The 72089-nt window shown below is 42.9% G+C and overlaps 1 pseudogene; it reads left to right on the top strand.

The window, feature by feature from the left end:
• The first annotated feature begins 15104 nt into the window (after positions 1-15104).
• Positions 15105-68934, top strand: LOC133046467 (ribose-phosphate pyrophosphokinase 1-like; annotated as a pseudogene).
• Positions 68935-72089: the final 3155 nt, after the last annotated feature.

Genomic DNA, 72089 nt, shown 5'->3' with positions numbered 1-72089 from the left:
CTGGAGCACAGATAGAATCAGAAACACAGAATTAACCCCTATGAAGGCTGAACAGCTTGTAGAATCAGGCAAGCCAGACTGAGAAAGGTGGGAAGGCTAATCTCGCTTTTTACCAAATGCACATGGGCTCAGAGTCTGCAGGGGCTGGCGAGACTTAAACATTGTTTACTTTGACAATTATCTATACCTGTGGCAGGTAGATTTCTACTTTCATTAGTGATAAAATTGTCCCTTTAGGATAGGGGCCTGTTCGTTTCTTTTTAAAGGAGCGGTATATGTTAAAGAAAAATGTCAAGTAAATGACTGCACAGATGATGTGTGGCTATTACAGTCTCATGGGGGTGATGGAGCCCCATGGCTGAAGTTCAGCAGGTCCTAATCTGGGCAGTTAAGTGCAACCCCCTTGGAATGGACTCAAAGATCTTTATAAGGTGGCCCTGGTCCAATTTGCCAACTGTTCCCATTTACTCTCTTTCATTTAGGAAATTGCCCCAAACTTAACTGCTTTACCCATGCCCTTGCCTCTGCACTCGGCTCACTCTTTTTCCTCCCGGCACACCCTGCATTCACATACCTATCCTCTAAGATACAAGCCACTTCCACCGCCAACCTCTTCTCATCCTCTCTGTCCCTCAGCTGAGCACTGAAGAATTGCTGCTTTTGAACTGTGGTGTTGGAGAAGACTCTTGAGAGTCCCTTGGACTGCAAGGAGATCAAACCAGTCCATCCTAAAGGAAATCAACTCTGAATATTCATTGGAAGGACTGATGCTGAAGCTGAAGCTCTAATACTTTGGCCACATGATGCAAAGGACTGACTCCTTGGGAAAGACCCTGATGCTGGGAAAGATTGAAGGTAGGAGGAGAAAGGGATGACAGAGGATGAGATGGTTGGATGGCATCACCGACTTGATGGACATGAGTTTGAGCAAGCTCTGGGAGTTGGTGATGGACAGGAAGCCTGGTGTGCTGCAGTCCGTGGGGTCACAAAGAGCAGGACACGACTGAGCGACTGAACTGAACTGAAATGAACTGAATAATAACTGCTACTATTTAAGCATTTTCTGTGGGCCAGATCCTATAGGTACTCTCATATTTAAGGCTCCATCAGTTCTGGGAGGTTTGTCCTCACCATCTCTATGTCACTGAGGGGTGAAGCACTCTGGTCAAGATTCCTCAGCTAGAAGGGGCCAGGATGTACTCTCACCTAGGAGTCGTGATCCCGGAACCCAGGTGCTGAACATCGTCACTCCCAGTCACCCTGGGCACTTTCTATGCAACCACAGCATGACCTGGGTCTGTGTCTTCTCCCTCTAGGGCTTGTGAGCTGAATTAGTCTCCAACTTTGGAGGGTTTGGCACCTGATGAACATTCTGCAAACATTGCACAAACCTTGAGCTAGATTAAGTTGACATCCTGATGGGGTTTCAGGCTGGGCAGGGCTGTCAGTTTTTACTGGGAATCTGAACAGAGCAGCTAAAAGAAGGAGAGAAAGTCACTAATCACTTCAAGGGAGAAGGCTGTACCTTTTGGATTCTCATAAAAATTGGGGTCCCCTTTGAGCTAGTGTCTTAGCTTCATGGAATACAGTGTGAGTCTGAAAGTGAAAGTCGCTCAGTCGTGTCCTACTCTTTGCAACCTCGTGGATTCATACAATCCATGGAATTCTCCACTCCAGAATACTGGAGTGGGTACCCATTCCCTTCTCCAGGGGATCTTCCCAACCCAGGGATGGAACCCAGGTCTCCCACATTGCAGGCAGATCCTTTACCAGCTGAGCCACCAGGGAAGCCCAAGAATACTGGAGTGGGTAGACTATCCCTTCTCCAGTGGATCTTCCCAACCCAGGTATCGAACCAGGGGGTCTCCTGCATTGCAGGCAGATTCTTTACCAACTGAGCTGTTAGGGAAGCCAGCATGAGTTTGGGTCCATGCAATTCCTGACTGTATGACCCTGGGCAAGCCTCTCCACCTCCCCTAACCTCAGTTTCCTGATCTGTAAAACACAGCTGCTGGAAGGTTTATGTGAAATAAACAAAATACAACATCTAACACTTGGGCCTGGCATATAGTAGGTCCTCCTTACATTGCTGTTGGCTTTCCGCATGCCTTGTCTCATCACCCCTGTCTCCCTGCCCTCCCTACTTGCATTAAACAGGCTTGCATACAAGGACTGTTGGGGTTTGTAACTCTTTCACTAGCAAAAACATCCTTGGGCAATTTACTCTTGAACCCTTAGTCTCCTAATCTGTGAAATGGGAATGATAATCTGTTTGCCCCAAGGCTTGTTGTGAGGGTTAATAAAATAATTTGGAGCTCTTAGAAATAACCATTACCTGGCATGTAGAAAATGAAAACTTATGAGAGATGCCTCTTTATGGCCTCATTCCTCAAGCAAATCTGAACCATCTAATCCCCTCTTACTTGATTGCCTCTTTTTACTTTCTTGTTGCAGTCACAGAAACATTTCAAATTCCACAGTAAGTACCAGGTAGGAAGATGCAGAGATAGGATAGTTGAGTACTCAACACGCACAAAGTTGAGTACTCCTGAAGCAATGTAGCTTTTGATGCCAAACTTAGGGTAAAGACAAGGAAAATATGAGTAAAATTTAGAATCCATCTGAAGATCTCTTCAAAGTTTTTTTCCCCCCACTTTTCTCTAAATGTCATCAAGATAAATAGATGTTCCTGAACTGGAAAAAAGCCAGATTACAGTGAAACGAAAGAAATATTCAAGTTGTATGCACCTATTCTGTATTCACTGAGGGCTGGGGGACCCAAAGATGATGGAGATCATCCAGGTTTCGAGTCTTAATGAAAGAGACAGATAGGGGAGTAAAAACATGAGGCTGCCTGGTAGTGTATGAGGTGGGAAAGAAAGGTGACCATTCAGGGCAGCTCCAGAAAAGGCAGCAACAGCCAAGACAATGGATGAGGCAAAGTGAGCATTTCTATCAGATCCCCAGTGGCTGGCACTGAAAATCACACCCTGGGGCATCATTTAGAATCCCTTCTTAGAAAGCCCAGAAACAGCAATTCACTGGCTGAATGAGGCAAAGAAGGAATATCCTGGAAGGATGCTGAGCAGCTCACAAAATGGACAGGGAGCTAGACTTGGATAAGAATAGAACTGGGGTTGCCCCAGGGGTCCTGAGAGCAGAGCCTTAGCCGCAATGGGAAAGAATATGCTCCGACTCTTTCTTTGCTTTCCTTTTGTCTGTGTCACTTGGCTTAGAAGTCCAGGGAGAGAGAACTTTATTGTACTGACCAGGATCAAACATGTACCTGAGATTGCAAGGAGGGGCCAGGACCTTGGGTGACAGCCATTCCACGACCACACCTAGAGAGGGAGCGGTGATGCCCCAAGTAGAAATGAAAGTGATGTGATGAAGGACTATGACAGCCACGATCTTGTCTACCCCAGTGAGTGATGGAGTTACAGAGAATGGTACTCCAACCCCATTCAGTCCTGGACGTATTAGCATTCAGTCTCTGCCAGGCCCTGCATTAGGCGCTAGGAGAAGAGGTGAGTAAGATGGATTTGGAATTAACTGAGCCCATGTTGTGAACACAGATTCTTTGATGCTGAAGCGGTGCCTCCAGGAGTGAAGGGTCTAGCGGCACAGGAGGCATAACAGCTGGAGGACCAGGGTGACTACCAGGTGCCTTGAGGAGGGGGCGGGGAGAGAGAATAGGTCCTCACTGATGTTCGCTGGAAGTCAGAGTTACAGGGACAAGGAGAGCCTCGCTCAGCACCTGAAACCTCAAGAAGTGGCCCCCTCCTGCTCAAGCTATTCTAATGCCCACCCCGAGTCAGTCTCAAAGCCCGTTTGACCAGGACATCCTCAGAAGCAGATTATCCAAGGGTGGAATTTGGGCCAACACTGGAACAGATCAGGCAGAGGAAGCACAGCCCAGGAGCCCCATTGGGGGTTGGTCACAGACCAGGTGGTCTCCTGTCTCCTTTCCCAGAGACCCCAGTGGAGCCCCACGACCCGATGGCTTGGTGGCCAGGCAAATAGCAGGTGTTCAACAAATAGTTATGAGAGGAAAGAAGAGACAGGAGGGAGAAAGGGATAGAAGGAATGCATAAAAAGGGAGAAAGGATTTTAAAATGAACAAGTTAATGAGATCAAAACTGAGTAAATAAATTAATGACTTCTATAGGGATAGGGGAAAAAATGAAGAAAGTGTGCATGAAATTTTAAGATAATCCAAACTTTGACACTGGCTAGCTGTGGGAACCTACTTAACTTTTTGGGACTTCAGTTTCCTCATCTGTAAAATGGGGCTAATTTGGACACCTCTCCCCTAGAGTCACTGTAAGGATAAAATGGGAGGATATAGGCAAAGCCTTTGGCTCTAAGTGAGAGCTCCATGCATGTCAGCTATTATAACTGATGGGCTAAAGGTCACAAGTGAATGAACGAATGAGTGAATGAGTAAAGGAAATGAAGAGAGAGAAGACGAGAAGACAGCCAAGGCCCTTCACTGGGGCCTCTCCATCCTCGGTGGCCAGCGCGCGCTGGGGACTGTCTGCCTTGCAGACAGGGTCACTCCCTCCCTCCATGGGCAGGCCTAGCCTGTTTGATTTCAGGAGGAAGATAAGATGCCGGGGCTGCTTTTTCATCTTCTCTAGGCCCTCCCCCCTGCTCACAGCCCCCTTGGCAGTTGGGGCCTTCAAAGTCCCTGCTGGCTCCAGATCTACAGATAATCGTTTACTGTAATCCTACCCAGGAAAGGAGCTGATAAAGTCCAGATGGAGTGTGAGGTCTTCAAACTCACTTTCTCTGCCCAGATAACACTGGGGCCTCTCAGGAGACCCCTTTCTCTTGGGAAGAGAGGCAAAGTGGCCTGTGTTCACATAGCACACATGTTGTAGGAATGGACTATCATTTGTGAGGGACACTCCTTGCTTTCCTAGGATGGGAGGGTGGATGAGCAGAGAAGGAGCACTGGATTTGGAGTTGGATCCACCTGGACACCTAATCTAGGTTTACATGTCATTAAAATGGAGGCATAAATTCCCATTTTCCAGGGGGCTGTCAATGTTCAGGGATGCACTGGGTGTGGAAAGACCTGGGCTAGGGGAAGGTTTAGGCCTTGCCTTGATCAGACTTCCCCATGTGGCCCAAGAAGGCTCCAGCACCTGAGCCTCAGCTGACTTCCTGGACTGACCCTCAGCCATAGGTCCAGGAATCAAATAGGCCCCAGTGTGAACTTAGGTCTCTTACTTGCTGGCTGTGTGACCTTTGGTAGGTTGCCAAGCCTCTCTGGGCTTCAGTTTCCTTTTCTGTAGAGTGTGCAAATAATCTGTACCTCGTTGACTGGTTGCAAAGGGGTGAATTAAATAGCAAATGAGAAAGCATGCTGTGATTAGAAAAATAGACAAAGTGAGGGGCTACTGTTCTTGGCAACTCAGGCCCATGATCCCTCACAGTGGAGAGGCCACGTTGTTAGACATGATCAGGGAATGCTGGGAAGATCCACTCCAGGACCACATTCTGGAGGGGTGATGTGGGTGCCTCAGACCCATTTACTCAGGGCCTGGGGCGCCACTCAGTCCGATCCGTGAGTGTTAGGGCCAGAGGAGGTCCTGAGTCCCGACTGCAGAATGGGGTGCGGCCCGGGGCATGGGGTGGGTGCATGAGGCAGCAGCAGCCCTGAACACGCCTTGCAAAGGGCAAAGGATCAGGGATGGTCTGGGGCCTCTGACATCCTGTAATCCTCCATTTGGACTTGCTTTCGTATCCCTTTCATCGACCCATTACGTAAATCCAAACAGATTTAAGATCTGGCCCTACCTACTTCTAAGAGCATTTAGGCTATTTTAAGATGAAAACCTAGGGCAAAAGGAGACTTTAAAGAGACTGTCTGCTGCTCCGTCTTATAATGACAAAAATGCAATCGAAACTACAGGAGATACCCTTTGCACTGATTAGATGGGTAGAGGTTTGAAGCCTGAGGATACTCTGTGTGGGTGAGTGTGTGGGGAAACAGGCATGCTGTTTGAAGAACGAAAACATGTGTACCATCTCTTAGGAAAGCCTTGGGTTTTTAGTTGTGAAAATTAAAACGGACTTGTCCTTTGACCCAGCAATTCTAGGAATTTATCCCTTACTTAAACTTTCAACCATGAGCAAAGGCAATACAAGAATATTGATTATAGGATTATAAGTTGAGACAAACAAGGGAACGTTCTAAATGCCCATTAATAGGGAACAGGTTAAATAAATTATGTTTTAGTTATTCAAAGACAGCACCATCTAGGGCGACAGTATAGAAAGTATGTCCCTGTGGGTGTGTATGTAAGGATATACAGAGATTTGTATATGCACAACCAAACTTGGAACTGGTCACCGTTCCTCTGCAGAGAGGAATTGGGTGACTGGGGCAGAGAGGTGAGAGAAAAATTTACCCATAACTATTCTTTAGAGCTGTTTGAGATTTTTTTGTTTTAAATCTTAGTTTGGCTGTGAGGCACAGAGAATCTTAGTTACCTAACAAAGCATTGAACTTATGCCCCCTACTGTGGAAGCATGGAGTCGTAACTACTAGACCGCCTTGTTTGAATTTTTTCTTATATGTCTATATGAATTGTATATATAAAAAAAAAAATCCAAAGATCTAAAGATCCCCCCCACGATAGAAAATAAACAAGAAAACATCAACAACCCCATGCACACAACCCACAGAGAACCCATCTGAGACGCATCCTAGACCTAGCACAACAATTTGCCCAGGCAGACCCTCAGTAAACATTAAAATAAATAAATAGATTGGGATCATCGCAGGAAGGTAGCCGAGTAAATGCTTTCTGTATTTGAGCCAAACTGCTTTATAATACTCGTGCAATATATTTAGCTGTCAGCTTGCTGATGCAAAGGCAAAATGGCAAGCAGGTTGCACAACATAGTTTGCATTTTGTAACATCAGAAAGGCCTGACATTAGTCTACTGAGATAACATTTCTCCTGAACAAACAAGCAATTAGCAGCGTGCCCCTTGCTCTCTGGGACCCTCCCTGAGGACCTAAAATGCCTTGGCCTAGCACACCATGTTTACTCTGCTCTAGACGGCAACGAGGCCTGGTGCGCACGCACCCGATTGCCTCCTTGGGGTGAATTTGGCCCAAGCTCTATTACTACCTTTCAGAAAGGAGAAAGGGCCTTCATGGTGGGGGATTGGGCACTAGAATAAGAGACCAAATTTGAACCCCTCTTGGATGAACCTGCCTCTATAGAGGTAGGCAGTTTTGAAAAGGTAACAACATTTCTGAGCCTCCAACATCCAGTCTGGGAAAGGCAGCTCATGACAGTTGGAGGGTTAAGACACCTGGACATGATTTCTGAACTTTAATGATTTTTATTCAAGAAGACTCAGGTTCCCCATGCCATTGGTAGGGTAGAATACTCTTGCTCCACTTCAGATCTTGGAAAAGCTAACCAGAGTAAACTAGTTTGGGCTAGCCGTGTCCTAAAATAGAGCAACAACTTCTTCTGAAAGAACAAAGAATGTCTGATGAATGACAGCAGCCACTGATGTGTGTGATATCACTCTCAGCTCCCTCATCAGCAGAAAAGAAGAAATAGGACTTCCCTGGTGGTCCCGTGGTTAAGAATCCACCTGCCAATGTAGGGGACCTGGGTTTGATTCCTGGTGTGGGAAGATTCCACATGGCACGAGGCAACTCAGTCCGTGGGCCCCAACTGCTGAAGTCCACACTATATTAAGAGGAGCCCCTGTAATGAGAAGCCTGTATACCGCAACTAGAGGAAGCCCGTGCACAGCAACAGAGACCCAGCACAGTCAAAAAGAAACAAATAAACAAATAAAAAGTAATTAAAAATCCTTAAAAAAGAATAGACGAAATAACCTTTATGCAGTGTTGTTAAGATTAATTGAAAGCGGATCTAAGGATCCCAGTACAGAGTAGGAGCTTTGTGGTCATTCAATAAAATTAGTTTCACTTCCCTGGGTGGCTCAGATAGTAAAAAATCTGTCTGAAATGTGGGAGACTTGGGTTCCATCCCTGAGTCAAGAAGATCCCCTGGAGAAGGAAATGGATACCCACTCCAACAACTGGCCTGGAGACTTCCCTAGACAGAGGAGCCTGGTGGGCTGTAATCCATGGGGTTGCAAAAAGTTGGCTACGACTGAGCAACTAACACACTGCCACTGTCTCTCCCTTCCTCTTGAGAATTGAGAAAAGATAAATTATTTTGGGGACTCAATACAGTAACTTTTCAGTGCAGTTACAATGACTATCCTGCCTCTGGGTGATGGAGAATGACCAGCTCCATTCAGACAAGAGAGTGCATTCTCCCTGCAAACAGTTGGCCAAGCCTGATTACATGCAGTAGCTATGAATTATATATATCATAGAATAGTGACATTATTTTCCAGTTCCTGCCTATAAAATATCTAATAAAAACTCAGCCAGATTAACCTATATCTCTCTGATGGAATTGAGAGTTTTCCATTTAAATGGTGCCATGCATCCCATGTTGTTTAGCTCTGGGGCAGTCATGCTGTACTAAGGTGCATTGGTCTGCAAGTAACAGCAAACCTAACTCAAGGTTTAACAAATACAGAATGGGCTTTACAGATGCTTGATTCAGCACCTAAATGGCGACATCAGAGACACAGTTTTTTTTTCTGTCTTTCTAGCCTGCCATCCTTAGAGTTTGCTTCACCCTCAAACGGGTAGCAAAAGGGTTGCTGTAGATCCAGGGTTCCCTCTAAATGCTGAAATATCCCAAGGAAGAAAAGAGAGACCATGACTTTCCCTAGTTTCATCTTGGGAGTAAGGAAATTCTGTGCAGAAGTTATCAGTAGGCTTCTCATATCACTGTAGACAGAGTTGGGTCTTAAGTGTTCCCAAATCAATTATGGCAAAGGCTTATCTTTGGACACATCAGACTCACCCCAGCTGGGGGCTGGGGAATGACCAATGGCATCTTGGTCGTGTGCAGACAGACCTTAAGTTGGCTCTCCATGGCCCCTTCCTCACATCTTTGTGTAATCCCCTCTCCTTGAATTTGAGCAGGACCTGAGACTTACTTCTAACCAAAGGAATGTGACAAAGGTGATGGAACACCACTCCTGTGATGATATCACACTATGGAAGATTCCATCTTGCTAGCATATTCTCCCTAGAGACTTCTTTGATGGCTTGATGAGGTAAGAAACCATGCTGGACAGCCCCGGTAGCCAGGAACTGCAGGCACCCCCTAGGAGCTGAGAGCAGCCCCCCAGCTAACAGTCAAGAGCCAGCAAGGAGCTGGGACCCTCTGTCTTCCAACCACAAGGAAATGCGTTCCGCCAACAGCCCAAGTGAATCTGGAAGTAGATGTTTCCTCAGTCAGTCTGCAAATGAGAACATAACCTGACCAACATTTTGATTATGATCTTGTGAGACCCTAAGGAGAGGACCCAGCTAAAATACACACTGGTGGTACTCTAAACTGCCAAGTTTGTGTTATTTGTTATGCAACAATGGAAGACTAAAATGGTCAGTGTCTATCTTGTTTTCATGAGATGGAAAAAGGTTTAATTTTCCCAATAGTTTGCTCCAATGAGGGAGAGAATAGCTTTGCCTGCAAAAATATTTTCAGCTCGCTGCTTTGTGATGACTGAGATGGGTGGGATGGGGTGGGGGGCTGAAAGGGAGGGTCAAGAGGAAGAAAATATATATATACATAGAGCTGATTCACTTTGTTATACAATAGCAACTAACACAACATTTAAAGCAAGTATGCGCCAATAAAAATTAGTTTATATACATATATATATATGTAGAAGATCTTGGGAAGAGGAGACATTACCAAACATCTTAGTAGCATCAGGTGCCAAGTCTTCAGACAATGTGGAAAGCTGTTCTGCTTTAAGTGAGGAAAGGAACTTGGGCACTTCCAGGGCCCTTGGGGAGCTGAGAGGGTGAAGGAGGAGAGTGCCTGGGGCTAGAAGGTATTGGAGAACAAGAGTTCCCTTAACTGCACCTCTTCCTTACAGAGATGTAGTGGCGTCTGTTAGGGTTGTCATAATAAGTACCACAAACCAAGTGGCTAAAACAACGAAAGGTATTGTGTCATGATTCTGGAGATAGACGTCTGAAATCAAGGGGTCAGCAGGACTGGTTCCTTGTGAGAGCTGTGAAGGAGAATCTGTTCCACACCTCTCTCCTAGCTCTTGGAGGCTTGCTGGCAATCTTTGGCATTCCTTGGCTAATGGGTGCATCACCCCAATCTCTGGCTGCATCACCGCAATCTCTGGCTTCATCTTCACATGGCATTCTCCTATCTGTGTGTATCTGTCTCCAAAGTTACCCCTTTAATAAGAACACAAGTTATGTCAGATTATCATATTAGATTAGGGGTCCACCCTACTCCAACGTGGCCTAATTACCTTTGCAAATCCCTATTCCAAAGTAACATCACTTTCTATATTACTGAGGATTGGGACTGCAATAAATGAATTTGCTGGGGTAAATTTGTGCAACAGAAAGTTGGGACAGAGCGGTGAGCAACTGATCTACCATGTGAAGTAACTCTTCATGGTCTGCCTGAAATTGCACAAGCAAGACATGCCATATTCCTAAGAGAGATTGCTTCCTCCAAAGCTTTCTGCAAAATGCCCAATGCCCGTTTTCCTGAGAATTCTGTCTCCTGCTATTTCAAGGCCCTGCAATGCCACAATTTGACTGTGTCTCTTCTGTCCAGTGGCAAGGAGGAAGGCAATTGAACTTTGCCCCTTTTGGTGGGGAAAGAATCTTGCAGACTAGGTCAGGGCTGAACAAGCCAGCTTTGCTGGAGAGAAAGCTGGATGCTGTGCCATTTCTGGGGTGTCACTGTCAAAGGCTTTCTTCTCAGAGACGAGGAGTCTGCTGGAGTGTCCTCATTCTTCCTCTATCTGGAAATCCGGCCACGAAGCTATCAGATCTAATTGACTGCAATTAATAGTCTACATGTTCTTCTAAAAAGCGCTCTTGTTAAGGTCCTCTAATTGACTCATTTTCTTCTGCAACAACACAGGCTACAAAGTGGTATTTCAATGGGAGAATGAGGCAGGGCTTATTAAATAATCAACAATTTAATTCAGAGCAGATCCTGACTAGAGAGAGAGGGGAACAGTTGAAAATACACTCATTCTTGTCTCTGTGAAAGATAACTTCTTCATAGATTGATTTCTTCCTCCTTCCCTCCCTATTTGCATCCTTCCCTCTCCTTCCCTTCCTTCATTTTAGCGTATGTCAAGTGCTGGATTTATGGAATATTTGAGCAATAAAATGGCCTTAGGGACTATTCAACATGATTTCCAGATAGGGAACCTGAGGCTCAGAGAAGGGAAGCAGCCCATCCAAAGGAGCACAGCTTTGAGGATAACACAGCTGACTCAAGTCCAGGTCTTGGGGTTACTTCGAGGCTGTCTTATGTCATCCTGCATATTTGGGGATGAGATAACTCATTCTGGTTTTCGCTATCAAGGAAAGCTATGAAAGCTGTTCTCTGTGCACCCCCACCCCACAGCCCCTCAAATGATGATATTGTTCATAAATTGCCTCCTGTGTCAATTTTTGAAGAGTCTAGCTTTGTCTATTTGTTGCCTGTTTATCTCGTTGTTATTTTCTTAAGGCGCAGCAACCTAGGGTGGTTCACACGGTGCGGAACCAGAATAAAGGCGAAGAAAGGCTCAGCGACAAGGAGATTCATTAAGCAGCAACAACAACAAACAACCAAACAAAATAAACAACACCAACAACTAACAAAGCCTTTGAGTTAGGTGGCAAAAACTGATGGCTCTCAGATTTTCTGGATTCTCTGGACAAGTGGTTCTGGCTCTGTGGATCTGGAGAGGAGCCGCCAAAATCCACCCACAGACCATGGAGGAGGGCTCAGCTACTACAATCATACTACAAATTACTTTGCCAAAAAGAGATGGGAGTACCAGACCACCTGACCTGCCTCTTGAGAAACCTGTATGCAGGTCAGGAAACAAGTTAGAACTGGACACGGAACAACAGACTGGTTCCAAATAGGAAAAGGAGTACGTCAGGGGTGTATATTGTCACTCTGCTTATTTAATTTCTATGCAGAGTACATCATGAGAAATGCTGGGCTGGAGGAAGTACAAGCTGGAATCAAGATTGCCGGGAGAAATATCAATAACCTCAGATATGCAGATGACACAACCCTTATGGCAGAGAGTGAAGAGGAACTAAAAAGCCTCTTGATGAAAGTGAAAGGGAAGAGTGAAAAAGTTGGCTTAAAGCTCAACATTCAGAAAACTAAGATCATGGCATCTGGTCCCATCACCTCATGGGAAATAGATGGGGAAACAGTGGAAACAGTGTCAGACTTTATTTTTTTGGGCTCCAAAATCACTGCAGATGGTGATTGCAGCCATGAAATTAAAAGATGCTTACTCCTTGGAAGAAAAGTTATGACCAACTTAGATAGCATATTAAAAAGCAGAGACATTATTTTGCCAACAAAGGTGCGTCTGGTCAAGGCTATGGTTTTTCTAGTGGTCATGTATGGATGTGAGAGTTGGACTGTGAAGAAAGCTGAGCACCAAAGAGTTAATGCTTTTGAACTGTGGTGTTGGAGAAGACTCTTGAGAGTCCCTTGGACTGCAAGGAGATCCAACCAGTCCATCCTAAAGAAGATCAGTCCTAGGTGTTCATTGGAAGGACTGATGCTGAAGCTGAAACTCCAATACTTTGGCCACCTCATGCGAAGAGTTGACTCGTTGGAAAAGACCCTGATGTTGCCAGGGATTGGGGGCAGGAGGAGAAGGGGACGACAGAGGATGAGATGGCTGGATGGCATCACCGACTCTATGGACATGAGTTTGAGTAAACTCCGGGAGTTGGTGATGGACAGGGAGGCCTGGTGTGCTGCGATTCACGGGGTTGCAAAGAGTCGGACATGACTGAGCGACTGAACTGAACTGAACTGAATGTCACATGGCGTTGAACAATAATCTGTAGAGCCACATGTCCCTGGCTGGCTGCAAGAGACAGGTTTAGGGGAGTCAATTCCAAATGCCAATGTGTTCCACATTCACCACTCTGTCACCACCATTTCTGTTGCACAAATCTATCTATTACATGTCAGTGCAAATAGGGCTCACATCCTCTGGTTTGTTCTCAGTCTGAGCTGGAAAGGAGAGAGATGAGCAGTTGTGTTCTTATGCATTAACTTTGGAGTCAGGTCCAGGTGTGAATTTCAGCTCTGCCGCCACTCGCTGTGTGACGTGACATACACATTGTGATTTCCTGGTCTTCAGTTTCCCCACCAATTAAACGGTGGCAATGATGGTACAGGGTTGTTGTGCAAATGACATGGAATGATGGATAAGGGCTCAGCTCAGTGTCTGGAAGAAGTGGGAGGTTCGTAAATGATTCCCATCCTTGAGGCCCCAGTGAGCGCTCTGGATTCGTGGTCTCACAGCTGCAAATCACCACGGAGTCTCTTTTCCACCAGTGCTTCAGAAGCTTTCATGTGGCTAAGAGGTCCCCCCGGGGAGTTTGCTAAAAATGGTGATTTCCGGATTCCACCTCCAGACCGTCTGAGTTAGCAGATTTGGGTCGGGACCCAGGCATTTCTGCATTTTAACCAGCATCGTCATGTGATCCTGGACATTCTTGAAACACACTTTGAGAAACTTCTTCGTACAGTTAAGAGAGGTGGGAACACGCCCTGTCTGCCTGCTTCCCCTTTGTCTTCCCAGGGGAGCTTGTGGCACAGGGTAAGGGCTCCTGTGGCTCATCTCTCTAAATAAAATGGAACATTCTAGTCCAGGGGCCCTGAATTCAAATGGTCACATGACATGACATGAAAGCCGCGAGGCAGGGCTGGCTTGTCTGCCCTGGAAGTTAGGTTTCTTGCAAAGGTAGCAGCTATTATCCCATCTGCCAGTGCCTCAGAGACCTGGCATGGCTGCATTTTCTTTTTTTTGTTATGGATTCCAAAAATGTAGGAATTATCAAATCTCTTCATTTTTAAAAGTTGGAAATCATATACGATTATTTTATTTTTACATTCAGTGTGGGCCAAACAGAGCATGTTGATGGGTCTGAAGTGGCCCTTGTGTTGCCAAGTGGTCATCTTGGGGCTGCTCCTGCTGCTCATTTGACCGCTGAAGAAAATGGGGGAGGGAGAGGGCAGGGGAGATAGCAGAGTCCATGCAGCCTGGGGGTGCTGGGAGGTTGGGGTGGGCTCTGCTTCTGCAGAGAGATTGGGGGTGATCAGCACCTTTTTCCAGGAGCAGAGATGTAGGGTGACACCCCAGAGCATCCGCAGCCTTCCTCCCTGCTCCGGCTCCAGGACTGGTGGGGAAGCCAGAAGCCAGCGAAGCCGGAGCCGAGCTTACTCACCCCTCCGCTGCCACCTTCTGCTTTGATGTCTTGATGTTCCAGTTCTGGCAGCCCGAGAGGCAGCAGCAGCAGGCTGCCTGCCCCAGCAGCCGCCTCACACCAGAACAGCTCTTGGCACGACTCGCTGGGGACTTCAAAGGTGGAAAATTGCCCTGGGATAGCTTCTTGAAGGCGCCTTCCTAGTGTGAACAGTGCGAGCAGAGAAGGAGATCAAAGTGGGGCCAACCTTTGGTTAAGGGGGAGTGACGGGCAGGGTCCGCTCAGGGCTGAGCAGAGGGTGTGGCTGGGCCTTGGGGGTTAGCCTGGCCTTGAAGGCTGTCCAGAGTCCAGCTTCCGAGGGCTGTCTTCCTCTTCTCACCTGTCCCCCTCTTTGAGGGACCCGGAATCTCTGGGGCAGGGGCGGTGCTGAGTGTTTCTCACCATGTCTTCTGAGCTCTTGGCCTTTTCTTTGGCTTTCTTGGGCCTCATCAGGCACAGCCCCATCTGAGGAAGAGGAACCACTTGGTTTGACCTGCTGGGAGCCTGACATTGCGTGAGGGCAGGGCAGCCAGCCAAGTGCTGAAAAATCTCTTCCTCTTGGGAAGCGCCAGGCAGCGCCCCAAAAGGGGAAGTGATCTGTGGGCTGATCTGCTAATGATTTATCCCTGGGTCTTTAGACCTGGCACCTGAGGCACCAGCTGCAGTCGGGCTGTCTGGAGCATCTTCCCAGCGGGCATCCGGGAGCATGAGGTAGGAAATCAAGCTCCCAGCTGCCAGCTGCCAGCCACTGCCGCACCAGCCCCTGCCCTCCTTGCCCAGAAAGGGCTGCTTTTGTTTGTTTTCTCAAGGCAAGCAGAGGCTGTGAAGCTGTGGCCTAGTGGAGGCTCTGGGGATGGACCAGGCCTGGGACACGTTGGAGTGATGTGTTGGCACTTGACTCGGCCTTTGTATAGCTGTCCCCATGACCTGGAGGCTTAGCCCTGACCTCCTTGACCAAGAGTAGGAGGCCAGCGCTGACCCCTGCTCATTGACTTCTCGCCACCCAGTTTCCAATATTAATGAAATCATTATTTATATAAGGAATAAGGGCCCGTAGTAAACATTTCAAACAAGCTTAAGATGAAAAATAAATCTCTCCCCATTTCCAATCTCATCCCCAAGATGTAAACCATGTCAAAAATTTCCTATTTTAGAAAGCAGCCTTGTTTTTCGTTGGTTTGTTTGTTTTCCTGCAAGGCAAGGCGCACGGGATCTTAAGTTCCCTGATCAGAGATTGAACCATGTCCCCTGCAACGAAAGCCCAGATTCTTAGCCACTAGACCCCCAGGGAAGTCCCAAGAAAGCAGGTATTTTTAAAATGAGTGCTTAGTAGGTACACTCTTCTTCAATTTGATTTCCCTTTAACACATCTTTCCATCATGAGGAGCTGTGTTATTTGAAGCAGCTGAACAGTAGTCTAGTGCCTGGCTGAGCTGTGATCCATTAAATCAGCTCTCTGTGGATGATATTTTGAATGCTTCCAGTTTTTCACTTTTACAATCGAGTGGCGATGGGCCTTTGTGTACTCTACAGGGGTGTACTAGTGCGTATGTTTCTGGAAGTCTTTTAAAACTTTGAGTATATGTATTACATTTTTCTCACTAACACTCTGAGGGAGGGATGACAGTACCCATTTGACAGATGAGGAAAATAAAAGCTCAAACAACTGAAAGTGGTTTGCCCTGGGTCACATTTCTGGCATTTATATTCATTCAAAAAGTGTTTATTAAATATGACCACTGTCCTGTACAGGATATGTGCTAGATACTGGAGAAGCAAATGATTGAAGTCCTGCCCTGTTACTGCTTACAGCCTAGTGGGGAAGTTGTGTGTGTATATATGTATGTGTGTATATATACACACATACGTATGTACATATATACACAACTTGTGTGTTGTATACACAGTTTGTACACAATTTTTTGTGTTGTATATACAATTTCACACACACAAATTGTGCTAAATGGTTTGAAAGACAAACCACAATATTATAAAAGAGAATGACAAGCGGACTGATTATCAATTGTGCAGTCAGAGAAAACCACATTTATACTGAGATGATGTCATAGAGTAAATGTTAAGTTCCCCTCACCTCAATTCATGTTGAAACCTAGTGTCTAATGTGATGGTATTTGAAGGTGCCTTTGGGAGGTGATTAGACCTAGGCCCATGGGAGTGGAGCACTCATGAATGAGATCTGTGTCCTTAGAGACCCCAGCAAGCACCCTTGTTCCTTCCACTGTGTGAGGACGATGTGTGGTCACGACCCTCCCTGGGTCAGGAGCTGGGTGCTCATCAGACCTCAAATCCTCCAGCATGTTGATCTTGGCCTGCCAGCCTCCAGAACTAAGTGAAATAAACTGTTGTTGTTTCTAAGCTGCTCCATCTTTAGTAGTTTGTTACAGCAGCCCGAACGGACTAAGATATGAAGGAGGAGCAGGATTGCCAATAAGAACGAGAGAGTGAGAAGGTTCTGGGCGGAGACAGCAGCATGTGTCAAGGCCCAGAGTGGGAACGTTTCCGCGCTCGGTGTCCAAGAACTCAACAGAAGGTCAGTACGGCTGGTGTGTGGTGAGTGTGACAGGAAGTGGGGAGACGCTGTTAGGGAGACAGGAGGGACAGGGTGCACAGAGTCTTATGGAGAGGGACCTGCATTTGTCCAGATGAAGTGGGAAGACATTGAGGCCAAGGGAGCTGTTTTCCTGGGGAACCCTACGGATAGCCAGGAAGAAGTCAGAGGAAAGCCAAACCGGCCCTTGTCAAGGTTTGACCTTCGAATACGAGGAGTAGTAATAATGATGAGTTCATGTTTTTGAATGTGCTCTGCATCAGCCACTCTGCTCAGTACTTTCCATATGTTACCTGCCTTAACCCTCGTTTCAAGCATTTGAGGTAAGTACTATGATTATGATCTCACTTTTATAGATGAAGAGACCGAGACTGGAGAGATTAAGTAATCATCCAACTAGTTAAGTGCCCATGGGACATTCGTCAAGACTGACAATATTCTGGGCCATAAAACGAATCTCAATGAATTTAAAAGAATAAAAATCATACAAAATATGTTTTCTGATCACCATGGAATTAAATGAGAAATCAATAAGGAGAAGATGTCTGGGGAAACTCTAAATATCTGGAAATTAAAAGACACATTGCTAAGTAATTCATAGACTGAAGACAAAATCACAAGGGAGACTAGAAGATATTTTAAGTTAAAAATAACAGAAGTGTGACATATCATAATTTGTGGATGCAGCTAAAGTAGTGTTTGGAGAGAAAGGGATAACTTTAAATGCTTTTATTAGGCAAGAAGAAATATCAAAAGTCAATGACTTAAATTTCCACCTTATAGGAAAATAGAGCAAAGTAGATAAAAAATAAATACAAACAAAGAGCTAATAATAAGAGCAGAAACTTATGAAATGCAAGGCATAGAGACAATACAGAAAATTAGAAAAATCCAAATTTGGTTCCTTAAACATAATAAGCAAAGCTGACACATTTCTAACTAGCTTAATCCAAGGGAGAAAGAGAGTATCAATTACCAATATCAGAAATAAAAAGGGATTGTCATCACAGATTCCATAGATATTAAAAGGATAATAAAAAAAAGCTATGAATAACTTTAGGCCAATAAACAATAAATTAGATAAAACAGCTGAATGTATTAAAGTGTAGAACTAACCTAAACTGATGCAAGAAATAGAATATCTAAATGTTCCTATGTCTATTAAAGAAGTTAATTTTTTGTTACTAAAGTTTTTTCTTAAAAGGAAATGTCAGGCCCAAATAGCTTCACTGGTGAATTCTATCAAACATTCAAGAAAGAAAGAACACCAATATTAAGTAAATATTTTCAAAATATAGAGAAGAATCACTGCCCAACTGTTTTGTGAGCCCAGTATATCTTTAATAAAAAAAAAACCTGACATAAGAATTTATCAAAAAAATAATAAAATTGCAGGCAAATATTTTTATAAATAGAGGCACAAAAATCCTTGGCAAAATAGCAGATCGAATCCAATAATAAGCAAAAATGGTAATACATCATGACCAAGTATGGTTACGTGAACCACGAACTTCCAGATGTTCAAGCTGGTTTTAGAAAAGACAGAGGAACCAGAGATCAAATTGCCAACATCTGTTGGATCACCAAAGAAGCAAGAGAGTTCCAGAAGAACATCTATTTCTGCTTTATTGACTATGCCAAAGCCTTTGACTGTGTGGATCACAACAAACTGTGGAAAATTGTGAAAGAGATGGGAATACCAGACCATCTGACCTGCCTCTTGAGAAACCTGTATGCAGGTCAGGAAACAACCGTTAGAACTGGACATGGAACAAGAGACTGGTTCCAAATAGGAAAAGGAGTATGTCAAGGCTGTATATTGTCACCCTGCTTATTTAACTTACATGCAGAGTACATCATGAGAAACGCTGGGCTGGAGGAAGTACAAGCTGGAATCAAGATTGCCGGGAGAAATGTCAATAACCTCAGATATGCAGATGACACCACCCTTATGGCAGAGAGTGAAGAAGAACTGAAGAGCCTCTTGATGAAAGTGAAAGAGAAGAGTGAAAAAGTTGGCTTAAAGCTCAACATTCAGAAAACTAAGATCATGGCATCCGGTCCCATCACTTCATGGCAAATAGATGGGGAAACAATGGAAACAGTGGCTGACTTTATTTTTCGGGGCTCCAAAACCACTGCAGATGGTGATTGCAGCCATGAAATTAAAAGATGCTTACTCCTTGGAAGGAAAGTTATGACCAACCTGGACAGCATATTAAAAAGCAGAGACATTACTTTGTCAACAAAGGTCCATCTAGTCAAGGCTATGATTTTTCCAGTAGTCATGTGTGAATGTGAGAGTTGGACTATAAAGAAAGCTGAGCGCTGAAGAATTGATGCTTTTGAAGTGTGGTGTTGGAGAAGACTCTTGAGAGTCCCTTGGACTGCAAGGAAATCCAACCAGTCCATCCTAAAGGAGGTCAGTCCTAGATGTTCATTGGAAGGACTGATGTTGAAGCTGAAACTCCAGTACTTTGGCCACCTGATGTGAAGAGCTGACTCATTTGAAAAGAGCCTGATACTGGGAAAGACTGAGGGCAGGAGGAGAAGGGGACAGCAGAGGATGAGATGGTTGGATGGCATCACCGACTCTGAGGACATGGGTTTGGGTGGACTCCGGGAGTTGGTGATGGACAGGGAGGCCTGGTGTGCTGCAGTTCATGGGATCACAAAGAGTCGGACTCGACTGAGTGACTGAACTGAACTGAAGTGTGGTTAAGGGTTAGCTCCAAAATGAAAGTTTAATATTTGAAAATCAATCTTTAAATATAATTTCATAAAGCAGCAGAAAAATCATTCATTTCATTGAATGGAATTGATTACTTCAATATGATCAAATTGATTACTTCAATATTGAATCAATTCAATATTGATTACTTCAATTTTAAAATGCTTACAGAAAAATAAGCAACTCAATCAAGAAATGGGCCAAAGAACTAAACAGACATTTCTCCAAAGAAGACATACAGATGGCTAACAAGCACATGAAAAGATGCTCAACATCATTCATTATCAGAGAAATGCAAATCAAAACCACAATGAGGTACCATCTCACGCCGGTCAGAATGGCTGCTATCAAAAAGTCTACAAACAATAAATGCTGGAGAGGGTGAGGAGAAAGAGGAACCCTCTTACACAGGAGATCAGTCCTGGGTGTTCATTGGAGGAACTGATGTTGAAGCTGAAACTCTGTGGAGAAAAGGGAACCCTCTTACACTGTTGGTGAGAATGTAAACTAGTACAGCTGCTATGGAGAACAGTGTGGAGATTTCTTAAAAAACTGGAAATAGAACTGCCATATGACTCAGCAATACCACTTCTGGGCATACACACTGAGGAAACCAGATCTGAAAGAGACACGTGCACCCCAATGTTCATCACAGCACTGTTTATAATAGCCAGGACATGGAAGCAACCTAGATGCCCATCAGTAGACGAACGGATAAGGAAGCTGTGGTACATATACAACATGGAATATTACTCAGCCATTAAAAAGAATTCATTTGAACCAGTCCTAATGAGATGGATGAAACTGGAGCCCCTTATACAGAGTGAAGTAAGCCAGAAAGATAAAGACCACTACAGTATGCTAACACATATATATGGAATTTAGAAAGATGGTAATGATAACCCTATATGCAAAACAGAAAAAGAGACACAGATGTACAGAACAGACTTTTGGATTCTGTGGGAGAAGGCGAGGGTGGGATGTTTCGAGATAACAGCATCGAAGCATGTATGTTATCTAGGGTGAAACAGACCACCAGCCCAGGTTGGATGCATGAGACAAGTGCTCGGGCCTGGTGCACTGGGAAGACCCAGAGGGATCGGGTGGAGAGGGAGGTGGGAGGGGGCATCGGGATGGGGAACACATGTAAATCCATGGCTGATTCATGTCAATGTATGGCAAAAACCACTACAATATTGTAAAGTAATTAGCCTCCAACTAATAGAAATAAATGAAAAAAAAAAAAAAAAGAAGCTGAAACTCCAATCCTTTGGCCACCTGATGTGAAGAGCTGACTCATTGGAAAAGACCCTGATGCTGGGAGGGATTGGAGGCAGGAGGGGAAGAGGATGACAGAGGATGAGATGGCTGGATGGCATCACTGACTCAATGGAAATGAGTTTGAGTAAACTCCTGGAGTTGGTGACGGACAGGGAGACCTGACATGCTGCGATTCATGGGGTCACAAAGAGTCGGACACGACTGAGCAACTGAACTGAACTGGACTGATATATTATATAATAATAATAAAAAATAATATTTTCTAATGATAATATTAGGAAATATTATTTCCCTTGGAAATAATAGGGAACTTTCTCAACATTTTAAAAAGCATCTGTAAAAATAATCTATAGATAACATCATACTTAATGACAAAAGGTTATAATTATTTTCTCTTGAGATATGTTGTTGCTGTTGTTTAATTGCTAAGTTGTTTCTGACCCTTTGTGACCCCATGCACTGCAGCACGCCAGGCTTCCTTGTCCTTCACTATCTCCTGGAGTTTCCTCAAACCCATGTCCATTGAGTTGGTGATGCCATCCAAGCATCTCATCCTCTGCTGCCCCCTTCTCCTCCTGCCCTCAATCTTTCCCAGCATCAGGGTCTTTTCCAATGAGTCAGCTCTTCACATCAGGTGGCCAAAGTATTGGAACTTAAGCTTCAGCATCAGTCCTTCCAATGAATAATCAGGGTTGATTTCCTTTAGGATTGACTGGTTTGATCTCCTTGCAGTCCAAGGGACTCTCAAGTGTCTTCTCCAGCACTACAATTTGAAAGCATGCATTCTTCGACACTCAATTTTCTTTATTGTCCAACTCTCACATTCACACATGACTACTGGAAAAATCATAGCTTTGACTAATAGACCATTGTTGGCAAAGTAATGTCTGTGCTTTTAAATGTACTGTCTAGGTTTGTCATAGCTTTTCTTCCAAGGAGTGTCTTTTAATTTTGTGTCTGCGGTCACCATCTGCAGTGATTTTGGAGCCCAAGAAAATAAAATCTCTCACTGTTTCCTTTGTTTCCCCATCTATTTGCCATGAAGTGATGGGACCAGATGCCATGATCATAGTTTTTTTCATGTTGCATTTCAAGCCAGTTTTTTCACTCTCCTCTTTGACCCTCATCAAGAGGCTCTTTAGTTCCTCTCCACTTGCTGCCATTAGAGTGGTATCATCTGCATATTGGAGATTGTTGACATTTCACCTGAAAACCTGGATTCCAGCTTGCAATTCACGCAGCCTGGCATTTTGCTAGATGTGCTCTGCATGCGCCTGCGTGTGTGCTAAGCCGCTTCAGCCGTGTCGACTTCCAGGGGGTCTTCCCGACCCAGGGATCAAACCCACGACTCATGTCTCCTGCATTGGCAGGCAGGCTCTTTGCCGCTAGTGCCTTCTGGGAAGCCCTGTACTCTGCGTATAAGTTAAATAGGCAAGGTGACAAATATAGCCTTGACATACTCCTTCAACAGTTTTGAACCAGTCTGCTGTTCTATGGCCAGTTCTGTGACTTCTTGACCTGCATAAAGATTTCTTAGGAGACAGGTAAGATGGTCTGATATTCCTAACTCTTTTAAGAATTTTCCACAGTTTGTTGTGATTCACATAGTCAAAGGCTTTAGTGTAGTCAATGAAGCAGAAGTCAATGTGTTTCTGGAATTCCCTTGCTTTCTCTATGATCCAATGGATATATTGAGATATTTTATAAGGCAAGATTGCCCATGTTCACAACTTCTATTCAACCTTATTATACAGTATCTAACTCCTGAAATAAGGCAAGAAAAAGAAATAAAAGGCATAAAACCTAGAAAGAGAGAAAGAAAACTCTATCTTTTTGCAGGTACAATAATAATTTATGTAGAAATCCAAAGACTTAAAAAAAAAAAAACGAGGAAAACTAATAAGTGAAGTTAGCAGTGTTATAGGATACAAGGTTAAAATACCAAAACTAATTCTATCCTTAATACTAATATCAAATAATTGACAAAATTAAGAAAACAGTCCCACATATAGTAGCACCAAATAACATTAAATACCTAGGAAGAAATCTAACATAAGATATTCAGGATTCTACATTGAAAACTACAAAATACTGGTGAGAGAAATTAAGAAAGACCTAAACAGATGGGAAAATGTCATGTTTATGGTTTCTAAGACACAGTAATATTAAGATGACTCTCTTCCCTAAGTTGAATTACACTCAAAGCAACCTCAATAAAAGTTCCATAATTTTTGGTGTAAACTGACAAATGAATTTTAATATTTATATTGAAATATAAAGAGTGTAGGATAACAAAAGCAATTTTTGTAAGAGAGTTGGATAACTTAACCAACTTGTATTCAAGGCTTACTACAAACTTGCTGCAATTGAGATAGCTTGGGGGCTAGTGAAAATATAAATATATAGATCAATAAAACAGATTAGAGAGTCCATAAATTGATGAACATGTATTTGGTCGGTTGTTTTGACACAAGGGAAAGGGCAATTTTGTGAGAAAACAGAAGTCTTTTCAACAAATAGTACAAGATGTTCATGTAAGGAAAAAGTGAATACTGATGGTTAACACATACCAAACCATGAAAGAAGAAAATAATAAATTAGGTTTCAATTAAAGTAAGAGCCTTTTGTTCTTTGAAGGATATCATTAAGAAAGTACAAAGGCAAGCCACGAATTGGGAGAAAATGTTTGCAACATTTATGTCAGAAAAAGAATTTGTATTCGGAATAAAAGACCCCTGACAACTCAATAATAAAAAGACAAACCATCCAGTGAGAAAATAAACAGTCCAGTGAGAAAATGGGCAAAAGATTTGAACAGATACTTCTCAAAAGAAGCGATGAGAAAGATGCTCAGAACCATTAGTCATCAGGGTAATGCAACTTTACTGATAATGAGATACTACTACATACTCACTAGAATGGCTAAAATCAGTGGTGTGCTTATAAATATTTAACAGTTAATTCTAGGAGGGATAGGAGTAGAGGAAGCCTAAACAGTAGCATTTGCTGATTTTATGGTGTAAATACTCCCACTGTGATCAATTTCAAGCTACCAACAAGAAGATGTCAATGAACCCATAGTTGGTAAGAGAGGCCTATGATTGGCTCCCACAAGCTGCTGCAAGCTAGCTCCAGCATACTACTAACTAAAATGTTTAAAACTGACCATCCCTCTTCCATTGGTGGAAATGTGGGGCAACTGTAGCTCTCATACACTGCTGTTGAGGATGTAAGATGATAAAGTGAAAAGATAAAGTTGCTCAGTCATGTCTGACTCTTTGTGACCCTAGAGTTCTCTAGGTCAGAAAACTGGAGTGGGTAGCTTTTTCCTTCTCCAGGGTATCTTCCCAACCCAGGGATCAAACCCAGGTCGCCCGCATTGCGGGCAGATTCTTTACCAGCTGAGCCACCAGGGAAGCCTAAGAATACTTGAGTAGGTAGCCTTATCCCTTCTCCAGGGATCTTCCCCACCCAGGAACCGAATCAGGGTCTCCTGCATTGCAGACAGATTCTTTACCAACTGAACTATCAGGGAAGCCCTGATAAAACCACTGGTCAAAAAAGAGTTTTATAGATTTTTTTTTTTTAATAAAGTTAAACATCATCTGCCACATAGCTCAGTCATTGAACATCTGGGCACACCCAAGTTCATAGCAGCTTCATTTGTAATAGCTTCAAACTGGAACAACCCAGATGTTTACCGGCAGATGACACGCTGGCACATTCATATAATGGAATATTAATCAGCAGTAGGAAGGAATGAACTGATAGATGAATCTCAGAATTATCATACTGAGTGAAAGTTTGTAAAGAAAAAGAGTACACAATGTCTGCTTCCATATACAAAGTTTTTTTTTTTTTTTAAATGCAATCTACAGTGAAAGAAAACATATCAGTGGTTGTCTAATGAGGGGGTGGAAGGCAGTAAATTACAGTGGGCACAAGGTAATCTTTGGTGGTTCAGGAATGTTTGTAATCCTGATTATAGAGATGATTTCAAAGATGGCAAAACCGATCAAACTATGCAGTTTTACATATGTGCCATTTCATGTACTTCAATTATATCTCGATAAAAGAGGAAAAACTATTTTAAAAAGTGCAAACTCCTTGACTTGACCCCAAGCTCAGAGATGAGAGAATTTAGAGAGGAGCTGAACTTGTCATTTAACAAGCCCCTCAGATAATTTTTATAAAGGTGAAGCCCTACTGAAGGGGAACAAAAATGTAATAAATCCAAATTTAAACTGTGTGACAAAGCTTAATTTTCAAGGTGGCTGACAGAAAGTGTATTTACACTTCAGAATGGAACCTGAGTTTTAATAGTAGCATTTACATCGTCTAACAGTCCTGGCTTGTGCTCGACGCTTTCCCACGCATAGAGATTTGCCTGATGTTGCCCCCACCAGGTGGCAAAGATGGGAGAGTTGACTCTCAGGTCAGCTGAGAATTACAGGGTTAGGTTCAAATCTGCTTTCCACCACATCCTAGTTGGGTGAACTCCTGCACATGTCTCTCTGTCTCAATTATCCACTGTTTTGGATCCAAGCTATTCCAAGAAACTGTAACTTAAATTCTCACCATCTGACCATCTGGGTAGGGCTTGGTGTCGACAGCTAGTCTCTACTTCATGTGGGGAGGGGCAGCTGGGGTGCTCCTCCAAGACTGAAGGATCCACTGCCAAGACCCCTGGATGATGGCTACCTCCTCGGAGCTCAGGCATGATTGTAGGCTGAGCCTCTCTGTGTTTCTTTCCAGACAGATCTTTCCACAGCATGCTTGCTCTTCATGCCTTCCTATAGCTTCACAGCTGTGACTTAAAAGCTAGTGTCAAAGAGAATGAGGCAGAAGTGGTATCCCCTCTTATGGTCTAACCTCAGAAGTCACAGTGTCACTTGGTCTGGCTGAGCATCCTTTAATGCCTTCCCTCTTGTTCATCCTCCTGCAGCTAAGCTGGTCTTTCTGCTCTTCTGAAGTCTAAGCCTGTTCCTGTTCTAGAGTGTTTGCACCTGTTCTTTCCTTGGCTGGAAACACGTCCCCTTGCCCTGCAGATCTACACAAGCCCATCATTCAGGTCTCAGACAAATGTCATCACCTCAGAGGAGCTTGTCCTTCTGATTCTCATCCCTTCCCATCCCTGTAAATCTTACCAGCTCTATTCAATGGAATTTTCAGGCGTGATGGAAATAGTCTTTATTTACATTGTTCAATACAGTAGCCACTATCCACAAAACTATTGGGCACTAGAACTGGATTTCAACTTTTACCTGATTTTAATCAGTTCAGTTCAGTCCCTCAGTCACGTCCGACTCTTTGTGACCCCAGGGACTGCAGCACACCAGGCTTCCCTGTCCATCACCAGCTCCCAGAGCTTGCTCAGATTCACTTCCATCGAGCTGGTGATGCCATCCAACCATCTCATCCTCTGTCGTCCCCTTCTCCTGCCCTCAATCTTTCTCAGCATCAGGGTCTTTTAAGATGAGTCAGTTCTTCGCATCAGGTGGCCAAGGTATTGGAGATTCAGCTTCAGCATCAGTCCTTCCAATGAATATTCAGGACTGATTTCCTTTAGGTGGACTGATTGGATCTCCTTATAGTCCAAGGGACTTTCAAGAGTCTTCTCCAACACCACAGTTCAAAAGCATTAATTTTCAGCCCTCAGCTTTCTTTATAGTCCAACTCTCATATCCATACATGACTACTGGAAAAACCATAGCGTTGACTAGATGGACATTTGTCGGCAAAGGTAATGTCTCTGCTTTTTAATATGCTGTCTAGGTTGGTCATAGCTTTGCTTCCAAGGAGCAAGTATCTTTTAATTTCTTGGCTGCAGTCACCATCTGCAGTGATTTTGGAGCCCCCCAAAATAAAGTCTGTCACTGTTTCCACTGTTTCCCCATCTATTTGCCATGAAGTGATGGGACCAGATGCCATGATCTTAGTTTTCTGAATGTTTAGTTTTAAGCCAACTTTTTCACTCTCCTCTCTCACTTTCATTAAGAGGCTCTTTAGTTCCTCTTCACTTTCTGCCATAAGGGTGGTGTCATCTGCATATCTGAGGTTGTTGATATTAATAAGTATTAGTTTAAATTTAAATATATGCATAGAGCTAGTTGCTGCCACATTGGTGAGCTCAGCTCTGTTCCATCATTTCATCCTATTCTCTTCACAACAGTTATCATCATTCAAATTATTTCTTTTTATGTTTTCAACTTTTTATGGTGACAAATTCAACTCTATAGGAAATTGCAAGAATAATAGAGTGAACCCTTCACCTAGGTTAATTAATTGTCAATGTCTTGCCAGATGAGCTTTCTCTTCTGTTCTGTGCTGCTGTACTCAGTCCTGTCTGACTCTTTGTGACCCTATGGATCATAGCCCACCAGCTCCTCTGTCCATGGATTTTTCCAGGCAAGAATACTGGAGTGGCTTGACATTTCCTCCTCTAGGGTATCTTCCCAACCCAGGGACCAAACCTGTGCCTCGTGCAAAGGCAGGCAGATTCTTTACCACTGCGCCACCTGGGAAGCCCATTATCTTCTCTATGGCTGTATATAATTTTTGGTGGGAGGTGGCTGAACCCTTTGACACTTGCAGATAGGATAGTATTTCATCCCTAATACCCCTAAGAACAAGGACATTCTCCTAATGCCATCACCACGCTAAAGGAACTCAACATGAACACATTACAGTTATCTAATATTGATATTATAGCATTGTTTAATATGCTGTTTGTGTCCCCAAAATGTCTTCTGTGGCTTTTTTTTCTTTTGATCTGGGATGCAATACAGAATTACATGTGGTATTTGTCTTATCTGCTTATTCTCCTTTAATCTGAAACATTTCTTAGCCTTTCTTGGTTTTTCTTGACCTTGGCATTTCAGAAGAGCAGAGGCCAGCTGTACTGAGAAATGCCCTTGGGTTTGGATCTGTTTGCCTGCTTCCTCCTGACTGCATTCAGGTTATGAGTTTGAGCAGAAGAGCCAGTTAGTGATGTACTCTCAATGCATCAACTCAGGAGGCACTTTGTAATAATTTGTTCTATTGTGTGGGACACTTATTTTGATTACTTGGTAAAGTTGGTGTTCTCCAGAGCTGCCCATTGTCAAGGAACTATTTTTCTCCCCTTGGCAGTTTATAACTGGTCTATGTTGTTGTTGTTGTTCAGTCACTAAATTGTGTAAGATTCTTTGCAACAGTATGGACTGTAGCATACCAGTCTTCCCTGTCCTACACAGTCCCTCATGTCCATTGAGCCAGTGATGCCATCCAACCATCTCATCCTCTGTCATCCCCTTCTCCTTTTGCCTTCAGTCTTTCCCAGTATCAAGGCCTTTTCCAATGAGCTGGCTCTTCACAACAGGTGGCCAAAGTATTAGAGTTTCAGCTTCAGCCTCAGTCCTCCCAATGAATATTCAAGGTTGATTTCCTTTAGGATTGACTGATTTGATCTCTGTGCTGTTCAAGGGACTCTCAAGAGTCTATAGGGAGATCCTTTGGGAATATGTGAATATCCTTTTTCTTACCAAAGCTTCATTCAATGGTTTTAACATTCATTGATAATTAACCCTGAACCAATTATTTTTTTTTTTTATTAGTTGGAGGCTAATTACTTCACAACATTTCAGTGGGTTTTGTCATACACTGATATGAATCAGCCATAGATTTACACGTATTCCCCATCCCGATCCCCCCTCCCACCTCCCTCTCCACCCGATTCCTCTGGGTCTTCCCAGTGCACCAGGCCCGAGCACTTGTCTCCTGCATCCCACCTGGGCTGGTGATCTGTTTCACCATAGATAGTATACATGCTGTTCTTTTGAAATATCCCACCCTCACCTTCTGCCACAGAGTTCAAAAGTCTGTTCTGTATTTCTGTGTCTCTTTTTCTGTTTTGCATATAGGGTTATTGTTACCATCTTTCTAAATTCCATATATATGTGTTAGTATGCTGTAATGTTCTTTCTCTTTCTGGCTTACTTCACTCTGTATAAGGGGCTCCAGTTTCATCCATCTCATTAGGACTGATTTAAATGAATTCTTTTTAACGGCTGAGTAATATTCCATGTTGTATATGTACCACAGCTTCCTTATCCATTCATCTGCTGATGGGCATCTAGGTTGCTTCCATGTCCTGGCTATTATAAACAGTGCTGCGATGAACATTGGGGTGCACGTGTCTCTTTCAGATCTGGTTTCCTCAGTGTGTATGCCCAGAAGTGGGATTGCTGGGTCATATGGCAGTTCTTGAACCAATTATTGCTATAGAGTTGCAAAATGATTTTTTCCTCTTTATTTCCTTCTGTATCTGTGAGTTGGCATTATACTGTAAAGAAAAGATTTCCTTTCCCCTATTATATTTATGTATTCATTTATTTGAATCAGAATGAACTCATGAATTTCATTTTATAATCCATTATTGTCATTATTCATTTTGATACTAAAATTGATCCGATCCAGGCCAGTGGGAGCTCCTGCAAGCTAGTGTCTATGTTCTTCAGACATGCCCCTGTCACTTCTTGAGATTTTCTTACTTTCTGGCATAGTAAGATATTCCAGGCTTACCTTAATTAATTATTTTTTAAATTGAAATGTTTACTATGTTTGTTTCCCATCTGAAGATAAGCTTTTCCCTCTACCAAGATTCTTAGCACTTAAACGCTTAGGTACAAATTGGACAACAGGAGTTTCAGAAATCTATTTCTGGAACTAATGAAGGTCACTGCATGAACAGCAAAGAAGTCCCAAATTCCGTCCAGTTCTTAGTTGTTTGATGACGACAGCAGAGCGTAGAGTCAGTGAGGCAGCATGAGTGATGAAGAACATAGGCCATAGGGCTAGGCCTTCAAGGTTTCTTGCTGCGCTTCTTTACTTAACTGCACATTTTGGGTAAGTCACATCTCTCTAAGCCTCAGTTTCATTATCATCAATGTTGGACGCCACTAACAGAACCTCATCACGTGATTGTTATAAGGACTAACAAGAGAATGTACATGAAGTGCTTGGTGTAGTGCCTGGCACATGTAGATGGCCAATACATAGCAGGTATTATCACTGTAACATTTTTTCATCTAGTCTTCCCAGCAGCTGTGAGATAGCTTCAATTATAGATGAGGAAACTGAGGTTCAGAGTGGTTACTAAATTACCCAAGGTCACACAGTTAGATGGTGAGGAAGTCCAGGTATGAACTAATGGAAAGGATCTTCCGGAGGTACTGGAGAGGGACCGCAGACCTAGGTGGAACAGAGACCTTTTTACCTGGCCGGGTCTTGCACTTCCCCCAATCTCCTGCGGAGTGTAGGCAGAGGGGGTCACTGCTCACTGTGCAACAGAGAAGTGACCAGGGCCTGGCGAAGGAGCAACAACCGTTTTTACTACCAAAAGCTTATCAGTGTTGCAACAGACCGTATGTGGCAGCAGAACAGTGGTTAAGACCATAAACTCTGGTGAGATCTGGATTTGCATTCGAGTGGGAGATCCCAAGTAGGTTGCTTAACTTCTCTGGGTCTTGGTTTCCTTATCTGTAAAACTTCAGGGCTTTTGCAGTGACTGTTCTCTCTGCCTGCAATGCCTTTCCCCTACACTCACATCGTTAACCCTTTTATATCCCTTATTTCTTTATGAACATCACCGAGCCCTACTTTGATCACCTTACTTAAAAATAATATTCACCTTCTCCACCCCATCACCTTTTCCTGGCTCTACTTCCCCCCAGCACTTCTCACCATCTGACACTACATCCTTCACTTGTTTATAATTTTCTTTGCTCATTGTCTTTCTCTCTGCAGTAGAATGTCATCTCTACCAAGGGAAGGTCTTTGGTTTGTACCGGTCACTAGAAAAGTGCCTGGACATAACAATAGCTTCATAAATATTCCTCATTGTTGTCACTGTAAACAAAGCACACCAGAGTGCTAATTTTTAGGAAATGCTCAAAACAAACAATGTTATCATATCATGATGATGTTTAATTCCCTCTGGAATTTGATCATGATTTTTATTCCAAATTCCTGTCATTTTTAGTGTGGCCTAAAGTGAAAGTGAAAGTCACTCAGTGTCCAACTCTTTGTGACCCCATGGACTATACAGGCCATGGAATTCTCCAGGCCAGAATACTGGAGTGGGTAGCTCTTCCCTTCTCCAGGGCATCTTTCCAACCCAGGGATCAAACCCAGGTCTCTGCACTGCAGGCAGATTCTTTATAGACTGAGACACCAGGGAAGCCCTCTTGTGGCCTAAGGCCTCCAAATAAGTCTGGGACTCCTTTTCTACCTTAGATCCCGCTTTCCAATGTGACCTGCAGCATATTCTCACCTGAGAGTTTGCAGAAATGCAGACTCTTAGGCCCCCCACCCCTAGTCTGACACAGTCAAAATATGCATTGAAACAAGACCCCCAGGGTGACTTGTGTGTGGTCAGGTTGCTAACTTCCATCACTTTCTTCTTTCCTGGAATCTCTCTCTTCCTGCTCCCCAAATCTTTCATCCATTCCTCCCTAACTTTCTAAGTTGACTTAAAGCTTTTTTTTCTTGGCTCTCTGCTGCTTTGAGGGGACTTTTCATGTTCCCCTATCTACACATCATATCTCCTTGAGGTGCCCCTTCATTAGATGAAGCGTTTGTTGAAGCCAGAGCCTCTCCCTACCTACCTCCATATCCCATTGCCTCCACCTGCCTTAACTTAGCATCTTTACTAGGAGTGAATGAATCATTTCATTCTGTATTTCCTTTGTTTACTCCAGGCATCTGAAGATGTTGAATACAGCATTGCTTTCATGGATTCTTGGCTCTCCATGCTTCCTGAAGGCAGGACCATTCATTCATCTTCCTTCAAACTTAAACTCACTTTTGTTTTATTCAGTGAACTTTGGGAACAGCCTGAGTGCCAGTCTCTAGATAAAGTGGCTACCGGGGAAATACATATACTTGATACACAATTCTTGGAAATAAGGTCACAGCCTTGTGGATGCCCCATGTGGACACACTAACCGGAGTCTTCATTGTAGCATCATCTGATTCAGTGGCAAACAATCTAAATGTCCACTTGCAGGAATAAAAAGAAAAATCTATGAAACAATCATACTATGGAACAATTAAAATCCTATGTAGCAGTTTTTATAGAAAAGGAGATAAATATATAGAGTTATTACCAGAGAAAGATCTCTAGGACGGGATGAGTGAACACAAACATCTTACGATGATGAGCTTTTTGACACTTATTAGATCTTAAATATAAACATTTATATTCAATGTGTACAAAATGGATTGAACAGGCACACAAATTAATGACAGAGATTGAGGGAGACTTTAGCCTTATTTGTCATTTTTTTTTAACGTGGAGAATACATGCATGTCCTAGTATCTGTGCAATTATAGAATTCATAATAATTAAAAAATGTAGGACTTCTCTAGTCATCCAGTGGCTAAGACTTTGCCTTCCAGTGCAGGTGATATGGGTTTGATCCATAGTGGGGGAGTTAAGATCCCTTATGCCTTGCAGCCAAAAAGTCGAAACATAAAGCAGAAGCAATATTATAGCAGATTCAATAAAGACTTTAAAAAAGAAAGGTCCATATAAAAATTTTTTAAATGTAATATTATTCAATTCAACAAAGAAATAAAAATAGGGCAAGAGCAACTAATGTGACCAGAACTGAGAGATGGAGAGATATTTTAGACTTTGAAAACAATTTCGTGTAGCCAAGGTGCAATCATTCCCTTCATATGGATGGCTTAACTGAGACCAGCAGAGGTTAAGTAACTTGCTTAGAATCCTGTAGTTACTATTAATAGATAAGATAGATCGAATGGAACACAGGTTCTTTGTACTAAGAGTGGGGTGATCCCTGCATGGAGAATGAGACAAGAAAGTGCTGTCCAGAAGGGTCTTCTAGTTTTTATGATTCTTGCACACTCTAAAAAAAATGGCAAAGAATTCATTGGGAAGGCAAGCAAAGCACATAAAATTACATTAACAACAAAAGATTTGACTTCAAAAGTGTTTATACACTCATTGCAAAAAACCAAAGAGCTGAAAATAATTTCTTGGACAATGAACATCCAGAAGTAATCAAGCTAGAACAAGATGATGAGTATGACACATCTCGATGAGTGCTCAGCACACAGTAAATGTTGGGAATTTGTTTAGCCACTCAGTCGTGTCTCTTGTAACCCCATAGACTGTGTCCCGCCAGGTTCCTCTGTCCATGGGATTTCCCAGGCAAGAATGCTGTAGTGGGTTGCCATTTTCTTTTTCAGGGGATCTTCCCAACTGAGGTACTGAACCCACAGCTCCTGTGTCTCCTGGATTGTCAGGAGAGTTCTTTAGCACTGAATGCTGGGAAAGGGGATTTGAAACAAATGAAGCATGGTCCTCAAAGGTGCCTTGTGTATATGCTGAGATAAACTGAATTGAACAAAAGATTTCAATGTTTCTCAAAAGAAGGACACCTAGGCCTGGAAGCAGTGACAAAATATCAAAACATCATAGAACTCTGAAGATGTGAATCAGCTCTACATTTGCACATTTATTGCCAAGAATGAGTGCAGTAGGCGTGGAAGAACCAGATTGGGAAACAACATCTCGAATATTGTTTGCCCAAATTTGCCAAACATAATAGATTAGGAGCCCTCATGGGTGTACCTAACTAATTGCCCTTAATGTTTGTGCACATCAGATGACCTTTCAGCGACAAGCCCAATTAATTAAATGCAGACATACAAGTCAGGTTGGGAAGGGAGGGGGAGGGCTGGGTTCATTTCAAAATTAAGCCTGTGCTATTTGCTTCTAAAAAGTTATGGGGAGAACACATCTAAACAAAGCCATTTATATGGAACAGTCCATCAGGATATAGTGGAGAATATATATGAGGACTCACTAAGGCCTGTCAAAACCCTGAGATACACAATGCCAGAAGAGGGGAGAGAGATGGTCTTGGCAGGAGCAGGGCTGGTCATCATAGCCTAGGGGAGGGAAGGCAGGTGGAAAACAAGCCTAGGGTGATTTGAAAATCAAGTTCAAAGCATTCCTAAAGTGGAGGCTTTATCTAGTCTTTATTTCAGTTCAGTTCAGTCGCTCAGTCGTGTCCGACTCTTTGCGACTCCATGAATCGCAGCACACCAGGCCTCCCTGTCCTTATTTGCTACTGCTGCTAAGTCACCTCAGTCGTGTCCGACTCTGTGCGACCCCATCCCTGGGATTCTCCAGGCAAGAACACTGGAGTGGGTTGCCATTTCCCTCTCCAATGCATAAAAGTGAAAAGTGAAAGTGAAGTCGCTCAGCCATGTCCGACTCTTTGTGACCCCATGGACTGCAGCCTACCAGGCTCCTCCATTCATGGGATTTTCCAGGCAAGAGTACTGGAGTGGGGTGCCACTGCCTTCTCCGCTGTCCTTATTTAGGAATCCTCAAATCCCATTAGGCAGAAGAAAAGGGATAGATAATTTTTAAAGACAATCTTTTTCACGTTTACATCATTCATGAACACCTTCACAAATTTTGCAGTATTCAAGTGACTTTGTATTTTTCCTATAAATTGGTAATTTCCCAAAGTGTTCACTGCCACCACTGTGTCATATCTGAGTCTTTTCACCACAACAGTGTCATCTATCAGATCCACCTGCCCACCCAGCAAGGGAACGTGCTCCCTTTCTTTTGAACAAACCACAGAAAATTCCCCAATTTTTCACTGACAAAGTTTAAAACACCCCTTCCCTCTTGAACCCATGCATCCTGATTTCCTTAATAATATTCCAAAATGGTTGCTCACAAAGTCCTTCATTCTACGAACCTTTCTCTTCCAGAGTCCTCCTCATTCATTGCTGACACTCCGCTAGTTCTCCCGCCAGAGGCAGAAGGGAGATTGCGATCAGGGAGGGAGTCAGAGTTCCGTGCCTCAAAATACGCCCTGGAAGGTTTCCAGGTAAGTTGATTCAAACTTTCTTGCTTAAGTAGGGTCAAACAGATTTTGTTGTAAGGCTTAGCCCAGGAATTGCTTTAGAGGCCACCCTGATTGCCTCTCCTGATTTTTGCAGTTTATCTCAGATGCAGACGGTTCCTGCCCAAGTCCAGCCTCAGAAGTGGTTCAAAAGATGCCTGACTCAGAGGCCTACTTGAATATTAGCGACGGATGTGCATGGGGAGTTTGAGAGTGAGAGCTATGGAGAGTTCTGAGATATGGACTCAATTTCTCTACTGACAGAAAAAAAGGCAGCCCCATCAGAGCAGATGGAGGTGAGCAAAGGCCAAAATGAATGGGAACAGGGGGTGAAATATTGTCAAGGACCACACAGGGTCTAAAGACCCCTCTTGACACTCCTTTCCATCTGCTCCATCTACTTCCATCCCTACAGTTTCTCCCCTGGTTCTAGAATGAGTCTGGCCCTAGAATCTTCTGTCTTAGGCACCAAAGGAAGAGATGGGGGAGCTATGACCAAAATGAGAGGGATTAATTAAGTCATGGCACCAGATGCAAAAGGCAGCTTTGTGACTCAGGTCCAAATGATGATACAACAGTACCTGAGAGTTCTTGACACTCTGATTGGCTGGGTATTTGTTTTAACAAGAGTTTCTTTTCAAACCAGTGTCTCTTGTTTATCCTAGCTGGAATCTGCCTGAGGCAGGGCAGGTGCTGCTTCTCCCCACTCAAAACGGCTTCCAGTTATTGAGTTCCTGGAATGAGCCAGGCTGCATGGAGCCATGCACTCGGATGGGTCTGAATTTAGCCTTGCCCAGTGATTCTGGGGTGCGGGGTACTACACCCACCATCTTCTGCATTATGGAGCCCTGAAGGTGATCAGGGCTTTCTTTATAACTTTAATGTTCCTTCAAGGCCTGGAGGTCAAGTCTTTCTGTCCATGTGTAAAGACAACAGTAGCCATCTACCACCATCCTCAGAAGTTCTTGGCTACTAAATTTAGTGCACAAACATGCATAGTGCATAATGCATAAATATGTGTAACATAAAAGGAGAATGAATAGAAAATTTGGAGAAAGTTCTTACTCTGAATTTTTACTTCTGTCACTAGTTTGTGACTTTGAACAAATAATAATAATAATAATAACTAGTAAATGTTTTGAGAGGTTACTTTGTACAAGATACTTTCTGCGCATTATTTTAGTTTATCGTCACAGGAATCTGTGAAGTAGGTACAATTATTTATCCTAATTATGAAAATTAAGGTGAGAACCCAAGGTGATATAGCTATAAGTAGTAGAGTCAAAATTACTTTCAACAGGATCAATTATTTTTTGGATGACCAGTTGTCCTAGAACTGAGGGTTTCCCCTGGATGTGGGATGTGTTCAAGCCAGGCATGTCCCAAGCAAACTGGAATGAATGGACCACTTTATTTTCTGAGGATATATTACCATAAACACTTGGTTGATCTATAGGTATTTTGTTTCTATCCTTTTACTAACCACAGTTTTGAGTTTTCTTTTTTGAATCCAATTCTTTTCCTCATACAGCCATACTTCAGAGATACTGTGGTTCCATCCCAGATCACTGCAAGAAAGCAAATATTGCAATAGAGTGAGTTGTTTGAAATTTTTTGTTTCCCGGTACAAATAAAAGTTATGTTTACACTCTACTGTGGCCTGATAAGTGTGTAATAGCATTGTGCTTAAAAAAATGTGTATACCTTAATTAAAAAACACTTATGGCTATAAAGTGCCAAAACAATTTCAATAGTAACAGAAAAGATTACTGATCACAGATCAGCATAATACATATGACACTAATGAAAAAGTTGGAAATATGTCAAGAATTACCAAAATGTGATACAGAGACATGAAGTGAGCATGACTTACTGGATGTGGAGCTTCCACAAACCTTTCATTTGTGTAAACATTCATATCTGTGCAACAGAGTATATTGAAGGACAGAGAATGAAATATGTCTATATATTGTAAGTCTCAACTTTGCTAAGTATAGATTGTGTTAACTTTAATTTGTATAGATATTTTTCTACTGGTAAGATTCATCATAAATTAGATTTTGAAAATGATTTATAGTTATTTCTTGGCTAATTCATGATACAACCATGTTCAATTCTCATCAGTGACTCTGGGATTTTATTGCTCATTACATTACTAACCTGACTGTTTCATGAACTTGTCATGACTTTGCCTATTAACTGGCCACATCCTTGACAGTGCAAAGAGAAAATAGCATAGTCAAAACAATGTAGTTAAACTTACCTATGTCCAAAGTAATGAAGCAAAATAATGAGAATAAAGAGAATAACTCTGTAGAGAGGAAACTTTCACATATTTAAAATGTTTTATCCTTTCACCAGTCAAGATTATGGATTTCCTCCTTTGTGCCTTGTGCTCTACTAGATTCTGGAATCCAGTGGTTAACAAGACATAGTCCTTGCCCTCATCGTCCAGCAGAGTAGATTTTAACAACCCATTGTATATTTAATTATCTGATTTTAATGATGATGCAGACTGCATCGGAGAGGAAAGGGAACCGGCAAGGCATGTGGATGGGAGCACTTGTAACAGCCAGATGACAGCCCCAGGAAGCAGCAAAGATGAAATCAGAAAGCTGTGCCTGAGTCAGGGGTAGCGTCTTCAACTGCAATATTCTGGGGGGGTCACTGTCTTGGTGAGGGTGAGGACAAAGCAGGGTATTTTTTTCCTGCATATAGTTCCTCCAGGGGTTGTGATGAGGCTGCGGGCAAATCTAGAGTTGGAAGAAAGAGTGTTTTGGAGCCAGGAAGGACTGAGTCATGGCATGGTTGAGAACCCCAATGCCACTTGACATTATCACTAACTGGAAAAGTGTACCTTCTCTGGAGACCACTGGGAAATGATTCTTGTGTCAGCATTTCTGGGACAGTAAATCCTCACCAAAGAGAAGATACGCATTTGTGTATATCTAGGCACTGAGCATTTTGATTTTATCCTCACTGTAATTCTTCCGTGCATGCGTATGAGCTAAACTGCTTCAGTTATGTCTAACTCTGTATGTCCCTATGGACTGCAGCCTTTCAGGTTCCTCTGTCCATGGGACTCCCCAGGCAAAAATACCAGAGTGGGTTGCCATGCCTTCCTCCAGGGGATCATCCCAATCCAGGTATTGAGCCTGGGTCTCCTACGTCTCCCACATTGACAGACAGGTTCTTTACCTCTAGTGCCACCTGGAAAGCCACTTAGCATGAATACCACCATTTTGCATATGAAGAAGCTGAGGTTCAGGGAAGGGAAGCAAGAAGTCACCCTACTAGAAAATAATAAAACTACATTCTAGAAATAAAGCATGGATGTTCAGTCCTCCATTCTGGTCAACCTTAAACATTGTGAGCATTGTAAAATGGGAATAATAATCCCTTTATGTTAAGATTGTTCCAGTGGAAACAGAATGGTATCACATATGTTCATTACATAATCAGTAATAAAGCACATAGTAGGTGGCTCAAGATGGAGCCGTTTCCTGTCTTTCCTTTCCCTCAGTTGCTTCACTAACATAGTCTGACCTTGTAAGTGGATTTTCTTGGAGTTGTATGTGGGTATAAAATAGAAGGGAGATCCTGAATCTTTGATGGAGTGGAAGAAATTACAACCTGGCTGGGTTGCCCAGGGAGTCACAGAAAGTAGGCATCTCCCAGAACCTGGTTCTCAGTGTTCAGTGATGGACTGAGGCTTAAAGGATGCAGGAATCAGAAGGGAGTGTCTGCTGGGGCTGTGTGATCAGGAAAGGCTTTCCAAGGAGTTGAGACAGACCTTGGGACAGTGACATTACTTTCTGATCAACCTGCTCTAGCAGGAGCTAACAGGACTTTTTTTTTTTAAAGCATGACAGAAAAAGGTACACATGTAACATTTTGGTTTTGCATGGGAGAAAAAATCTGAGTATCTTTTCCTAGTTAATTTTTTTTTCAAAGCTAAACAGCAATAATATGAGAAAATAGTTCTTAATATTAAAGCATTGTAAACACACACACACAGACACCTCGACACAAAACCAAAACCCATTTCAAAACAAAAACTGGACTTTGGAGTCAGACCAGCCCAAATTTGGAGCCTGGCTTCTTTGTTTTCAAGCCGTGGGACTTGAAACAGGTTTCCTAGTATCCTTTGCCTCAGTTTCCTTACTTATTTGAGAATATTAATAGCTACTTTATAGTACTACTGGTACTGATGTAGCTGGTGGGTGTAAAGCATACAGGTCGTAACGTGGCTCATGGTAAACACTCATTATCTGATGTTTCATATTTTGAGCATTGTGTCTGGCACTGGAACACTAATTCAGGATTCTCCAGATAAAAGCCTTTCCCAAACTCACAAGTTGTTTGTTCAACTTTATTGTGGAAATTTTCAAACATATAAAGAATGAGAGAAAATAACTTCGTGAATCCCCCTATGTCCACCTCCCAGCTTCAACATTTGTGAACTCATTGGCCAATCTTGTCTCATTTTTAACCCCTTCTACTCCCAACCTTGGTATATAGTTTTAGTTAATTAATTTTAAAAATTGAGACTAAATTGATTTATAACATTATATTAGTTTTAGGAGTACAAGATAATGATTCAATATATGTACATATTGTAGAGTGATCATCACAATAAGTGTAGTTAACATCCATCACAAACTTGGTATATTCTGAAGCATATTTCAGATATTTTATCTACAGCTTCTCAGAAGTTATATTTCAACTTCTTAGTTATCTCTTTTTCAGGGGAAATAACCCCAATTCCCTTTTTGTACATGAAATTTATTAAGGTAAAATTTGTATATGGTAAAATTAGCCCTTTTAGGTTTAACACTTTTAGTCCTGAGGTTTGACAAATGAGAATTCTTTTGACAGTTCCTTGGAATTCCTTTCTCAAGGAACTCAGATATTCCAGCACTAAATAGATGATAAAATACACAAAGTTTTTTTACTGTGTATATTGAGCTTAACATAGAAAAGGAGGAAATAGCCTCTTTCAGTGGTCTCCTTGATCATAGTTTATTATGCCTCGGAAACCTAACATGTTTGATTGGTTAGAACTTAACCAAGGAATAGATTTATTAGCATCAAGTATTGTTTAGAGCAACTGAGTTTATGTTGATGCATTCATTCCAAATGGCCATAATATTAATAAAAGGTTTCTAAGAAGCTCAATTATTATTGTGTTCATTAATGGCAAACTGCAAGCATGCCCCTGTGGGGGCTGTGCTCAATCCAAATAAAAATAGCTTTGTTAATTAAAAAGAGATGCTCCTCTGGTCGCTGCTATATGTTCAACAACACAGAAACAAAGGACCAAATGGAAAACAAGTATAGATGCCAGTAATAATACTACTTCCTTCTTCCTGGATCCTCGCCGACAGTCTGAAATTGCATACCAGCAAGAGTGCCCTCTACCGTTTCCCGGTTACTTTGTCATCTCTTAGTCTCCAGTTCTGAAGGATGGCACAGTTTCTGGGTCACTGCTCATAGTTTGGATAAGTGTAGAAACACAATTAAGAGTCCCTTCTCATTTTACACCCTTTATAAAAGAACAGCCTTGTGTTGATAGCGGTGCTTGTGAGGGGCCGTCAGCAGTGAATGCTGTGTTTCATGACAACTAGCTCTCAACAGCCGAAGCTGGAAAGAACCAGGAACGTGGAGTGACTCAGTAGCCAAGACCCTTACACGACCTAACCGGAAACTCTTTCCTAGCCAATAATCAACAGAATTTATCTAACTGTGTATAGCCCTAGATACTAGGCCATCTAAGGGCTAGTTTTCAATGCTCTATTGGTGTAGCAATCAGGAACTTCCGTTTTTCAGTGCTTAAAGATCACTGACTTTTTCCTCCTTAGAGAACTATCTATTTAGCAAATTTCTTCAACGACGTGGGTTCCCTTGCCTGTCAGGTTAACAAACAAACTTTTGTTTGTTTGTTACTGTTTTGATTTTATGTTAGTTTGCAGCTCTGGGGGCAGTTGTTCTACTTTTAGGGATAAAGGATGGAGGTTTCCCCCAAGATTGCCTTCACCAGCCTTTCTTGCACATGTCCCCAGTTTCTGAACTAGAACATTTGAGTCCTTTTATGCTTCAGTTTGGCCTTTCTGCACTGTGGGTAGATCCTAGAGTCCTGCATTAGTGATCAAGCTCTGATGTGTAGTTGTGTTTGCTACATCCTGACTGAGTTTACTTTCTTTTACTTGGTGGTCATAATTTTGACTTCTGTCATTCTAGCCAGCAATCTCCTGAAAGACCTTTTTTTTGTTATTGTTACTGTTGTTTTGTTTTTAATATTGTTTTTTTTTTTTTTTTTTGGCTTCTCTGGGTCTTAGTTGCAGCATGTGGGATCTTGTCAGCTGACCAGGGATCGAACCCCAGCTGTCTGTGTTGGAAGCGTGGAGTCTTAGCCACTGGACTACCAGGGAAGTCTCCAAGACCAGATTTTAACTTGACCCTTCTTTCAGCTGCAGTTCAGTCTTGGTTTGTTGGGTTTATTTGTCTCTGGTTTGTCTGGAAAAGGGAGGTAAATCCTGTCTTTCCTTGAGCTTACTCAAGCCTGTCTTCTATGTCTGTTTTTGTTGTTGTTTGTTTGTTTTGTTAAACATAGAGACTGCCCAGTTCAAAAGCAGTTTATATGATGCCCCCCACCCCCCGCCACTTTGCCTCAGTATAAACTATTTCAGTTCTACAATAGTCAGTCTTTTAATTAGCTGTAAACTCAGTTCTTATGCTGTGCTCTGGGATATCTGGCCCAGATAGTAGAAAACTAATGAATCAGATTATAAGTTCTCAAGTTCTATGGGATCTCTTAACTTCTTTATAGAGACTTAAAAGCACTGATATAAAATAAGAGAACTCAAACGTTTCCAAAAGGCAAAACCATTTAACTGCTAATACTTTAAATATTTTAGTTTTTTCAAGGGGTATTTTCCTGTTGAGACTGTATGTTTGAAAAAAAAAAGTTGTCTGTGAGCTGGTATTGGTTAGTAAGTTACACATTGAGATGGAATGTAGTTCATTTAGTGCTTTTAAGCAATTTAAAGTGTTAATTGTTGCTATATGATATAAAATAAGAGAAATATTTATAATCAAGGTGAATCTTGAAAAATTAGCTCTGCTTTGCTAATGACTTCTCTCTGATTTTGCCACCATATAAAGATGTTAGCATAGCATTCCAGTTTAGGCTAGAAAGCCTGTTTAATCTGAATTTTCTAAATTTCCTATTCGTGTCTTAAGCTAATATTACTTTCAAAAATACCTAGAATTACAAGCATGTAAATAAATGTGTTCAATTAGATTGAATTATAATAGCCAATCTCTTCATAAAAAGGGTTGATATTTGTAAATTTAGTAATGTCACAATTTCCATGAGCCAAAGAAGCACTTGACTCAAACTATCAATGTAAATTCTAACATGATTTTTTCTGTTATGTCTAATATCATTAATGATTGAAGTGTCTTTGAAGGATGACTTATATTTGATCTCTAAGATCCCCAATGGAATTTGAAACTTTTAGAGCCAGCGATGAATAATTTTTATTTTAAATTCTCAAAGCGGAGAGGAAAATCTGTGCAGAGTTATAATGTATATTAGTTTCATATTGTTGCCATAACAAATTACCACAAACTTAGGAGCCTGAGAATACAAATTTATTCTCTTACAATTCTGGAATTTAAAAGTCTACAGTCAAGGTGTTGGCAAGTCTTCATACGTTTTCTTGCCTTTTCCAGTTCCTAGGAAAATGCAGTTCTTGCATTTTTTTGCTTCTTCCTCCAATCTTCAAAGCTAGCAGCTAAACATCTTTTCTCTCTGACCGCTTACCTTCCTGTGATTATATCAGACCCACCCAAATAATATAGGATCATCTCAAGATCCTCAGCTTAATTACATCCCTATTGCCAAGTAAAGTAAAGGAACATGGTCCCAGATTCTGGGATTATGATGTGGACATCTTTGAGGGAGTCAGGAATTAACCCTTTACACCTGAAATCATTTCTACTTTAATTCTTGCCTATACATGAATTCATTTGCCCTTTTACAATGTTTGAATCCAATGGTAAAATCAATATGATGTATACATTGTCTTATGTTAATAAGATTAGTGATGTAAAAGATTGTACACTATGCTTGTTTTTGTATGTTTTAATATATAAACACAGTGATTCAATAAGCAAAAGCCTTAAGACAGAAAGGAAGGGTCTGATAAAGGAAATTTATAACCTTGCACTATTTATCTTCTTTCCTCATAAGAAAATAAAGAGGTATTCTTGTCTGATATAGATTCACTTCTTAAGAGTTTCAGTTTTTAATTTTTACTCCCTCTTTTTATGTTAACTTCTGTTCATTTGTTGCTCTATTTGATGAAGCAGCCAAGGCTTTCCTCTGTTCTGATGACCAACCTACTCTGATGACATTTTAAAAATATTGCTTCCCCAAAAGGAGATCGCAAATTTAGAGTTATAAAATTCTAACGATATTTTTAAAGCATAAAATATCTTTGGGTTTTTCTGGATAGCCAGTGAGGAAACACAAAAACCTTCTCTCTCACCTTATAAAAAGAAAAGACAATAAAAGTAATTAGATTTGTCTGGCATTTTCCAGATTTTAAGTAACTCAAAATTACTGTAAGAGCTTATTTTATTCACCAACAGTGGTAAGAGTTTGAGTTTGTTATCCTTCTAATGGAATTTCATGGTGTCCCTTCTATTAAGGTGCTGTGCCAAAAAGGTTATTAGCTGCAACAATAGGACATTCATGGCATTAATTTATTTCTGTTTGGTCTGCAATTAATACCTCTACCTGAAAGAATGACATCTACCTGGATAATATTCAACAACCAACTTTGGGAAAAATAATGCTAGCTAAAAAGTTTTCCAAGTGGCACACTATACCATTTTGCTGATGGTAAATTATTATTTCATAGGAAATAATTAATAAAGCTCTTTTTAGTTCTTTTTGAGACATCAAAGAATATGTCCTTGTGCTTGTTGAACTCACTATACTATTTTCAGTTAAACTTTATGTATATTTGGTTAAAATTGCACTTTGAGGCCTGAGAAGTCTACTTATGATGTTTACCAAAATGTCAGATGGTGCCCCCTGTGGCTTTGTCAATTTCTACCAAGATATTATCACATGACCCAACATGGGCTGGGGAGAGGGAAAGCTATCTACCATCTTCGTAGTCTTGGTTGTATCCATATATAATGTGTACTGATGCTGGGGTTCCACCAAATGACCTGCCTTGCGAGAGCGGATGTCCAGGGGAAGGAGAGCTGCTGCCCTTTGTGCCTGGGGTTCTCCCTTGGTTTGGGGTTCCTCATCAGAACCCCGCTTTAGAAACTGTCCCTAGCAATGACAGTCATACTGAATGAAATTGTCTAGAAGATGTCTGCTGGTCAAGCTCAATGGTGAGAACCTTACTCACTTGCTCACTTGCAATGACTTTGGGCAATTGCATTACTTTAGGTTATTTACTGACCAAACAAGGTAGCTTTTGTGCACTGGCTAACACCTCTTGTATTTGGAGTAATGTTTCAGAATAAGTCAGGTGGTTCCTATATCAAATTCAAGAACAAGGAATTCCTTGTCCAAAGTGGGATGAACTGACCAATGGAATCTCTCCCCAGGACTAGTCTACATAAGGGCCTGATGAAGGGGCATTTTAGTATTAATTATACTGTTCTGTTAATCGTAGCTCTTGTCAAGTATACTGTTAACAAGGTCTTAGATGCTGTTGCACAGCTCCCTTCCCGTTGGTTCATACATCAGATGATTCTATTTCCAAGGAAACTTAAATAAGTGACATGTATAAGCACAATGGGGTCTGTGAAAACGGCACTGAAAATGGTCCTGAACACCTGACATGTATCTGTGCTTTATGCTCTCCTTCATCACCTTGAGGAGAAGGAGAAGCGATTTGTGGGAAATTTCCAATTACAGGACCATTTGTCTAGGCAATAACAAAGCTGAATGCTTGTCATTACAATGGCTGTAAACAGTGCAGGTGAATTTTGAATGGCCTTGAACCTCAGATTCTCAGAAGACATCACTGAAGATGTTCCTGACCAATAACAGCAGGACTTGCTTGAACCAGCTGTGTTCAGACCTGTGGCCTAGGTCTGTTCCATCCAGAGGACCAGCCTTTGATGGTCCAACCACCAGGAGCTGCCCTCTTCCAGGACTGAGTTTTTCCCACCACACAGAACTGCTCGCTGAGTTTCTCCACTGTGGCATGGTCGTTTGTCTGGCAGGGATATATGCATAGTTTTGTAACTTTCTTTTCTATCTCTGCTATTTCTGCCTTCTTTTTGACCCAGTAGTAACACGTATAGTTTCTGAATTGAACAGATCAATCTGGTTGCAGATTCTGCTTCCTCATAAAAAATTAAAAAAAAAAAAAAATTTAAAGACAGGTTAACCTTGGGACAATTAAGGTTAAAATTTCCCAAAACTAATGTACCTGGGTAACCAATGTTGAAGTGGGAAAGTTTCATCTTCATTTATCCATGTTGAACACAAGCTTTTTGCTTAGTAATAATGGTACTAGGCAGTGTTCAAAAGATTGTTATTTTTAATATAATATTTATGATTTTTGCCACATTTATTTCAGATTTTTTTTCTTTAAGTTAATTCATTTCTCCTCATAAATAGATAGGAGTATCACAGCATAAGTATAAAGATAAAAACCAAAGTACTTTTTTAAATAAAGATTTGCTTTGTACCAGTCTTTGCTCTTCTTTTAGTTGCTAAGTCATGTCCAACTCTTTTGTGAGGCCATGGACTATAGCCTGCCAGACTCCTCTGTTCATGGGATTTCTTAGGCAAGAATACTGGAGTGGGTTGCCATTTCCCCCTCTAGGGGATCTTCCCAACCCAGGGATTGAACCTGGGTCTCCTGCATTGGTAGGTAGATTCTTTACCACTGAGCCACCAGGGAAGCCCTTTATACCACCGGTGATGTGCTTATCATAATTTGTAGATAACCATTGTGATCTAACAGGCAAGGGCTTAGGACTGCTTTAAACCATACCAACAAGATCAGAAGTCAATAAAAACCAAGCATCCAGCAATCCAGCCTACTTCCTCTTTCCTAAAGTCTTTTTCTCCACCAGCGCTTGCTTTTTATATCTTTACAAATTTGAACCCTCTGCCTTGTCCCTCTCTCTTTGACCTGTGACCCCCATGGTCTTGAGTTTAGAATCTGATTTCCCAGTTTTAATCTTTCATACTCAGTAACAGTTAAGATCCTGTGATGGCAAGCAACAGAAATCCAATTCTGGCTATTTAAATGACAAAAAAGAGATTTAGCGGAAGGATCGGGGAGGTTTGCAAAACTGAATGAGAAGCTGAAAAAATAAATTCAGTGTAAAGAGAGAACCAGGGCACTTCTGAAGAGCAAGGACACAGCAATTAGTGAGGAATCTGTTTAGGAGATACTAACTCTCCTCACTCTTTGACCCTTCTTTTGGTTGTTTGGGGTCAACATCAAGGCAGATTCGTCTTTGGTGTCTGGAACACAATGCCCAGCTCTTCTGGTGGGAATATTGCAGAATTCCAACCTCAGCATTCAAGGATTTGAGTCACTTTGGGCAACTCTCTTCACCTCTATTAGTCTCAGTTTCCTCGTATGTGAAACAGGAGAACACATAGAATTTGGGGAAAATAGCTATGGAGTGCAAAACCACTACAATGCAGCGAATACAAGCAAAGCCATTAAAGCTACACAAATCTGGGTTCAAATCCTAATTAAAACATAAACACTAGCTATGTGTCTGTGCACAATTTATTATACTTCCATTCCTCATCTGTGAAGTGGGAGCAATAATATTTACTTTATTGCAATTAACCTCGTATCTAGCACATAATAAATGTACAGTAATGTAAGCCATACAAGGAAAAGAGGCAGTAGATGTGCTAATAACCTCATGAAGTATTATCAATCATTCCTTTTTGAAGGTGAGTGGTGAAACCATACCTCCTCCCACATATTATTAATTGAACAGTTATGAGAAATTTCTGCCTTACAGCAAACTTTTCACACAGGAGCATGGAAGCCCGTGGATGAAGGGTGGCACTGGATGTGCCTCTGTGTCATCAACAAGGGTTTGCCTGCTCCAGCCTCATGTCTCTTCTGGAGCCTGCAGTGTTCTTGGCACATCTTTTATAAAAGTCAGCCTTGCTTTCTTCCTGTGGCAAATTGCATGCACATTTCTGCTCCCTGTGACCAGCCTCCATTTCTCAACCATCCTTCTCCAGTCTCCCCTCGCCCCCCTCCCAATGAGAACGAGTTGACTTATAATTAAGGTCATATTTTATCTGCAGGGAAAGGCAGTGACTGGCGTGGCTGGGGCTCCACAGCTCCACACAGCGTTCCTCTGGCGGATTACTCGTGCGTTGATGACCATCACTTGTTGTTTCAGGCTAGAGACAGAAGAATGGTTTTGATGGCTTGAAATTAACAGCTGCGTTTATAGCTTGTAAACAGTCCTTGTGGGGAGATTTTCCTTCTCTTCTCTAATCTCCTCTTCCCATTCAGACCTTATTTAGGAATCCCATGCAAGGAGCATGCAGACTCTTTCCAGCATTCCAAGTTGCTTCTGCTGAGAAGTCTATAAGGGGCTTCCATGGCTCTTTGCATCAAATCTCCCCTTCTGGGATGGGAACGGTCCTACTGATCCACCGCAGCCTACCTGCCCAGGTCCCCCCAAGATTGTGATCACTTACTTCTCACTCTTTCTCTTCTTGGCTCAGAGCAAGAGAATTTCCGACTCCTTCCTATTATTTTTAACATGTCTCTCAACTTAATGGTTCCTGCAAAAAGACAGGCAGTTTTCCCAGATACCCTGGCTGTTACGGTGATGGAGGAGCTGGTTTGGAAAAATGTGAATTTCCTCCAAACCACTAAAGTCAACCTAGAGCCGCGTGAGGGATACTGAGAAACCTGGCTGGCTTCGCCTGTTTGCAAGTTGCACTTGCTTCTCTGGCTCAGACAACTCTGCAATGAGAACTAAGCAGAAGTTGCTGGAGAGATCCCCTCTGGGAAAGGAAGTTTCCCATTAGAAGTGAAAGAAAGAACAATCCACATCCAGACAGCTTTCTGGTCCACTGGTTCGGAGACTGGCGGGTGGGCCAGTGCTCATAAGCAAACTGGACCAACTTGGACAGGAGGGACTCTGGGTTGGCGCTGTCTGAGTCACACAGTTGGCAGAATGACTCACCCCTAAACAGATGCCCCAGGAGTCAAGCATGGGAGACATTTAGTCCCTGCTTGCTTGTTATCGATGGGAATATAAGAGTCCCCCACCTCCTGCCCTCCCCCCAACCCCACTGTCAAACCAGAATGTTTTAGATTAACATCAGGGTTTTAAATGTGAACAGCATGTCAGCAAGCCCCCTAGACAACATTATTTAGTCTCCCGACGTCAGACGTTTGTAGTGACTGTACATTGTACCAGCACCTTCTTCAGAGTGACATTGACATCACTCTGCTCGAATAAGTTAATTTTCCCATCATGGACTGATTCATTGGGCAGAAACCGCAAGTTCACATGCCGACGCGTGGGCTGAACTCCATGACCCCTCTACTGCAAAACTGAAAGTATATCATTGTGTTTTCATGCAAACAAGCACTGGGAAGCAGTTCTCTTTTACTTAGTTAGATTTTTATTTATCCTTTTCATGGCAACATGGCCTTTCATGACACTGGCTGAAAGTTAGCTCTTTTGCAGCATTCTCATGCTGGAATTTGCCAATTACAGCCAATATTTATTGAGCTCATTAACCTGTTGGATTGTGCTGGGCAACTTCTAAATGCTATTTTATGTCGTTGTTAGAGAAACTTATCAGAATGGGTGGCATAGTCCTCTTTGAACCAAAGAAGAAATGGACTTTCAGAGAGATTAGGGAACTGTCATACTCATGGATGAGCTAAAAAACGACAGCTATAAATGTCAAACTCTAACAAATCATTTGATCAATACAAGTGAATCAAATGTTCTTACTCTGCTTCTATTTCTACTCTTCTCCCCGGCATCAAGATCCCACTTCATTTCCCTTCTGGAAAAATCTCTGAGCAGTTTGCTCAGGAGAAAGTACCCCAAAGTTTGAGATATCCAGACAGAACAGAGGCCACGCTGATTCTTCAGGGTGGATTCTGCCAGCTGCAACTCAGACTTCAACCTAGCAGGCTTGCCACTAGCCCTTTATCTTTTGAATTTAGTTCAAAAGAAAGAGATGGTTAAGTGTGCCTGACACCAGGGAGGAATGAACGAGCTTCAGCAAATGTGGACCCACCCACCAGGCCCTCCCCTGATCGTTTAAGCCCGGCCCAAACCCAATGCTGCTCTTTGAAGCCTGCAAACTTTTCCTCATTACTCATCCCTTCTGATTCCCGGCCAACTTTCCACCATGGAAGTGCCGAAGGCCCAGAAGAAAAGTGCCTTCTTATCCTCGGGGAGGAAGTATCCTGGAGAGCTGTGAAAGCGCCTCTCAGGAGATTCCCCCTGCTGGCTTTTCAGATCCACCAGCTTGAATCCTTGGGGAAACATCCAAAAATTCTAGGCTCTCCTCCAAATGGAAACTGAATCCTGAATCTTTGCAACTGTGTCCGTAAGCATTTCAGACCACTCACTGTGAACTCAGTTGTACCGTGGTGTGAAGTTTTGGTCTGATGGCCCATCATAATACTTTGGTAAAATATGAAATTTCATGCTTTCAGATTACAGTTTCCACATAGCTTCTACTCCCAGATGCCCGTCTTTCGACAAGTGTTTTTTAAAATTGTTCCGCAGAATCAGCAAAATTAGATTACTGATTCAACTGTCTGATTCCATTATGTACTTCTGTGTCCAAATCCCATTCAAAAATGGCTTTAAAAACAAAGAGGGATTATTGGTTCAGGAAGGTGAAAGGCCCAGAAGTAGTTGTCATCAGGTGAAGCTTGGTCCAGGTGCTCACAGAGTATCATCAAGGCTCAGTTTAGCTTCACTTTTTCCCTCTGTCTTTCAAGATATCAGCTTCATCTTTAAGTCCCACATGCTAGCTTCCAGCAGTTGCAGGCTCTTGACAGCTACAACTCCCAGTGCAGGAGGGGAGTTACATACCAAACCATTCAAGAGAAAAAGGAGAGATTCTTCTAGCAGTTCCCATGGAAGAGAGGACTTCATATCCTGGAAGTTCAAGGCCAATGTCTCCTCTCACCTCCTCTGACTGTGTTTGTGACCATCATCAAACCAGTTCTCACCATCAAAGGGAGGTTATGTATTCGCTGGCTTGGAATAATGGGCCTCTAGGAAGTTCCTGCACTGTCTGCCCCTCCAGTCACCAGCCATGATGACCTTCTCAGTTCCTTGAATTTGCCAGTCTCCTGCCTGTTGCCTGACCTTCCCAGGGACTATTTCCTCTGTCTTCTCGCTCTACTTCATGAATTCTTGCTCAGCTCTTATCCCCAAGGCCTCGTCCCTAAGGCCTCCTAACCAACGCAGCGTCCACTTGTGTTTTCAGCTTTCTCTTCCCTTTTAGTTCACCAGTTAAGTAGGTGCCCCCCACTGGGGAGTCCATTCATTTGTTCTTTCTAGTGGATGTTAAGTGAGTACCTCCTGCTTGTCAGGTCTCATCCTGGGCGCTTGGGGATGGAGCTATAAACAGGAAAGACTTTATGGAGCAGATCCCTCATTACACAGCTCCAACAGGGAAGCATGGGTAACAAGAGCACCTTAAATCACCGGCACCGAACAATGACTGATGGACAATTACATTTGAGATTCAACCCTCTGATAGAGATTCTGGGTGCCATTACTAGCCTTAGAAGCTGTCTTATTCTGGGCTTGTGTTAAAAATGCCCAATCCTGAGGTCAGGCCTTCTGTGTAGTAGGAAAATTAAATTCCTAGATTCATTTCTGTGGGTCCAGCCTGTGCTGAAGCCTGCCCCGCTCTCTCCTGTGAATTTGGGATGGTCTTGGAGATCCTGGAGAGCAGGAGCTTAGTCCCCTTTGCCGCAGAGTCCCAGCACACCTTCTGCCTCATAAACATCAGTTCGATCAGTCAGTGGCCTGCCTGCCTCCATCTCCTTCTGCATCTGCTCTAGTCCCCACCTGGTCTTCGAGTGATCTTGTTCTCATGGATGGGGCCACCTGGCCAAGGAGGTGTTAGTGCCCATTTGACAGTAAAGGGAACTCAGACTCCAGGAAGCGAGGTTAAGTTCATGGATGTAAGGTCATGCCAAGGAAGGGCCAGGACATGACCGTGTTTGTCTGGAGTCACTCTCAGTCTCTTTTCTTATGACACACGTTGGCCTATAGCACAGGTCCTTAAACCGGGCAGGGGGCTCCTCCGTGGAGTGTCAGAAACCCAGTGAACATTCAAGATTCTGTGCCAAATATGGGGATGTGAGCACATGTCTGCAGAAGGAAGATCACAGCTTTCATCAGATTTTCAAAGCTTTTCGGAACTCAAAACCATTAAAAGTAACTGGCTTGGGGATATTTTCTTTCTTGCTTTTCCTTTTGACTGAGACAGATGCTGATACACCACTGCCTCACACCAAATCATCTTAATAGTGGGTTTCACACGAAGTTGGGGTCCCTCTCTTCCTGGGCACCACCCGGCTGACTGCCATGGACATCTCTGCCAGTCCAAACAGTGTTGACTGCCTCTGTCCCATTCCTGAAGAATCTGAATATTAGAAGGAATGGAGGATACAATGAGGTAAATTTCCAGACAAGATAAATACAGACAGTAATATAATCCCGACTTGAAGAATAAGGCTACTGTTGGAATCGCCTTGCTATGAAAATGTACCAAATTACAGAGGCACACCCAGTTGGAATTCTGGTTTTCACAGTCTCTTTGCTTGTCAAACTTAATATCAAGGAAAATAAGCTAATTTGATTTGGCAAAGGCTCATGCAATATGGAATTGATATCTGTGGCAACGACCTTTGATGTTTTGTATAAACAGGGTTTTCCCTGCTGGGGAAGTGAGAGTTGAATAATAAACAGCGTCCTTCCCACTCAAGGCCTTCCTTCCCATCAGTACCAAAAGAAAAAAAAAAAGAAGAAAGAAACTAAGAAAATAAGTCTTTTCTGTGGCTCACAGAACTCAAAGAGCAAGACGGTATAGCCATCATCAAATAGACAACAATGTTGGCTAATTTCTCAGCGTGACATTTGGGGTCAGACAGCTCTTCCTTGGCAAGTGATGGGTGCTGTGTTTACATCGTAGGGTGTTTAGCGGCACCCCTGGCTTCTACCTACTGGATGCCAGCCACACTACCTTCCTTCCCCACCGCTGGGACAACCAAAAATGTCTCCAGACATGGGCAAATATCCCTGGGGCGCAGGATGACCCGCACCACCCCCCAGGCTGAGAGCCACTGGCATACAAGTGTGTATGTGCTCAGTCATGTCCAACTATTTGTGACCCCATGGCCCGCAGGCTCCTCTGTCCATGGGGATTCTCCAGGCAAGAATACTGAAGTGGGTTGCTGTGCCCTCCCCCAGGGGATCTTCCTAACCCGAGGATCAAACCCAGGTCTCCCACATTGCAGGCAGATTTTTTACCATCTGAGCCACCAGCACATACTGGTAGGAAAGAAGATTAGTAAAGAAGACTTTTTCTTTTCTCTCAGTTTCCAGCACCAGTTTCCTTAATCAAGCCTTCTGCCTGGAGTCTCTGGAGGCCCTGAGACCCAACAGTTCCTTAAGAGCACCCAGTTTTTCTTTGGTGTGACATTCCTCAGCACCCCCCCCGCCCCCTGCCCGGCTCCCGGAGGCTGCAGGTCTGAGAGTCACCTACCTGCCTGGAGGGCGGCAGCTCTCACTCTCGCTTGCTGCTTAACCACTGAGTGTGTCTGATCTTGGGAGGGATTCTCCTCCTCAGCAGATTTCCAAAGTCTGAGAATTGCACGGGTGCTGGGACACACACTTTCTGTCTCTTCTCCGTGTAACTCTAGGGAAGTGTGGCACAGAGTGCTTCCCTGGAGTTGGGCAAGTTCAGGTCCATGATGTTTTGGAGTTGGCTAGCACCAGCTCCTGAGAGCTGACTGCTAAATCTTCCGGAAATTTGTGAACTGTGTGCATTCATTTTTGTAGCTTGACGTGACCCATTATGAGAGGAGTTACACCATAGAAATTGGCAAATGCTACACATCAGAGCTCTCCTGTCCCCTCATCTATACCTCCAACCAGTTAAACGTTTACTAGTTCACCACTAGTTCACATTCAGGCTTGAACATAGGCTAGCAGATGGGCTCACTGCTGACCCAATATCCCTTCTCTCCTTTGTTTCTTATTTAAGGAATTCTAGTTTTGTTTAGCCTGGCAATGAGTCCATTTATATAACTGCATTTCCTGCCTCTCTTGTGGTTAAGAATACTCAAATGACATAACTCTAGCCAATGGCATGTGGATGGAGTTTGCGGTTGGGCTATCTAGAAACTCTTGAAAAGGGGGCAGACTAACTGGCCTGTGACTTTCCCTCTCTGCCCTTCCTCTACGCCCCGTTTAGACTATAGATGCTAGACCAGATGTGGATCCAACATCTCACAACCACAAGGTGACCACCTGGAGGATAAAGGTCACACCGAGAGTGGCTGAGCGGAAGGACGGGAGGCACCTTGTCTCTGGTGGCTTCCGGGTGTCAATGCCCTAGCCCTGGACTCCCTGCCGCAGGCTGCTTGTTGGGGGGCTTCAGTAATATACCACTGGATGCAATCCCCAACTAGGATGTTATGCAAGTCAGCATAGCTCCATTATCTATAAGAGAGAAATAGGAGGAACTGAATTCATGGGATTGCTCTGAGGGTTGAGAGGTACTATGCATGTGAAGAGCCCAGCGCAGTCCTAGCACGTGGAAAGCACTTCGTGGGTGCAGGCTGTCGTTCCTACTACTCCTTAGCTGCGCTTATCACCCTGGCACTTATTATCTGCTCGGGGGTTTGCCCCTCCGTGCAGGCTTCGTCTCTTTAAGCACGATGGCCATGTCTCATTCACTCTCTGTTCTTAGTTTCCAGCCTTGGTTCTGTAGGCACAAACTGAGTTCAGTTGTTACTACAGGGCAGGCTAGTTTGAGGGGCCTTGGTCTGTGAATCTCAGCACCTAGATGGCAGGTGCTCCATGAATAGCTGTTGAATGATAAGGTCAGAGGGGACTGGGGTCTGACTTGTGTCTTCCGAAGCACTGAGAGTAGTCTGTTAACCTTGGGACATATAACCAGATACCACCAAGAAGGCTAGTGGGTGTCCTGTCCTGGAGGAATGGTGGAGAACATCCGGTTGGAGCTAGGAACTGAATCCAAAGTGCCAACTTCACTGCAACTTGCTGCAAGACCCTGGGAAGTCCCGTAATCCTATCTGGGAAGCTCAATAAAATGCAGAAGTTGAGACCATGACCTTGAAAGTCTCCTCTAGCCCTGTTCAGTGTAAAGGGAGGTGGGAATTGATGGAATACATGCTGCAGAGCAAGACGCTGAGCCCTGGGCTTTCTCTCACTGAATCTTCAGAAGATCCTTGAGATTGATAAACATGTTGGCTGACTCAGAAGACAGCCAGATCATCCTGCTTCTTGTGTTCTGAGTCACTCAGGCCCAGGGAACAATTTAGGTTCCACGTTTTCATGTCTGCGCATCCTTGGGCAAATTAGTTAGCTTTTCTGTGCTTCAGTTTCCTCATTTCTAAAACGGGTCCCCCAGAGTACCATGTATGTCACAAAGGAATTGGAAAAGCTTCATGAAATAATGCATTTAATTCATATCTGGTCCTTCTGGTTGGTCCTTGGAGATGAGTAATGTCAGTCCTTCATATAATGATAGACCTAGTGGAAAATCCAAAGCCATTTCCAAGAGTTGCATGAGTTGGTAGGGGATTCAACATCTCATGATCCTTTCCCTGTAACTAGGTATTATGATTTCCTCACTATAATTTAAAAAAATCACTTCACTTTTAAGAAGACAGCTAAATCTATTCCAGAAGCCTGCAGATGGCTACTCAATGGGCATGCAGTGACACTTGGGATATGAACAAGGTAATTAGAAAAATAAATACCACAAACCAAAGTCACTTAGTCATGTCCAACTCTTTGCAACCCCATGAATCTGCCAGGTTCGTCTATCCATGTAATTCTCCAGGCAAGAATACTAGAGTGGGTAGCCATTTCCTTCTCCAGGGGATCTTCCCGACCCAGGGGTTGAGCCTGGGTCTCCTGCATTGCAGGCAGATTCCTTACCGTATGAGCCACCCGGGAAGCTCACAAGGATGATATAAAAGTCTGACCTTCTAGCTGGCTCCGGCTGCCTGCGGAAGGCTGTGAACTCGTGTCCTCTTGTCAATGAGCAACATCTGCAGGGTCAAGAAGGTGGTCAAGGGCAGTAGCACCACCAAACTGAGATAGAATTGAGAAAGGACCATGTTTTCATTTGGTGTTCCTGAGTCACTGAATCAATCCCACCTAAAAGCAGCCACCATCACCCCACCCTTGTAGTCTGGAAAATGCTACACCATGCTTTCCAGCTTATGGCAGCTTCTCAGATGGAAGGCCATTTCCCCAGGTGGTATATACAGATGCTTGCAGAAAGGCAAAATACCCATGGCACAATTCTTTCCTCTGTTCCTCTTCTCTTTTACTTGATCTGGAGCATTATTGTGGTTGCAAGCAAAGCAGCCTATTTCTTTTATCTGTTGCACCTTGGAGGAAATTTTTTTAATCCTATAGTTTTCTTTTCATCTCTATTACCAGTGTTAACTGCTTAATTTGTCGAGTTCCTGCTAGCTGCTTATTGATAATTGATAGATTGTTCCTTCCTTCCCAATTTCCTCTATTAGTCAGCCCAGGAAGTTTATTTGTGCTTTGCATGTAACCCAATAGGATGGAGAGTGCCTGGCCTGTTTGTGGGCCTGTGTAAATTAATACTGTCCAGCCCTCTGATGAGGAAGCTCTCCAATTGCACCCTGGCAGGCTCCTCTTCATTGAAACGACCTGTAGCAAAAACAGAAGGACTGCCCTTGCTCTAATGACTTTGAGTTGGCCATCTGGGGAGATCATTGATGCCAGGCCTGATCCTCCCTCTAAACCTCAGCCCCATACCTCAAACCTGGGGCTTTTACAAGGTGGGGGTGGGGAGGTCTTGCTAAGAACATCCTGTTCAAAAGAACTCAGTTTCTGAGCCTTGTCCAGTTCCCCCTGTTTCTGTTTTTTGTTTTTGTTTTTTCTGGTAGTTGTTTTTCCTTTTTCCCTCTGAGTTTATTCAGGCAAGAAGCATTAACTACAAAGAAGTCTCCTTAAGTGGGATTTTTGATTTGGGGGTGAATTAGTTCTCAAAGTTGCAAGTGATTGTCTACAGACTATTTTGGTCTGACTCTTTAAAACAGCTGTGTAGTGAAAGTCTGAAGGTTGGATTGGAGCCAAAGATTTGGGAAATTTTTGTAAATTTTTGGCTTCTGTTAAGAAATTGGAAGAGACATGGTCCACATTTCTACAGGAAAAGAAATAAAGTAGCTGAGAAAGGGAGTTTCATGTCAACTGGGATCCACTCTCCTGCTGAGCGCAGCCTCCAAAAATGGGCAGTACAGGACCATGATCTTGTACCTGAAACAAGTTGCATGTGCATATGTCTTTCTGGGGCCCCGTAAGTGACTGAGTTTCAGACCCCTAGTTTATGCAGCTAAAACCAAAGAGGCATCACTCCTTCAGGGAACTTTGGATCTGGTCAGACAATTGTCAGATTTCTACTTGTGTTCATTTCATTCTCTGTATAACTTTAGCCCCCTCTCAAAACATTCTCTCATAACTTTAGCCCCCTTCGCCACAATCCTCTCCTGAAAGAAAAACAATTCCTGAACTTCTCATTCATTCACTTTATGGACTTAACAAGGAACCCCTTGTCATCAGGGCTTCTGCTAGAGTTTGGGGATCTGAAGATGAGTTACTTTCACCTGCCTTCCCCTGTGGAACGAGGGCTGTGGGAACAGGATGGGAGCTAGTCTGCAAAGAACCACTGCAAACCCTAGCATCTAGCACATGCCTGGCTCCTCAAAGAATGAAGAGAGGGATGAACAAGTAGGTGAATGAAGGGCATGATCTCTGCCCTCAAGGAGCTCACTATCTATAAACACATCACCTTAACACCCTGCATGCAATAAAGGCTATGAAAAGGGAAGAACAAGGGACTCTGGACATTAAGTGAAGGGTTACCAGTTGGTGGGGGTCAGAAGCAGGTCAGAGGCAGCTTTGAGGAGGAAGCAGTGATAAATGAGCACGTACTTGAAGGGTGAGGATAGTTCAGACAGAAACAAGGGGAGGTGGAGAGAACCATATGTACAGACGGAAAACCAACACTTTTATGCAGCTCAAATATGAACTCCCTCACTTGCCTGTGAGCTGTGGGTTCCATTTTGTTCACCCTGTATCCCCAGAATCTAGAGATTGGCACAGAGTAGACCTGGAGAAGTGTCCATTAATTGAATTCATGAAGGAATGACACTTTACCCATAACTGAGACATGGCGTTGAATCTAGCTTGAATGCATTTGCATGCTGAGCCTGAGGATGGGGAAGAAGAGATGGTTCTAAGGGTGGTTTGGAATTTCAGTGATAGTAAAGAAGAATTGATGCATTTGAACTGTGGCTTTGGAGAAGACTCTTGAGAGTCCCTTGGATTGCAAGGAGATCAAACCAGTCAATCCTAAAGGAAATCAGTTTTGAATATTCATTGAAAGGATGCTGAAGCTGAAACTCCAATACTTTGGCTACCTGATGTGAAGAACTGACTCACTGGAAAAGACCTTGATGTTGGGAACGATTGAAGGCAGGAGGAGAAGGGGATAACAGAGGATAAGATGGTTGGATGGCATCAACAACTTGATGCACATGAGTTTGAGCAAGCTCTGGGAGTTGGTGATGGATAGGGAAGCCTGGTGTGTTGCAGTCCATGAGGTCACAAAGAGACACGACTGAGCGACTGAACTGAACTGAAAGATGGGTTGACTGGATGAGCATGTTCATAGACTTGTCATGAGAATCCCAAAGATTCCCAGATCCAGGACCTGGGATCTTCCAGATCAATCTCAGAAATACCCCACCTCCTGAGGCATTTTGTAGTTGGGCAATAGATAATGGGCTGTAGTCAAAAGTCTGATTTCAGGCTTTCCCTGATTGGAGCCCATCAGCCCAACTTTAGGTGTTGGAGGCAAAAAAGGTCAGTTAGCATCTGTTAACATCATGTTATTTTGTCCAAGTTAAGAGTAATGTTTTAATGATTCTGCTCAATACTTAAGATTAAGATAGGAAGGGGAGGGGAAGGAAGCACTCTTTCCTTCACTAAAATTCCTGAATACACCTTCCATTTACCCAGTGAGTTCTATGCGGCAGTGTTCATCCTTGTCATGTTTATCCCATCTCTGTGAGGTGAGTGCTACGTGCAGCAACAACCTCTCTTTACTCCAAGAACTGAGATCTGAGCCTGGAGCCTGCCTCCACCCTTGGTGATGACCCTACTGGACTGCACCCTATAAACTCACCTTGTCACCATCCATAGGGCCCCTACGACTTCTGAGCCCCAGCTGGGGCAGAGAGAAGAGGTTTTTCCCGAGAAGCAAACTTCCCTTCACCCTTCACTGAGAAACTTTGTCTTAGGTCGGTGCCTTAGAAGCAGAGCTGGAGAGGAGGCTCCTTGTGCAGCTGATGGCCTGAGGATGTGATCTCTCCCAAAACCAGGGCAGGAGCAAGGGAAGCAGGATGGGTAGGGAAAGATCAGCAAAGATGTGATTTCCAGAAAAGTCTAGCTGGGTCTGAAGAAGAAGACTGGAGTGTGAATTATACTGCGGAGGTTATCCTGCTCAAAGGCAAGGGGACAGGCCTCTAAGTCCCGGCCATGGGCAGAAACAGGCACATAAGGGAGAGGGAGGGTGTGTGTGGGGTGAGCCTGTGAGGCAGTTCTGAACAGCACTGGGTGCATTTTTTTGGGACACTGACAGTATCTGCTCCACACATGTTTCAATCAATGGAGAAAAATATCTTCAAGGTTACATATCAGCAAACGTGTGCTGTGCGTGCTAAGTCAGTGCAATCACGCCCGACTCTTTGCGACCCTATGGACTGTAGCCCGCCAGATTCCTCTGTCCATTGGATTCTTCAGGCAAGAATGTTGGAGTGGGTTGCCATGCCCTTCTCCAGGGGATCTTCCTGACTCAGCGATCGAACCAGCCAGCTTTCGAACCCAGCTAGGTTTCTTACATTTCCTGCATTGGGAGATGAGTTTTTTAAAAAATAATTTTATATATTGATTGATTTTGGCTGTGTTGGGTCCTTGTTGCTGCATGGGCTTTCCTCTAGTTGTAGCAAACAGGGGCTACTCTTCATTGCATTGCGCAGGCTTCTTACTGCAGTGGCTTCTTTTGTCGAGGAGCATAGGCTCAAGGGCACCAAGTTTCAGTAATTGCTGCATGTGGGCTCAGTAGTTGCGGTTCCCGAGCTCTAGGGCACAGGTTCAATAGCTGTGGCCAATGGGCTGAGTTACTCCAATGCGTGTGGGGTCTTCCTGGATCAGGGATCAGACTCCTGCAGTGGTGGGTGGATTCTTTACCACTGAGCCACCATGGAAGCCCATCAGCGAATAAACCCAGCTTTAAAATCCAGCTTCTCCACACACGGTAGGAGACTTCAGACAGGTCACTTCAATTCACAGAGCTTTGCTTTCTCTTCTACAAAACATGGATTATACTTGTTTTCATCTTTTAGGATCATTGTAAGGACTTAACAACACAATGCAAGTAAAAGGGCTCAGCAGAACGCCTGCTCATAAGTCCTCACATTGGTTCTTATTACAGTTACTGCTATTAATAGGTCCAAAGTTAGAAAATGTTCTGCCCAGTTGGTGCTCTTATCTTTTGGTGAAGAATTGCTTATTCTTCTGAAGCACAGAGGGATGTTTCCTTACAGGGAACACTGAGACATATGCAAGTGTATGGACACTGTGCATATTTTCCCCCCCAAACTTATTTATTTTTAATTGAAGGAAAATTGCTTCCCAGTGTTGTGTTGGCCTCTGCCGTGCATCAGCATGAGTTAGTCACAGGTACACCGGTGTCCCCTCTCTATTTAACCTCCCTCCCACCTCTCACCCTTTCCCACCCCTCTAGATTGTCAGTGAGTATTTTTTTTAAGGGGACCCTAGTTACAAATCCAGTGGGCACATGGCAGAGTGTGACTCATCTTTGGGGTCTGAAGGCTCCTGAGAAGTGCTTGGAAAGGACTGAGTTTGAACAGCCTTCTCCAAGGAAGTGTGTCAACCATCAGTACCTTATTTTTTCCCCTGTGAGCACCATGCAAATATACAGTCTTAAACTGCCTGCAAATTACTCTGCTGCCAGTTGCCAAAGTAATTTTAGGATAAGCCTCCCTCTCTAAATTCTTAGTGAGCTTTTGAAATGAAATGCAAGGTTAATTATTGTTAAATTAAAAATGGACCTAGGAAAGGCCCATTCTAGAAGTGTCAGTTCCACTTCATCTTTATTGGTCATTCTTCTACACCTTCTTTCATTCCTTCAAGTCAATTGTGTGTTAGCTAGTTACTCAGTTGTGTCCGACTCTTTGCAATCCCATGGACTATGGCCCGCCAGGCTCCTCTGTCCATGATATTCTCCAGGCAAGAATACTGGAGTGGGTTGCCATTCCCTTCTCCAGGGGATCTTCCCAACCCAGGGATCAAACCTGAGTCTCCTGCGTTGTGGGCAGATCCTTTACTGTCTGAGTTACCAACCTAGGATTTGAAAATAAATCAAACTCAGAATTTTCTAAGTAACTGTGGTACCCTTTTGGGCACAGGAGAGTTCATTGAGTCCAGGGTCTGGCTTAACTTCTTGGGTCCTTATTTTCCAAGGGATTACTTGCTCACAGAAATCAGTACGGTTCCCTTGGCTGGCCCTCTGCATCCCCCCCACTCCCTTTCCCCTGCATCCTGGGCTTAAGTACCCTCAGGAGAAGCCAGTGGGTTGTCTTATTGCTGCCAAAAGAAGCAATACCTCAGGTTACGCTTGCTGCTTTCTATCACACTTTTTTTTTTCCCTTCAATGTAGGACAAGAAGAGTTCTATAAAATACTAACTAAAAAATTGCAATACAAATGCAAACTAACATGGTGGCAAAAACCAGAGCAGTGATTGTGTTTGGAGGAGGAAGGGAAGGGATGGATTATAAAAGAATATGAAGAAATTTGGGGGGAGGTGGATGTATTCATTATCTTGATATTTGCAGCTTCACAGATGCATACCTATGTCAAAACTTGCCATGCTGTATTTTTAAAATATGTAGTTTATTAGCTATCAGTTACACCTCAATAAAGTTGTAAAAACAAAATGAATTGCTTCCTTTGTTTTTTAATAGTATATATATATATTTACAATGAATTAGTTTTAGTGTTTCCAACTTAAAGGATAAGAGAAAGGTTTTCAGCCAAGAAGCCAGTTAGACATATAGTTAAAACCTATGTGCCTCTGAAAGCACCTGAGATATCCCTGAGTAGGTGAGTAGGGAAATAAACTGTGGCATATCCAGACAGAAGAATATTATTCAGCACTAAAAGCAAATGAGCTATCAACCTATGAAAAGGCCTGGAGGATCCCTGGATGCAAATTTCTAAGTAAAATAACAAAAACCAAAAAACCAGCCAATCAGAAAAAAGCTACATACTATAGGTTTCCAGCTATGTGGCATTCTGGAAAAGACCAAACTATGGAGGCAGTAAAAAAGATCAGGGGTTGCCGGGGGTTTAGAGGATGGAAAGAGGGATGAATAGGTGAAGCACAGAGAAATCTGGGGCAGTGAAACTACTCTGTATGACAACATAATGATGGGTACAGGTCGTTGTACATTTGTCAAAGCCCATAAAATGCACAACAGCAAGAGAGAATCCTAAGGTAAACTCTGGACTTTGGATGATAACAACATATCCATGTAGGTTCATTGATTTAAACAAATATATTGCCCTGATGGGGGATGTTGATAACAGGGGGGATTGTGCAGGAGGTATGTGCGACTTCTCTGTACTTGCCTTTCAGTTTTTCTATGAAACTAAAACTTCTCTAGAAAGTAAAGTCTTAAAACAATCAACCAATTAACCAAACAAATGTCATTTTATGCTTCAACATAAGGCCAGGGGTTATCTGTCTGCCCATCCCTGGACACTGGGTGGGTGAAATAGAGGAAAACAGTAGAAAGGGAAAGACTAGAGATCTCTTCAAGAAAATTAGAGATACCAAGGGAAATTTTGATGCAAAGATGAGCACAATAAAAGACAGAAATGGTATGGACCTAACAGAAGTAGAAGATACTAAGGAGAGGTGGCAAGAATACACAGAAGAACTATACAAAAAAGATCTTCATGACCCAGATAATCACGAAGGTGTGATCCCTCACCTAGAGCCAGACATTCTGGAATGCGGAGTCAAGTAGGCCTTAGGAAGCATCACTACAAACAAAGCTAGTAGAGGTGATGGAACTCCAGTTGAGCTATTTCAAATCCTGAAAGATGATGCTGTGAAAGTGCTGCATGCAATATACCAGCAAATTTGGAAAACTCAGCAGTGGCCACAGGACTGGAAAAGATCAGTTTTCATTCTAATCCCAAAGAAAGGCAATGCCAAAGAATGCTCAAACTACCGCAAAATTGTACTCATCTCACACGCTAGCAAAGTAGTGCTCAAAATCCTCCAAGGCAGGCTTCAACAGTATGTAAACTGTGAACTTTCAGATGTTCAAGTTGGATTTATTATTTTTTAAAATATATTGCTTATTTATTATGTATTTTTTAAAAAATTATTTATTTTAATTGGACACTGGTTACTTTACAATATTGTGGTGGTTTTTGCCATACACTGACATGAATCAGCTGTGGGTGCACATGTGTTTCCCATCCTGAACCCTCCTCCCACCTCCCTCCCCCTCCCATCCCTCAGGGTCATCCCAGTGCACCAGCCCTGAGCGCCCTGTCTCATGCATCGAACCTGGACTGGCGATCTGTTTCAGTGATAATATACATGTTTCAGCGCTATTCTCTCAAATCATCCCACCCTCGCCTTCTCCCATAGAGTCCAAAAGACTATTCTTTACATCTGTGTCTCTTTTGCTGTCTCGTATATAGGGTTATCGGTACCATCTTTCTAAATTCCATATATATTCGTTAATATACTATATTGGTGTTTTTCTTTCTGACTTTCTTCACTCTGTATAATAGGCTCCCATTTCATCCTCCTCATAAGAACTGATTCAAATGCATTCTTTTTAATAGCTGAGTAATATTCCATTGTGTATATGTACCACAGCTTTCTTATCCATTTGTCTGCTGATGGACATCTAGGTTGTCAAGTTGGATTTAGAAAAGGTAGAGGACCCAGAAATCAAATTGCCAACATCTGTTGGATCATTGAAAAAGTAAGAGAGTTCCAGAAAAACATCTATTTCTGCTTTATTGACTATACAAAAAACTTTGACTGTGTGGATCACAACAAACTGTGGAAAATTGTGAAAGAAATGGGAATACCAGACTACCTGACCTGCCTCCTGAGAAATCTGTATGTAGGTCAAGAAGCAACAGTTGGAACTGGACATGGAACCAAAGACTGGTTCCAGATAGGAAAAGGAGTATGTCAAGGCTGTATATTGTCATCCTACTTATTTAACTTATATGCAGAGTACATCATGAGAAACGCTGGGCTGGAAGAAGCACAAGCTGGAATCAAGACTGCTGGGAGAAATATCAATAACCTCAGATATGCAAATGACACCACCCTTACGGCAGAAAGAGAAGAACTAAAGAGCCTCTTGATGAAAGTGAAAGAGGAGAGTGAAAAAGTTGCCTTAAAACTCAACATTCATAAGATCAAAGCATCTGGTCCCATCACTTCATGGCAAATAGATAGGGAAACAATGTAAACAGTGACAGATTTTATTTTTTGGGCTCCAAAATCACTGCGGATGGTGACTGCAACCATGAAATTAAAAGACCCTTGCTCCTTGGAAGAAAAGTTATGACCAACCTAGATAACATATTAAAAAACAGAGACATTACTTTGCCAACAAAGCTTTGTCTAATCAAGGCTATGGTTTTTCCAGTAGTCATGTATGGATGTGAGAGTTGGATTATAAACAAAGCTGAGTACCAAAGAATTGATGCTTTTAAACTGTGGTGTTGGAGAAGACCCTTGAAAGTCCCTTGGACAACAAGGAGATCCAACCAGTCTACCCTAAATGAAATCAGTCCTGAATATTCATCGGAAGGACTGATGCTGAAACTGAAACCCTAATACTTCGGCCACCTGATGTGAAGAATTAACTCACTTGAAAAGACCCTGATTCTGGGAAAGATTGAAGGTGGAGGAGAAGGGGATGACAGAAGATGAGATGTTAGATCGCATCACTGACTCAATGAACATGAGTTTGAGTAAATTCCAGGAGTTGGTGATGGACATGGAGGCCTGGCGTGCTGCAGTCCATGGGGTCACAGAGTCAGACATGACTGAGTGACTGAACTGAACTGAACTAAACTGATCTCAATGCAGATAGGTTCCATGCCAAACCCAGACACTAAGGTATCCTCTAAACTTACCCCTTCTCCCTGCTGCTAATGGTGTCACCATTCCCATGTCCTGGGATTCCTGTATGTCTTCTGATCTAACTTTATGCTACAAACATATCACACACACACACACACACACACACAGACTCATTGATACATATGCAAAACCATGAGGTTTTATTAAAAGCAACATCCATTTATCCAAGAATTCTGTTGATCACCTATTCAAGCTAAAGTGCAAGGGACTGTGAGTGGGTGATCAAAACAAACACAGTGCCTACCTACAGGGACCTTGCATGCTAGAGGGTAATTGAGACACAGTAATCAAATAACCAAAACCTAAAGGTAAAATGGCAACAGGGGTAAGTGCTAAAAAGCAAAGGTAAGTGCCTGTAGGAAAAAATAACAAGGAGGTCTGCCTTATTTATAGGGAGGGAAGGCCTTCCTGGAGAAATGACAAATAAGGTGATCTGAAAGAAGTTTAGGTGTTAACCAGGTAAAGAAGGTGGATGAGAACATTTAAGAGAAAAGGAGTGGTCAGTGCAAAGGCCCTGTGGTCAGAGGAAGCATGGTAGGATCAAAGAACTGACCAAGGGCCTCTGTGGCTGAAGTTCAAAGAGCAACGGAGAGATACGCCAACTAGAGGTTAGAAGGCATACAACTTTACATTCCTGGAAAAACCACCATGGAATCCCCAAATAAATCAGAAAGCACACTGATCAAGCATAGCTGTTTACTAGACCTACTGCAATAAATGAGAGCACAACCTTGACAAGAGTTTTAATGATATCCCAGAAGGTGGAGGTTTGGGCAGGGTATTTAGAGAGTCTTAGGGCCTGGGTTTGATGGTTTTAAGGCTGATTTTACCAGGCAAAGAATTAGCTGGGATTAAGCAGAGTTTACAATGTGGACTTGTTTATGCCTTGAATTTGTGAACACACTGGAAAGAAGGCCTTATAGTGAGTCTTGTTGTTCGTCTTCCTACCTAAGTTATTTCAATTGGTTCACAAATTTCTCTTCCATCAGCAAGTCTTTTTTTAGAGCACATAGCTAAGTTATCTTTGCTGATGCTCAGTGTTGCTTAAACGTGGACAGGAATGTCTAACCAAACTTAGTATTTTTTAAATACAGGAACAGCAAATTATGTTGCTTTTGATTCTGAGGTCTGATTTCACTGTAAGTGCAATGGGAACTCATGAGTGGATTTTAAACTCCCTCTGTCCTGCCGAATTTGCTGTGGGGTGATGGGTTGCCTTCACCATATCACCTGTCTGAGTCACTCTCTCCTTGTCGAGTTCAGTGTTCTTATCTGTCCAGCGAGAGTAACAGGAAAAGATGACTCAGAAGGCTGTTGCAAAGTTGCTGTTTTCTTGGGCACATGTCCTTCTGTGTTAGAAGTGGTTGAGAGCGGACACTTGAGCAAACCAGACCTGTCTTCCTTGCCCAGCTCAGCTGCTTATCGTTTCTATAAATGATTCCTCATTCTATAACCTCTCAGCAGTTCGCTCAACTGCAAACTGAGGATAATAACTTTATTAGGGTAATTCTGGGGATTAAACAAGATGGGCAAGTACATTCTTAGTATTGCCTGGCACGTGACCAGCATTAATTACTCTAAGCTTAATCACTATTGTTGCTTTCAAATTTAACCGCAGAGCTGAGGTCTCCAGAAACCCCTGTGTTCACTCTATGACCCTCTAAAGGGTCAATAATGTACAGAGGATTCTTGTCCTAAGTCACCGCTCTCAGTCTGCTCTTATATCGCTATTATTAATTGGATGTTTGGCCTATAGCAATGCCTTCTGTTTCCCATGTCTAGGATTCGAATTATCTGTATTTTCCTCTGGGTCAAGGCTGCCAGCAACCAGAGTGCAGGAAACAGGTTTTCTGTCATTTTTTCCCCCACCCAGTAAGAGCTTAAGAACTCAGATCACTCCAATGTCAAGCACTAAATGCCAGGCCTAGGCCCAGGTTGGCTGCTGCAAGCACAGGAATGAAGCAGACACAGAATTCTTAGGGGGTCCTGGGTTTGGAGTGAAAGAGCCCAGATACTAGTCTTGGTTGGGGTAAAGTACTTACCAATAGACGGATGTATAAGGTTCAGACTGAGAAGTGATTCAGTCTACCCTGGGGCATTAAGGCAAGCTTCTCAGAGAAGTTGATGCCTGTACAATGTTTATCAGATCTCACTTGTACTTTATTATTATTTTTTTTATATAAGAAAAACATGCAAACAGAAAAAAACAAACAGTTCCAAAATAGTTTAGAGTAAAAGTAAGTGTTCTTTCCAATCCCCGAGTTTCCCTCTCGGGAAACTCCCGAAAGAGGCCCCACATTTTGTAGGGTCTGGAGTGGGTAGCTGTTTCCTTCTCCAGGGCATCTTCCCAACCCAGGGATTGAACCCATGTCTCCCACATTGCAGGCTGATTCTTTACCAGCTGAGCACCAGGGAAGCTGTTGGTAGGGTCTACCTGCAAAATCAGTACAGGTGTCACATAATAAACATCTCCACAGCATATTATACTGTTTTACTTAAGTATACAGCTTGAGGACCATGTTATATCAGGATGTGTTGATCGTAACAATTTACGATTAATTGCTTATACATAATCAGCTGCCTATTGACAGAATGGTTATCCCCCTTTTTATTTATTTATTTATATTTTGTTTTTTGCTGCTATAACAAATAATTCAATGAATATCTTTGAGCACTTGTGTGAGGACTGCATAGGTAATACAGAACAATTTCCAGAAGTAGACTCTAAGTATATATGCATGGTTAATTTTGTAAGTTGCCTTTCTAAGAGGATATAGCCACATGCAAGTCTTACCAAAGGGCCAGTGGAAGTTGAGCAGGACTTGGGGGATGGGCTCATCTAGAAGGTTTTCAGGTAGCACTGGGGGAGGGGGAAGGATGGGAGGGATGAGGACCCCAGGGAGGAAGGTACAGCCTGTGCCTGGGCCTGGAGGCTGGGAGAACTGGGTAGGTGGATGGAACAGAGAGGAGTGTGATGAGTTTTCAGGGCAAGAAGGCAGGAGAAAGACAAGAGGACTGAGGAGACTGGACCAGGCCAGGAGAACCCTGAGCATGGTACAGTGCTGTTGGAATATTCCTTGGAGACAATTGGGAAACTGATGGAGATTTTAGGAAAAGTAATGTGATCATATTTACTTTTAAGAAAGATAATTTCAGCAGAGTGGAGTAAGACCCAGACAGCTTATTGAGTGAGAGGATGTCATCATGATACTGATGGAAAATGGTGAGACTTGAACTAAGGAAGAGATTTTGAGAGTCCAGAAGAGGGAATGTTTCTGAGAGGTGTTTAGGAAGTAGATTGGACAGTCTTAATTTGTCTAATACTGGGGCAGTTTAGAGTTGAACACAGGGCGGGAATGGAAGATGACAAAGTAGCAACTTAAAGTGCCTAGTACTGAGACTCTGGGCCAACTTGATTCGGGTCTCAGCAGCGGGAGTGATCACTAAGCAAAGAGGGCCTAGGGCAGTTGGCCAAGAAACCAAATATCAAAATCTTCAGCAGCTCCCATCAGGACCTATCCCAGAAGACTGCTGCCCCCCTGGGCCTGGAGCTGGGCAAGGCGGTGACTGTGAAATTCAGCAACCAGACCTGTGTGGAAATCGGTGAAAGAGTGTGTGGAAAGGATGTCTACATTGTTCAGAGTGGCTGTGGTGAAATCAAGTTAATTGCATGGAACTTTTGATTACGAATAATGCCTGCAAAGATTGCTTCAGCCAGCTGGGTTACTGCAGTCAGCCTGTACTTCCCACTTATGTCTGGAAGAACAAGAAGGCTAAGAGCTGGGCTCCAATCTTAGCCAAGCTTGTGGCAAAATGATCTCTGTAGTAGGCAAGGGTCATAGTATCACCAGGGACCTGCATGCTCCTCAAATTTTTGATTCCAGTGGAAAATTTATTTGCAGAGTCAGCCGTCCTCAGGTGGATAAGGGAGAAGACATCTAAGTGGAGGAACTCCATGACTGTCTCACCTGATGCTGGAGGAGCTAAGAGAGTGACTTTCACCTCAGACTGGTGGAATATGGACTTTGCTTTGATTCACAGAGAATGGAGGAAGGCCACCGAAGGGGACTGCACGGTGCTGGTGGGCGACGTGAAGGCCTGGGTGGCTCTCCTCGTGGATGACATGGCTGACACCTGTGGTACAATCTGCCACTCAGCTGACAAACTTCTCCCCTGGAGTTTTGTTTATGCTGTGCTGACTCATGGAATCTTTTCTGGTCCAGCCATTTCTCACATTAACAACGCACACTTTGAAGCAGTAGAAGTCACCAACACCATACCTCTGGAGGATAAGATGAAGCATTGCGTCAAAATACAGGTGATCCCTGTCTCCATGATCCTTGCAGAAGCTATCAGGAGAATTCACAGTGGGGAATCTGTCTCCTATCTGTTCAGCCATATCCCTTTACAATAGAATAACTTCTGAGTATTAAAAAATAAATAAATAAATAAAGTGAACTCCACCCCTTGTTTTCCTTTGGTATTTGATGAAAAATCCAGCAGAAGACCCAGCTTGTTTCTGTGTAGCTTTCTACATTCCATATCAGTTATATGAGCATTTCTCCTATTGGATTGACCAAAAATTTTGTTTGGGTTGTTCCATAACATCTTATGGGAAAACTTGAATGAACTCTTCAGCCAACCCAAAACATTGGAGAAAGCTAGATTGAGATTAGCTTCTGGGATATTTTACTTGCTTTGTCTCTTCCTGGCTTCTTTGATCCTGTGAGCCTTGCAGCTTTAACTATAGCTCAGCTGCTACAAGATGTGAGACTTTGGAAAGCTTGTTGTAGGGTGTGTAAATGTGTTTGGGGAAGCTCAGACTACTTTGCATGTGAATGCTTCAGCCCCCACACCCCAACATGAGACAAGTTCTCTAAAGTCTGCACTAAATGACAGCAAGAGCCTGGGGCAGCCTGAACCCAGCTCTGGCTGTTAAATCCCTGTAAGGCTGGAGCAGCCCTATTTGGTCTGACCTTCTTTTCCTGGCTGAATATCTTGGTCCCAAGTAACCCCTGTGCCATAGTCTTCTGGAAAGCAAACCCAGTTTCTGCTCTATAATCTGGAACACTAACATGAAATTATTTCACTGTGGCTTAATCTTCCTTAGCTTACTACCACCATGGAAGTAGGTTTTAGGTGGTGCTGCAGCGCCTTTTGATTATTTAACTGTCTAATTATCATCTTCCTTCCTTGGATCTATTTGGCCTCTCAAATGATCTGAGAGTTCTGTTTAAGAAACTTGATGTTACTGTCTTGTAGAAGAAACTAACGAAAGTTCTCTGTCTGATTGTGAAGGAATAAAAGGTCTAGTATTTTGAGAGTCATTAACTCATCTGATTTTTTAAAGAAAACCTCTGAAACATTAAAAAATTGTTTTAATGTTTTATGTAAATCTGGTAACTTTTTTCACTAATAGTTAATTTCCCTAAACAGCCCAGAGTACTGTGGGAGCAGACCAAGATGGAGTGTAGTTGCTGTGGTGGTCTCTGGAGTCTTGAGTGTAGCAATTCAGAAAGAATATCTAGTTCTCTTGGGGTGGGTAAAGGCCATTAGGATGCCAGGATGGGGCTGAAACATAAGCCATCACAGCACTCTTGAGCGTTCAGCAAAATTCCCCTCCCTCATGAGGAAGAAGAGTCATCAAATAACTTCTCTGCAAGCCTTTCTCTGGCCACAGCACACAGCTTGTGGAATCTTAGTTCCCTGACCAGGGATTGAACCTGTGCCCTCAGCAGTGACAGCATGTAGTCTTAACCACTGGACTGCCAGGAAATTGTCTCTGCAAGCCTTTCAGAACACTTCACACCATTGATAATGATATGAAGTGCCTAGAGATCACAAAGAACAGTTTGTAATTATGTGTAGGCTTCAAGAGCCGCTTTACAAGAAGAGGTTTAAAAAGACAAAGTGACTATCGACTTAGGAATCGAGACTAGTTCAATAAACCATAAACAAGCACTTGGGAGATCTTGGAGACTTGGGAGATGAAGTGGGGTCTCTGTCCAGGAAGTTCTCAACCAAGATCCTTTGGAGACAGTTGAAAGAGTGCTCATTAATCTGTTCCCAAAAGTCTCTTGGCAATAACAAGAATGTTTGGGGAAAAGCCATCAACCCCCAGATGATCTAAGCAGGAGGTTCTGCTTTCAGAAATCACCATCCTGCAAGAATGTTTTCAGAAGATATTGGGCCCTTAGGACTGTGTTGAGTGGTATCTGATTTTTGTACAACAATCATTTGATATTAATTCTCCAAATGAATGTCAGTGGGTGTAAGGGTAGTGGGGCAATTCTAGGAATGACCTGCAGAGATTCTTTAAAGAAATGTAAAGAAAAGAGTCAGTTGTTGTGAGCTGGTGCCCATGACCTCTCTTTTGAACAACACCCCAGTGTGAATGAATCTGATGCAAGTCCTTTGAGGACCCCACTGTGAGGAACACTGCTGTACTTGAAAGTCCTAGTAATCGGAGCCCAGCTAAATCTAACACTGTATAATACCAGGTACAACCTAGAGTCAAGATAGGTGAAACGAACAAGGAAGCCACCTCACAGCTGGTATTTATGGAGTCAAATCTGGGGAGTCAGACAGTCAGCTAATGACTTAGCCATATGTGCAAGAGCTGGATCGGTTTTTCCTGGGAAAGTGTTGACTTGGTCTGGGGAGGAGAGTGAGACATGAGAAGGAGGGTCACTGAATATGGAGACCAAGAAGGTCTTCATTTCACATCAAGCAGAACACCTAGTCTTTGCTGCAGCTAGTTCTGCATGCTGGGGACACAGGATGAATCCGATGTTGCCTCCAGGATTTGGTAGTTGCTAGAAACAAGGGAAAGGAAGAGTGCTTTCTTGGCAAGGTTCTTGTTTGTGAGCTCCAGCTCTCCAGAGTGGTGCAGCAGAAAAACGATGCTCTACCCTATTTTAAATTTCAAAGGAAAGACATTGATACTTCGTATCTGTAGGGTACCCTGCAAACTAATAGCTCAAGGTAGTTCCCAGCTGCAACCTTAGACTGTGCTACATCCCTTTTGACAATGTCATAACTTTGATTTTCAGCAGTTACTGTAATAAAAGACAAGGGCAACATGAAAATCAGTGTGAAATAGGATATGAGGGTGGTGGTGTTTCATGTACTTTTCAAGGTTTGAGAAGGTGTGTGGTACCCAAGGGCTTCCCAGGTGGCTCGGTGAGTAGAGAATCCACCTGCAATGCGGGAGACCTGGGTCTGAACCCTGGATTGAGAAGATCCCCTGGAGGAGGCCATGGCAACCCACTCCAGTACTCTTGCCTGGAGAATCCCATGGACAGAGGAGCCTGGAGGGCTCCAGTCCTTGGGGTTGAAAGAGTCAGAAATGACTGAAGAGACAGCACAAATGCACGTGGTATTCAAGCATATCCCTTTGGACATAATTTTGACTCTTTAAGAATAAATCCAAAAATATTAGTTTTCTTTTGATTTATGTATACCATTTTTTAATGAATGTTAAATTGTTAGGACATAGATACTTATTAAATTTGTAATTGGAACTAACTGCTTAATTAATAAATGGAACTATTAGGTGTTTTCTTTCGT

The sequence above is a fragment of the Dama dama genome, chromosome 25 (genome assembly GCF_033118175.1).
Source record: "Dama dama isolate Ldn47 chromosome 25, ASM3311817v1, whole genome shotgun sequence".
In the NCBI taxonomy this organism is placed as follows: domain Eukaryota; kingdom Metazoa; phylum Chordata; class Mammalia; order Artiodactyla; family Cervidae; genus Dama; species Dama dama.
Note: the sequence above shows the minus strand (reverse complement) of the source record. Positions and strands in the feature narration are given on the sequence as shown.